Below are 60,948 nucleotides of genomic sequence, written 5' to 3'. Positions count from 1 at the left end.
GTCCTATACACTACACTGCAACTTTAACCACTTCAAGAAAAACCATTTATAATGAACCAATGTTAACCAATTGGCAAACTGATGTACAAGAGTGAAGTTCCTATGGCACATTTCTGGTCACAAAACATTACCAAACTTCTAAATAAAGTTTTAAAACTGGGAGAAGGAAACAAGAATAACTTGAGAAAATATTTAAACTCTATTCAGTGTTCCTGGCTATGATCAAAATATTTTTCTCATCAACAGTGTAATGTTGAACAAAACAATGCAAAGTAAGGACTATTGTAATGTAAATAAAGGTGTATAATTTTACAAAATATGCTACCTAATCCCTGAAGATGTCTGGATTCTGGCATCTTGTCCACTGTGCACAAGAAGTTGGTTCTCATCAACACTCAGCTCCTTGCTTTGATCACTTATATTTGTCAATGATCCCCCTCTCGGCAAGACGGAAGTGTGGGAACGGCTGTGGGTACCTCCCACTTCTGATCTCAGAGTGCTGGAACTGTTGATGGGGGAGTACTGTCGTGCTTGTTGCCTGATGGCCAGTCGATGCAAAGCTTCCTGAATTGCTTGTTCATGGTAGGTGTCTAATAACAAAGAATACATTACTAGACTCTTTGGGAATCAAATGTTTTCTCTCCAAAATCTTTATGAGCTTTCTTTCTTCATTAACATTTGGTGAACCGCAGGATTCTTTTTTCTCCTTCAAAGAACTAGCTTGCGTTGGACAGCAACATTTAAATTCCATTTTGAGCTAGAATACGCTTTTCCCATGTTAAATGTTCTGACTTAAAAATATGAATGCAAATACCCCTCAGAAATAGTTATTTTTCCTCCTCATTCATGGGATTTAACAAAACATTTCCAGTAATCATTGGTAAAAGTGTAACTGTATTCATAAAAATGAATCCTTTTACAGGTAAATTTGGTGAGAAAACTCACCAACAACTGGCTCCATTGTGGAGTAAGGGGAACACTTTGAAAATGCAGAAGAAGGTCGAGATATTGACCTAGCAGCTGTTGTAAAACACAACACTTAGAGAATAATCAAATAACATGGAATAAATGCTTTATTTACACCACTGCCTACTTCATTATTATGTTTTTAATCAAATAATATGCATATATATATATGTGTGTAAAGAACATTGCTCTGATGAATTTTGAGGCACCCATGTAAATATTTTGTCTATTTATTCTGTGATACCCCATCTTCCTGATCTGCATCACTATAGCAAGTCATAGATATGCAGAGGCTCGTAAAGAGCAGAGAAAGCTACTTGAAATGACAGCTATGCAGAGCTGGCACATTCCTTTTAAAGAGTACATACAATGATACAACTTAAAAGAAACCTGAACATTTTAATCTGTTTCAGTCAGTGTTCAAAGACTGCACAAAGGATTTAACATTATTTAGCATAAGTGAAATGATAGGTGAATATTGCACCATAACAATATTGAAGAATATCAAAGAAAACAAATGATGAGATCTTAACCTGTATAAATAAACCTGGAACAGAGTTTACTAAGAGTTTGCTTCTGATATTCTCTCTGATTCTAGCTTTACTATTTGAGCTTAAGTGATTTTTTTCTGCCTTTAAATGAGAGCACATCCAGGTTCAATTAATGCAGTTTTTAATAGTTTAACACTGCTATACAATATGCATCAAGCTGTATGCTTTTAAAAAAAATCAAAATCATGCTAGGTAACCACACAACAAACCTAGTGATAATAGAATGGACAACAAATGAAAAATAAAAGCAAGCATTACTGAACACATATTTACTCTGTTTAAATTCAAGGCTGATACGGCATTCTGTTCAGTGAAATGGAAAATAGAGAGGTCATCCATCATGACTGTCAAAACCTACTGTTATTAATTTAGTGTAATTTAAGTGTAAGCACCCATCCAATAGCTGCTACATGGACATTTACAGACATGAAACATTTCTTGCATCCTCTGTTCTCTACAATTTGTCCTTAGCATCTTACCTCTGTGTACATACACACCCATGCACTTCTAAAACACTACCACTGTTACAAAATCTCAATGCTATCTACCTGGAGGCTTGTATATGTTGGCTGAGCTGGGTCTGAATATCTTCTGTGAGTAGATGGACACAGCACTGTTGAAGGAAGATGATGCTTGTGCATGTCCTGAGGAGACCTCAAAGGAATCCCACTTCTGTTTTCTGGAATCACTGAAGCAGATGCAGAAGTATCATAATTTGTGCTAAGCACCAACAGGATAATGGGTGAACATGACCAAACTTTTTTCCTAACTATATATAGGATATAGGATAGTGTTTAGTTGCATTAAAAAACAAGATCCAAAGACTCCATATAACATTTTATGGATAAACATAAATAACAAAATAAAAAAAAACATGTTTTGCCTGCATAATCTTCTCCAGAGCCAGGTGGTCTGGTATGACATTTTGAATCTCCTTCTGCAGCACTGTGTGCACTGTGTTGCTGAGACTGAGTGTCTGGATCAGGGAGCATGATCTCTAAAGTGCAAGAAGTCTTGTCATCACTTCCACTTTTACTTGTGTTGTGGGAAGGCTGTTTGGAACTGCTGCCCAAAAAGATACTGGCAGACTTGTTCAGCTTTGTGTATGTTGTTAGCACCTCCTCCAATTCTGCCTCACTGTAAATAGTAAATTTGCTTTAACATGCTTTTGATTCGACAGATTTATTGTTAAACAATAAAGCAGAAACTATAATATACAGGTGTTGTAGAGGAAGCAGACAGCTTAGTGCTAAATGCAGTGACATGCAAATCTTGCTCACCTCATAATAAACAAATTACAGGAGTCTATCTTAGACAAATGAACATTTGAAAAGTGTTTATATTTTATTAACCATAATATATATGGAAAAATTAACTCAAATGTAACAGAGAATCAATAAAACAATGTAGACTGCAATGTCAATGCGCATTAAATTTTGATCTGGAGATTTACTTACTAGTCTATCAAGTTCTGTTTGAGACTTTTTACTTTTTTTAACTTCAGTCATAGTCAAATGTTCTAAATAAAGTTAAAATCTGTGGGAATGCATTCCAAAATCACCCATTTCATATTCTGTGCAAAATATTGCTTCTTGAACATGACAACTTGAGCAATGTTTCTTCATCTGACTCGAAGACATGCATAGATTTGTTGGACTCCCTGTTACAACTAGTACTTATATGCAAGGGAACTCTCCTGCGTTGTGGGTAATTTTCTTCTGCTTTCTAGTGGCAGGTGAGCATCATTTTTAAAGAAAAAGAATGTTGCACTAGTGTTGCCTTTTAATGTAAATACCAAAGGTCTGTTACTTAGCATGACTGAGGTCAACAGATGTGAAACTACTAACCTGGCTGTAGAAACAAAATGGTCAAACTTGCTCTCATTTAACTTATTTTCATATTCTGATATTCTAGGGTCCACAGAAACAGACTGCTTGTTCAGTGTCTCCATATCTTTGAACTGTCCTGTCTCCTGGGTATAAAAGAGCAGAAAAATTGTAAAAATTAGTGTTATGATCCATAGATTCTACAGAGCAAATAAAGCAATCTGACTTTCTGTTTATTTTATCGTTTTTTCCACATTAAATACAGGGAAATTCTCCACAATAAGGACAGAAAAAAAGAGAGGAAACTAGAAAACATGCTGATGTATGTACATACATTCATATACATATACATAAAATCATGAGATCACTGCTAGCTTCATGTGAGAATAATGATTTACCAAAACACAGTGAAATAACCTACTTTGTTGTAAATATGTACAAAATCTCCAAGCTGCTTTGCCAGGATTCGTCGTCTGTCTCCAAGTGGAAGTTTTCTGCTGGGAACACAAACTCGAAAAGTCTGCTGTAGGTTTACAGCAGCTCGCTTTAGAAATCGTAAAACAAGATCCTACAATGGCAGAAACAGAGAAAAGTCCATTAACACAGTTGCCTTTTAAAATGATGCAAGAAAAATACTTGCCATTTAGCTAACTTTAATTCTATTTTTTAAAAAACAGAAACGAGAAATGTACATTTAGACAAGACTGGCACAAGTTTGGTCTCTGCTTTGATTTGAGGCAGGTGATAATGTTAATTCTTAATGATGAGACAGGTGATAACTCTTAATGATAAGGAGGAAGCTTCTCACCATTTGCTCATTGAGAGCATCCACATCTTCCTGAAGCAAAGGTCCAGTCTCAGAGATAAGCCTGTGCTGGACGCAAAGCAGGTATGCTGCAAAGGCTGAACGAGCTTGCATTTTGGTCAGAGTCACGCCCTTGACTAGCAGCTCCACAACATTGTAACGTGGCTCTGCAGGTGGAGGAGGAAGAGATTGGGGAGGGGCAGGTGGTAAGTCTACTTTGACCTCCTGAGTGTGTAATTCTTGCACTTTGACCTCTGTGCTTTCTTGCAGGCCAGGTTTCACCTCACGATCCTCTGAATCTTTCTTCTTCTCTTCCTCTTCCCCTTGCCTACTTCTGGTTTCACCCTGGCATCAAGGAAATGATGAAATATAGTTTATCTGAACAGTCTGTGTGGGGTGGGTGAGTGGGGGTAATTCAAACTAATAATAATAATCATGATGGAGCTGTGCACCATCTTTATAGGTGCATGTCCAATGGACTATATGCAACTTTGTTTGTAGAGGAAAATAAATAAATGAATACAAACAATGTGGTAATGAATATTTATTATTCCTCCACATTGCACAAACCTCTTCCTCTTCACAAGACTGGTTCTCCATGTCTTCCTCATCTTCTGCCACACCTTGGACAAGCTGTATTTTTCTGCATGCTGAGAAAAAATGTTAACATAAATGTGATATGATTACAATCCAGATCATACCAACCAAGAAATATCAGGGGAAAAGCAACTGAGAAGCATAACCATAAAAAAAAAAAATTTGTCTACTCTAGAACCTGAAGACCTGCTTAAGAAAACATAATAATAATGAAAAGATTTATATAGCACATTTCCCCCATACAGAGGCAAACTTAATGTGCTTTACAAGATGTACAGCTCAGTTGGTGGTGATGCTGACAGTATAACATTATTAGAAAGCAGTGTCCATGTGGGAGCTTGACAAGCCTGTCTGACCTCTAGCATTTGTATTCATATTTTCAGTCTTTTAGTTTATCATATTATTAATACAATTTTATCTTTGCCATTGAATTCTCTGCACCTCGGTATGTTTTTCAATGGACTCTGACCTTGCGCTGCTAAGGTATTGGAGGGCTTTTGCTATATACTGTTCAACTTGATTGTATGATTTGGTGGCGATCACAAACTTAGCACACTGCAGCAGCTGTGCACAGGTTCTTGGTTGACAGAAGAATGCTGACGATTGAAATACATGTGCTTTGGCACTACAGGAGACACAAACTTTTGGCTTGCAAACGGACTGCTACCTCTTATGCCCTGTGATTTGTGTGATGATGCCATATTACTGTGTGAAACTGCATTCACTACTGGCACTCACTGTTGTTGCCTGCCCAGTTGACTGCAGCACCAGCCTGTAAAAAGGATCTATAGAGGCAATCACCTCAGACAGCATCATACTACTGCTCATGAGGCTCTGCCTCCACAACCAAATACTGGTAAGTCCAGGGCACACTTTTCCTAGTCTGTTTCATATACCAGACCCATTTCTGCATGTCCAATTTTCCCGCAGCCAGTTGGGATCACTCTTCTCTCTCTCTCCAGCCTCCTGGTCACACCTCTACATGGCACTCTTTAATACCTAGTCTTTCTCATCCAACCAGGAAAAGCAGAAGTTCATCAAACATTGTTGCTGACTAAAACTTGGCTCAGAGAAAGTGGTGACAAGATTGGTTAGATCTAACACCTGTTTACTGCTGTGTTCAGTCCTCCCTCCCCATCCCCCACTAGTTGTGGTGGTGGAAAAGCTGTGAGTTTTAGAATGTCTCTAATAAGTCACCTTGTTTTTGACCCTGATTTTTTGTTTGTCTACTTGTTGCTTAGGTTATAACGTGGCATAAGACTAAAATTGACAGAATTATTCATCTGATGTTCTTGTACAGACTGTCATTCAAAAATAAAAACAAACGTCATGGACTTGTTTAATGTCTTTTGGTTTAACTGATTAGTCATTGAGCCTCCTCAAAAAAACCATAACTTGGACTAGGTGGTGCAAAGGCTTGTTGGTAATTAATTTATTTACATAGTTACCATTTTATGTTATCAGATCAATGAGATTCATTTTGAACCAGTTGCTAGCCATTATTATTATTTTTTGGTTAGTGCAGAGAGTGCAACCTGTTTGGACTGTGATATTGCCTGATGTAATGTTAAATTATAAAGCCATTTTGCATAAATGGCCTTGCATATTATTGAAAAATCACCACGGCCATTAAATAATCACTGTAATTTTTAAAGCAGGGCCTAATCCCTCCAGCTCTAAAGTTTTCACTTCCAATTGAAAAAGCTTTCCTTCTCAAGAAAGAGGGAAAATCTTTTATCAGTGCCAGTGAAAGAGTTCAAGAAGTAGACAATGTCTGAACATATCTGACCTACTTTCTTAAAAAGGTATACCCCTTTCCCCCCAAAAAAAATTCAACAACAACACAGTATAATGCTGTCCTGTTATTATTATTATTATTATTTAAAATTACCATTTTTGATGGTAAAATTCCTTTCTTCGAGTACTTACCAGATCACATGACTACACGGAGTTATCAAAACTAGCTATCTTAATTCCAGCTGTCCAATCCCAATCGGTCAGACCTGACCAGTGAATAGGGAGAAAATTAGCCAACTCACCTGAGGATGGATGGATAGGACACACCCTGCACAAACCAGCTGACACTATTGCCAAGAAGGCACTTGACTGGAATCCTCAGGGGAAGAGGAGAGTTGTGAGACCAAGCAGACTTGGAAAAGAACTGTTGAGTGCGAGGCACAGGATGTCGCAACCACATGGGCCCAACTGAAGGGGGCTGCCCAAAACCAAGTTTGCTGGCAAGGTGTTGCGACCCTATGCTCCTCGAGGAGTAAAAAGGAATAAAAAAAAAAAACACAAACACACCGGAGGAGAGCTCACTGGCTGGAAAGGGTGGGATGGGAGGGAATGATCGAGTTTGTTGATGTTGTGTTCTCCCTGTTCATTGGTCAGCTCTGGCCAATTGGGAGTGGACAGCTGGAATTGGGGTAGCTAGTCGGGATAACTCTACATAGTCATGTCATCTGGTGCAATACAAAGAAGAAATAACTTTTTAAATAATTAACTCTCCTATAGTAAGACCCACCTCTTCCTTTTTTGTGAGATTTAGTTTTAGGCTTTTGAGACCTGCTTCCTAGTTTCCTCTCATATTTTCGTGCTCTCACTAAGGCCTGTGAGTAAGCATCAACTGTCTTCTAGAGAAAGACAAGATTAATGTAATTAAATGTAGAGGCAGAAAATTGCATTCTGACATAGATTTAAACAATACTTAACAGAGGCAGGGTATACACACATATACACACGTGCCTGTTTTCACACACACACACACACATGAAAAAAATTTCATTTTAATGCACATGCCATTATTCCAAGAAGTCAAAAACTCTGAATAATAATAATACTAAAATTCTTTAAATGGTTTTTGAAATTAAATCAGTGCACGAAAACAAGATTTTCCCACCTCCAGGTCCAACTTGGAGTTTGTGTGGCTAGCATTAGAAATGTGTTGGCTGGCATTTCTGAAACAGAAGGGAAACCTTAGTGTCAAATTTTGCCATGCAAATAATAGCTAATGCAGTCATCATAAATGGTTGAATTTTCTTGTCCTTTCCATAAAAGTCTTTGTTCTCTTATACATGTTTCCTAGTTTAAGTTTTGGTAATTTGCTGGTCCATATTGTAGACACTTTCTATTTCTGATCTTGATTCCTTAATTATCAATTTTTGTAACTTTTTTGTCTGTTCTTTTTTTTCTAGACAATATGTTTACAATAAGCCAAAGCAGATTTGTCTCCTCCTGTCTGTTAAAATGTTTCTTTTAAATCTCTATTTTACTGAACTTCTGTGCAATGGCAATATTTACAGTACAAAATAGAGTAGCAAAAATTTAAATATAAGTAAAATAGCCTTGGTAACTTCTAAAAAGATTTAAATTTAAATACTGGACTGGGTGTAGCAGCTAAGAATATCATTGTTTGAGAATGCAGCTATAGATAACATGAATAAAATGCAATGCTGCATGCAAACCTGCAAGTAGTTCTGTCTACAAGAAGTAGTCCTATCTACAAGTAGCTGTCTACAAGTAGCCCTATTGACAAGTAGATCCATCTAGAAATAGCTATAAGTTCAACTGCCCTGATGACAAATAGCTCCATCTACAAAAAGTAGCTCTCTCTACAAGGGGTAATTCTGTCTACATGTAGCCCTGTCTACAAGCAGCTCTATCTACAAGGATTAATAATGTCTACAAGAAGCTGCCTTGCATGTTTACTACCATCAGCTGCCACCTTAAATTTTATATTAAAAACAATATTGTGTAAGAGGTACATGTGGCGTTTATTTATAGTCTTACTTGGATCTTGCAATTGCTGAAGAAACAGCTGGTGCTGTCATTTTTAAGCACATTTTGTGTCTGAAACCCAAACAATCCCAAAATAACGTTTGATATTGTGAGGCATATCTTGTGCCATGCAATGCTATTCTAAAGAAAAATAAATCAGTATTTCGGGTACTTGCTGCATCTTTGTTATCAATGTTTATAACAAAGTATGTAATAAACCTTGTGCCTTTATTGTATCATGCCAATGACTAAACATTCCACTCCTCACTCTCTAGCTCCTTACAATTAATTTTTCAAACAATTAACCAGTCTAGAAAAGAAAATTATAGAGAAAATATTCATACCTTTCTGGATAAAGTCTTTGGTGCAACATCAAGTTGTGGGTTGTGTTAAACTGTAGAAAGGACCTGAAACAAAGAAAGGAAAGGGGTTAAATCAAAAGCTCATGCAATAGAGAACAAAAAAAATTCATACAATGTTCTAACTGACCTTATTCAAATTATACAAGAAGATGTTAGATGCAGACAAAAAGTGTGTGCACACACACACATATGCGGACCTATGCTCCTCAAAGGAGCAACAAGAAATAAACTACTACACACACACAGATAAGCACAAGCAGCTACCCATATATGTCCCAGGTGTCCGGGCCAGGGAAGATGCGGATCCATCCCTCCTGTCGCTGTTCTTCCTCTTTGATTCGTCGTAGGATTTTTATTTCCTCACTGTTCAGCCCAGCCCAGCTAGGCCCTGACAAAGTTTTTGCTGATGAGGATGCAGAAAGAGGTCGATTTTTCTGGAAAAAAGCAGGAAGAACTATTACAGAACCTGTTTTGATTTTCTAGAAAGGAAATACATGTATATGCGAAACAAAGATAATTGCTATGTGATCATGCTGCATTATAATGTATCTTTAAAGTCAATGATGTATCAATGCATTTGAAAAGTAAATTATAGCAACTAGGAAATGCACATTTGTACAGACTCACAACCACATTACACAGACTCACATTACACTTCTAATCCTACCATTTTTTGAAAAGTAGTCTGGATGATTTGACCAAGAGAACTTATTTCTCAGTGTCCATCTCCATATATTTGTTTATTACTTCTCAAAGTTAATTTGTGTGCATGGACTTGGATACATTTGTACATAAATATGCATTGATGTGTAAATGCATGAGCACGCATCCTTATCATTACCATGTAATTCTAGATATCAGAGACATTAGACATGTTAGTCTTCAGTATCAATGGTAAATGCTGAACCACAGCATGACAAGACCAAGGCTCTTCTTGCTTAAGGTGTTAGTGCAATGAAACCAACAGAGTTAATGTGCATTATAGACTCCCACTCTCACGCATTGAGTGTAAGCCATTAACTGTGAGAAGCTCCCACATAAGTACTCAGAGTGACTGGCTGAATTCAAACACAAATTCAGACCTGTACTTGAAACAATTGAATCATTTTGTGTGTGTTTGTGCGGATATCCAGTGTACCTCCTCTACCAGTGACTTCATGACAAATTACTCATAAAAAATTCCATTGGATTCATTACACATATTTCCTTTTCCTTCTTTCTAAGGTTTTCTGTCAAGTTTTGCTCACAGGTTATGAACTACCTTTTGACATAACCTATATCTTGGATCTCAAACATTTACGTGCATAGTAAAAAAGAATTACTTTATATGATGAGATAAATTTCAATTTTGCTGTGCTTATAAACAAAGTATTAGATTTTTAATGAATCAAAAACATGTTCAACTTACTGTCTTATAATTTTTAATTATTGCCAAAAATGCACTTAAAATGATTTGTAACATATTGGGAAAATATTTTCATATATTTTGAACATCTGAAGTCAAAAGTTAGCACACCAATACACAGTAAGACTGAAGCTCATGATAATTGAAAACTGAACTATTTCAACATTCAAGCAACTTTTGGGAGAATCAGTCTCTCTAATGTTAATTTCTGAGAAATCGGTGACTGTTAGAATACTAATGACCATGAAACTGTAGGTACTTAGCATTATGTCTGTAGACTGTGTGGACAACATCAAAGACAACATAGATGCAGAGATTTAATGGTTTCTATGTAATAAACTGAGTAAACTAACAGAGGAAGCAGAGAACACTGGGTTAAAGGTCAAAAGAAAGAAGACTGAAGTGATCAGAACCAACAACAAGCAGGAACTCCCAATCCAACTTCTAGGAGAGCTTCATGGAAACAGACCACTTCGTGTATATGGGGAGGATTGTCAACAAGGACGTTGGAGCAGATGATGACATCAAAAGCCACATCAACAAGGCCAGGCATGCTTTTAACAGCTTATGCCTCATCTGGAACTCCAGAGCATTATCCTTCCACAGTAAGACCCACATCTTCAACACTAATGTGAAGCCAGTTCTACTGTATGATTCTGAAATCTGGATAATGACAAAAACCATCAAAGCTCCATATCTTTAACAACCAATGCCTACGCCATATTCTGGGAATAAGATGGCATAAAAAGATCTCCAACAGCAGCCTGTGGAAAAGAACCAACCAGAATGCCACTAGCCAAAGCATCAAAAAATGGAGCTGGATGGGACACACTTGAGAGGCAGGCACTTGACTGGAACCCTCAGGAGAGTTGGGAGACCAAAGCAGACTTGGAAAAGAACAGTACAGAGCGAGGTAAAGGACATTGTAACCACATTGGCCCAACTGAGGGAGTGGGAAGGGCTGCCCAAAACTAGGTCTGCTGGTGAGGTGTTGTTGTGACTCTATGCTCCTTGAGGAGTAACAAGGAATAAACAAAAACAAATATGTAATAAATTTATAGCCTTATCCTTCATTATACACCTGTACCTACATGAGTGCACACACATAAACACGGTCACATACCCATGCATCTTAGATTGATAGGATGGAGAGTAGTACTAATCACGATCGTTAAATAAGTATACCTATGGCAAATACAACACAAACACATATTTTTAATCATGAAACAAAATCAGCAATGTTGAAAACAATTAAAAGAAGCAAACATGTTATATCACAAAGCTGTTATGAAAAGGTGCTAGGACCACAGGAAAGCTAGGGCCGAAAACAATCTCACACAAAAGCACATGTTATGGACACCACTAATACACTTTACAAACAGAACTAAACATTGTTGTTCGGCCTGTTAACATTAACTGCCAACTTTCTCAAACCTATTTACCAAGACTGGAGGTGACTGTAATGAAAAAAATATCCGATGCTTAAAACTGAATACTTGTGATACTGTGATGATTTTTTTTGTAAGATGTGGGCTTAATAGTATTTGTTACTGTCTCAAAATAAATAAAAGTTTCTGTTATTATGATCCTTAGATTTAAAGAAAAGCTATTTATTGAATAAAGTTCGGTTTTATTTTTATCAAGTGTGCATCAATTCTAAATGTCATCGGTGAAAATGGTCGATCAATATAAAAATGCAGATGTGAAAAAAGAAAACCTCACCTGTGCAAGTAAATATCAAAAGGAAATAATTATCATGCTACCTTTGGATTGGAATTTGGGATACAAAACATGAGAAAAAAGCTTTTGACAAGATCATTTATAGCTGTCATGAATAGTCTGCAAACTTGCAAAGATTACCACATTTCTAAACTGTGTGCAAGACTAGGAGCAGAAAAAGCACTGAGGTATATCAAGAAGAAGGAAAAACTGTGCTGGACTATGGGAGGTCACTTACCATCCTGGCAGACACGGGCCTAGTAAAAGCAGACTAAACAGAAAAACAAATAGATTTCTAAAAGTGCAAATGTTGCAGCTACAACACAATGAAAGCCTAAGTGATCAAGCATGTACAGACTGCTGGAGACCAGGTATACTTCTAGCTAACATGGAAAGGGAATTTATAACAATACATCCATAGACTGTGTGATCTGTGTGATTAGGATATGGAGCATCACCAATATGAAGCACACACACAAGCATAGTTTATAATGAATGTCATTATGCCAGAGGTATAACATCCCAGCAAAAAGTTTAAAAAGAGAGAGAGAGAAAGGCAAAAGACAGGGGCAGAGAGAAAGAGAGGACGAAGACAGGAAGGGTGGATGATGATGGAGACACAAAAAAGAAAAAAAAGTGAGATAGCTAACAAGGTGGGAAAAGACTATACAGAGTAAACATACAAAACATTTTCCTTTACAAGATTCGACAGATGAGTTATTTTTGTTTAATTGTTACCAAAAATACACATCAATAAAATAGGCAAGCATTTTATGTCACAACTGAAGGTCATACTTGAGACTAAAACTAACAAAAATATCTAGAACTACTGATCAAAAGCACACAAATATAAAAAAATAACCCTAGGCTTGACAACAGCATGTCTTTTTTTTTAAAAAGAAAAAATATAAGTTTGAATTCCTTTAAAGGGGTAATGTTTCTGTATAATGGTTTTGATATGATTAAGTGGAGCTGGTAAATCTCCCACAATTAAGGTCTAGACTGAAACTGCCGACAAGTTCATGGCCAGAGATCACTTAAGTAAAGGGTCTTAAGAACAGACTTTAAGAACAGCATTCATTATACAAGTCCATAACTGGCCAGAAAGAGCCAATGCATGGACAGTGGTAGGCTACCTCCAGTGCAAGTGTGAAGATTGTCTAAGACAGGGTGCTAGTGCAAAAGTTGCAACAAACATTCAAGGGCTTGTCACAGGGACTTACCAGCACAGTATGGGAGCGAATTAGTCTATCTTCTCCATCATGCCACCTGTAGGCAGGGCTGGGGATAGTTACTGGTCATGAGGGGTGGTTTCCTTAATTGTGTGTGTGTGTGAATGTATGAAATAAAATAAGAAACAAGAACTTTGCAGGGGCTCTGCACGTTGTCAGTGCAAACAGAGCACTTGGTCAAAGGTCAATATGTCATCAACACCAAGAGACTTTTCTTTGAGACTGAGACTTAGGCCACGAGGGCAAAGACTTAGAAGAAAGTTGAAAACGCTTGGCTTAAATGAGAAGAGAAGATCTGTGTATTTGCCTGTGCTCCAAAGCACCAGTGTTCAAAGCATCAGGTCATGTCTGGGTGGTGTTTGGCAACTATATGTGACATTGTTCAACCCAGTGGGTACCACTGTGATATGACAATGTAGTCAGGTGAACAAGCCCTTGTAAGACAAGCCATGTTTTCATGTTTCCTGGGGAGTAGCTGTTGCTCTCTGACATGGTTTGCAAATCAAGTGATGAAAGGCAGTCAGGGCAGTATGAGTGAAGAGTCACCAGCATGCTGTAACTGTAACTGTTAACTTCTCACCTCATTGCAAACGTGGACTCATAAATTGGAAAGACTGAGAGATGCAGGAAGAATGCAGTATGAGAGCAGCAGCAACAACTGCCTGAGCTAAGTTGATATGCATATGTATGTGAGAGTGGATGGTGGTGATGAGCTCACAGAACTGTAGAATTTTAAGTATGAATAACATGGATAGCACTGGTAGCCCTTTCAGATGAGCCAAACTGCTGTATGCTTGTATTTTGCATGATTTGTATGTTTGATAAATCTTTTCTTACTTCTACTTTGATTTACATGTTGTTAAGTCTTTTTTAGTTCAAGGAAGAGGAGTGGTGGGGGTTTATGAGCCATGTGGCAAGATTTTAAGTGAACCTGGTCAGGGCCGTGCTTAGTGGCAGGCAGATGAAGCATCTGCCTAGGGCCTAGTGCTTGTGATAGTTGTTGGGGGCCTTGCACTTTTCATTAATTTGGTAACTAGGCTCCAAATTAATCCCTATGCCTCGGGCCTAGTGGGGCTAAGAATGGGCCTGAACCTGGTACATAACATTTCCTATGCAGGATATTAACATGAGTGGTAAGAGTTAAATCATGCTATCACATGATCAGTTCCATGGGCCATAGTCTGCATTTGACAAGAAGATACGGAAAGATTGTAACAACGATCTCCTATAGTATATACACAGGCCATAATTCTGCAAACATTCAAAACAATAATAGGATGTTTCAACTTTTAAGGCACAAAAGTCAAAAAAGAGGAAATAAATACGTCAACCTATGCTACTTGCTATTTTTCACATATTGAAGTTTCTTGCTTTACCTTATGATACATATTTAAACAACATTTTAAAAGAAAAAAAATCTAAGGGACTCCTATTCTTAAAAGAATAATATAAAGCATACTAATTTCAGTTTTACCTTAGTGCGGGCGGAAATCTTTGAAGCAGTTTCTTGATTTCTGTGGCATTGCGGAATCATGTTTTTCGTCAGGGGATCATGGCACACAATTCCTGTATTTTATCAAAAAATCTTAAATTTTTATCAAAATCTTCATGATCTTAATACTTACACTGAAGCACTGCTTTGTTCATGTTTTAATTTTATATTATTCATCATTTTTGTACAATTTATCGACAAAGATGAGGAACCTCTGTTTTAACTCTTCAAATGTGTAGGAAAAATAGCACAAATTCCAACATCCTTGCAGATGAGGATTTTTTCCCAGAGCTAATTCTTTAACCAGAACAATCCTATTGCAATCCCAAGAAGAAGTGTCATTTTATGTTTATGTTTACCAACAAGGCTAAACAGGTCACACAGCATATTGCCCTTGATTTTCAGATCCAGTGGACTGTCACTGTCAGAAATAACAAGAAAAAAAAATTAAATAAAATTTTCTGCTATAGGTAGTTGAAAGCTCAAGGCAGTATTACTTACAGTTCATGAAACAGTAAAACATATGTTGATATGTACTTCATGAGAAAAAAAACAAAAAACAACTACCTGCTTAGTGAGATCACTTATAAATCTCCAATTGATGCTTTGTCATTAAGGTGCCGACATGATTATGGCTGAGTAATATCATTACTACCATTATCAGACAGTGTTCTTCCTTATATATTGTCATAAATATGAAATTCTGCATACTTACCATGCCAAGGATGGAGATAAGTTGACCTCAAGCACCCAGGGTTTAAAACTCTCATCCACCAATATATCAAACCCATAAAGTTCTGACATGCACACACACACACACACAAAACCAATTAAATAGGTATGCTATTATATGCACTGATGTTTAAGCTCAAACTAGTTTCTAGTCCCAAAGATTCAGCTTCTCAGTTTAGACATTTGTTTTTCAACATTTAGAAATAATAAAGAGTAAACTATGAACATTTTTCTCAGTATTTCTAAATAATTTCACTTCAAGAACTGAAATATGTTTTTCTTTAATTACCTTATTGATATCTAGTCTTAGCAGACAGAAATGATAGAAAGCAGTTTAAAGCCATCGGGACATTTAATCAAAACTTCTTCATTTGTACTGCTCAACACAAACAGTTCACTGAAACATGCATAGCTGAAAAACCACAAGCACTTGGCAAATGAGCAGGAGGGGGAAAGGGGGAAAAGGGGGAATTGGTGCTTTATGTCGAATCAGCAACTAAGGCTATATCACAGCAAGGCAGTCAGCACTGTAAACAGAGGGCACATGTAGGGAGAGAACAGTGTGCCCGAGACAACAGCTGAACCCAGGATATCTAACCTTCACTGTAATGGTGACAGGTGCTAATTGTTGCACCACTTCGCCGCCTGCAGATGAGCAGGAAACTAAAGTGTAAGGAGTGAAGCAGAATAGACGTGCATAAAGTAATGCAAGTTATTTACTTTTGATTGCTTTATTTATTTTTTTTTAAAAAGAGGTGAGTATCAGAGTGGAGGGTTAGAAGATAAGAAGTCTGCATGTGACTTACCAAAACAGTTTCCCCTGAAAGGCATGAACATCTTGCAGGCAGTTGCTATGGACAACTCCACAGAAAGGATTGTCTTAATCACTGCATCTTCTATCTTCATCATCAGGGCTACAGATCAAAAGTTAAAGACATGAATAATGTTGATACAAGTGAATTAAATGGTTCCCTAACACTTAACAACTGCATTTATATTCACACCTTAATTATTGCATGAATCCAGTCAAAGCGATTAACAATTTACAATAAGATAGTGATGTACTCAGTTAAGGAATCTCATTTGACTACTTGAAAATTTGGTATTCCAAAATTTGGATTACGAACCTGCTTTCATTGATAGTAAACCTTAGACTCTCATATATCACAGGTAATAATACAAATTTTATAACGTCGACCCTTGCAGTCTGACTACACTTAAACAACTGAGAAAGAAAGCATAAAAAAAAATATGGTTGATCACATTCTATAGCAAAACAAACTCCAACAAATGTGAAAGCAGTTGTCTATCCCAATTGTTTCTTCTTTATTCAACTGCTGTGCAATTAAGTCCTCTTCCCAAAGAATGACACAAAACTGGCTCTGATTATAGGACCTTACCAGTTGTATCTTTGCCAAGGGAACGTAAGTAACGCAACATTGCTCCCATGGACCACTTGTTACCATAGTCCTCAACGTCTGGGTCATCATTCCTAATAGCAAATTGCATGTGCTGTTTAAGTTTCAAATGATAGTACACAGTACACAATATGAAGTAATGCATTATAAATAATATGACATGCAAATCGCTCTCCTTGCTCTTCTGTTGTCAACACCTACTCAGATTGATTCAGTACATGTTTTAAGAGGCCTTAAATGCTCAACTCAAATGCGATGCTCCCCAAAAAAAAAAAAAGCATGATGTGTAAATAATTCCAAAACCTTTTTTTTTTAGGTATCAGTCTGGCTTGAGTCAATCATGAAAATAAGCTGTAAGCTTGGACAGGTAAATACAATAAACTTTCTCTCTAAATCTGTCACATAGATGTGATGTCACTCACAGTGACAGCAGGTGGAGGTGGGTCGGGGGTGAGTTGGCTGATTTGGTTTTCTGCCAGTTCCATATAGTCATGTCATCTGGTACAATGCCAAGAACAAATAATGAATACTCAACAATCAATAAAAGCCTACTTGACATAATCCCGACTTTTCTTGTTAATGCTGTAGTTGGTCAGATGCATGCACTGGTTACGCAGATGTCTGAAGCTTTTTTCATACTTGACAGTAGCAAACCTGTAAAACCAATGAAAGTGAGATAAGAAAAATATTAACTTAAACAAATCATTTATTTATTTTAACACTAACAAAAGGCAAATAAATGTCTCACCTTGTAAGGCCCTCTTCATATAAGTAAATGACAAGAGGATCATAGCAAGTTACTGCTACATACAGTCGAATGTCAAACTTGAAACCTAGGGGAGAGAAATACAATGTTTCAACAATTGCAGTGTCTTTTTTTACCTGTATCTCTCCATCACTCTGTCGTTCATTTAATATCCTGTCATGTCCCTTTTGTCCAGGTGTTATACAGTCAGAAATGCCTGTTATATTCTTATTTCCAAGATATAGTGAATTTAGAAATATACACATAAAAAGTATTATTAATATTCATCTGCTTTCCATTTTCCCATGCTACTAGCAAATGCTAACGAGTATATTGTTAATAATGTAGAAAATTCCAATTGTGAAGTATTTGAAGTGCAAAATTTAGTTGACTATTTAATTCATTAGACAGTTTGTGTAGCTTATAATGTATATTCTATGGAATTGTTTTATATTGTATTGTGTACTGTTTGCCCCCCACCAAACCCCTTCCTTGAAATGGGCTGAAGGCCTCTTCAATAAATAAATTCAATTCTGTTGCTCATTGTTGTCTCTTTCACACACTTGTCTTTCTTTCCTTCTCCATTACTCTCTCTCTCTCCACTCCTACTTTTACTCACATAAACATGAAATTCATATGGTAAATTCTATTTCTTCAAGGCTTACCAGATGACATGACCATAGGAGATATTAGGCTATGTTTGTTCTCTAAACATCAAAATAACTCCCTGACAGTGAGCTAATACATGTCTGGCATGTAGGTTAATAAGCAACAGTCCTCAGACAGCTATAAAGATGACAGCACATGAAATCCACCATTTTCTGACCCAACCAAAAAGTAGGGAGAATAAGAAAATTAACAAGAAGAATTTTCCTTTTTCTTTGGCCTTACCAGATGACCTTATCATAGGAGATAGAAATCAGGTTAAGGGAAGCAAAACAATGCAGCTCCTTGTCAAGTTGTGGTATCTTGTGCCACAAACACAGCAGGGTGACATAATGTCAGTTCATGTTACATGACAATTAAAGGTGAGACCGCAATGTTTGTGCATATCATGAGCACAAACCTGTTCAAGGCCTGTGGGGAACCTGTGGAGAATAACTGTCATAAGCATCTTCAGTCACTACATTAATCCAAGATAACATGTTTCAGGCAGAAATACACACTGATTGGCTTTGAGAAGTGAAATGAGCTGGGCTCAGTTTCATGCTGACTTCAAAAATAGCACCCGTGAACAGGGAGCAAAGCATAAGCATATCTAATAGTTGTCCTGATATGATAGATGCAGTTAAAACCAATAAGAGACCATGTTGGACCACCCGGCAATAGATGCATGCAGTCTGACTCAGGCCTGAAAAACTGAAAAGACCCACCATCTGATGACAATGAAGCATCCCATGTCACGTCATCTGGTGAGATCAAAGAAGTAGTACACGTCTGCGTTCACACACAGACACACAGAGAAGCATAAGCACAATTTATTTTGAGAAATGTTAAAGTATGATTCCTGAATGAAATGCACTTACCATCGATGACCAGAGGATTATCGATGTAACGACAAACAATCAGATTTTCATCTAGTGGCACTTGATCTGGCTGAAAAACAAGAGAATATAAAATGGCTAAAAAAGAGTGAAGATTAGAAGATCAGTGAAGATCACGCATAACTGCTTATCAAATCACTCACTCTTTCTCTTTTACAGGGTAAATATTTACACAGCTCTTATTTCAAGTTGAGGCAATTTTATGAACAAGTGGTTCTCCCACTTAACTGAAGTACTTTCAATCATTTGCCTCCTCAGGTGCTTATCTCCAACTGCCATAAGCTCTCCTATCTTGCAATGAAAAGAGAATATCAGGAGAGCATAAAATAGGCAAAAGGTCGTCTTACATGATTCACAAGAAAAACTCCTCTTCCCCTCGAAGATGCAACTGGCTTGACAATCCATGGCCCTCGATCTTTGAGGAAATAAGCTTTCAAAAACACAGGAAAGAAGAAAAACCCAACGATTTTGTAGTTCTGATACATTCTGCTACTACTATTAATATACACAGCAGATTCACATTTACATAGGATCATGTGCTCAGTGCTTGACACAGAGCTAGATCAGTATGTAGTACATGATGGTACAGAAAATAAACATCAATGAGGAGGAAATATAAAAGACAGAAAAGACACAGAAGTAACAGTAATGATGAAGAATTAGTTTAAAAAAGGAAGCATCAAAAGGTTATCAGCACGACAAACTAATCAAGAGATATAAAAGATGAGAGAGGGAATGGGTTAGTAACCGGTCTGTAGTTAAGAGTAACGCTCACAAAAAGATGCATTTTAATGCATGTTTCAAAGAAAAGACTTAATGATGGGTAAGTAATAGATATAAAAAAGGGAGTTCCATTATTTTGCTGCACCTCAACTAAAAAGCCAGTGACCATATGCTACAGATTTAGTGATAGGAGTAGACTGTGCTCTAGTCAGACAATGAGCAAAGTTAGCTGGTCAGAATGGGAAGAGAAGGCAGAACAAGACTGCAGAGAGAAGCAGAAGACTGCCAAGTTATACTAAATGTGATCATTCATTTAACAGGCAGACAGCGCAGAACAAGGAAAACGACTGATATGGTCCCATTTCCTTGTTTTGAGCTCCAGAGTTTTGTACTCTCTGGTTTGTTAGCGAGATATTCAGGGCAGTCTGTGAACAAAGAATAACAGTAATCCAGCCTTCACAGAACGAATGTGCAGACACGAATGTTAGTAGTTTGTCAAGCACTAATCAGATTGACAGCTGCAACTTGTTGATTAAGGGTCATTCATGTCAGCACCAAAAGTTGCTTATGTTTTTAAAAACTTTTTCAGTAAAGTCAGAGGTTGAAAAAAAAAAACTTCAATATCTGAACAGTAAGCAGGAAACAGTAGCTTTTGTCCTAATCATTTACAGAGATACTCCCAAGCAGGGCCGTGCTTAGGGGCAGGCGGACGAGGCATCTGCCTAGGGCCCCGCGCTTCAAGGGGCCCCGCGCTTTTGATTGATATGGTAACTAGGCAAGTGACTTTAGATCCCAACTAAAACCGTGTGATCGTGGCGTGAGGGTCCCGCACATGCCCTTTGCCTCGGGCCCCGCGGGGGCTAAGAACGGGCCTGCTCCCAAGCTTCCAAAGGTTTTAAATTTCAACACTGTTAGACACAAGGAATTTCTTCTCAAAAGATACATTAGATGTAGGTGTGGGGAGCCTTTTTTCAGCCATTAGGATATATATATATGATCATTCAAAATTATCAACTAAAATATTAGCCTGCTATGTTTGGTCAAGCTGTAATTTCACTGCCTTGGCAGGGTCAGACCACATGATTCTGTACCTTTCCCACCCCTGTACTAAATAAACAAAACAATTCGGCTACTGAACACCAAAGTAGTTTAAAAATATATGAGTATAGGTACTAAATAATACACCACCACCTTCACTTCTAAAAATTTTCTTACAGATTATGGAAATGGACTTGCTTTCACGCAGTTGTATATGGCTGCATTTAAACTGATGATCAACTAGTTTGCTTAGAACTTTTTCAATAGCATAATTTTTTTCCTTTGCTGATTGTATTGAAAGAATAAGTAGTGGCAGTAAAAATATAAAAGGCCACTTACTACAAAAGTCCTGATATTCAGTTGGCAGAACATAACTTTGAGGAACAAAGTCAAAGTGTCTTGCTCCCTTTACAAGAAAAACAGCATATTCATATTCAGGATCACACTGATATACAGAAAGTGAGACATATTTTAAGTCTTGACTTCAGTTATTTTGTAGCAGAAATGCATCAATCCAACTGGGATGAGACACATACAAAAATCAGGCAATATGTTTTTAAAAGTATTCAATTTTGCTTAAAACTGATTGCATAACTCAGTTATGGATCTTCTTCAAACAAAGTAGAAAACTAAGTCTGTGTTCAATAAATACTGCACAATTTTTTCTGACCAACCACCCTGTTAAGTCATATTATTTGATATCTGCATCACCACCATTGTTGGAAATCCAGCTGTATGAAGAAGCAAGAAGATATACATATTCACTGTAATTCCATGATAATAAAGGCATTAGTATTATCATTTAAGAGCTGATTTTTGTTCCTTTTTATATTATTAGCAAACATTTTGTCTGACCTTGATTTGCTGCATGCGCTGTATGTTTTTGAAGAGCCTGTCCTTTCTTGTCAATTCATAAGATCTGAAAAAAAATAGTCAAGCAAAGGATGAGTCTCCAAAGCAGCCAATAAAAAATAACAATCGCCATCAACATCGTCGTCATCATTACTACTATTGTCATCATCATCATCATGACTTGTATACCACATTTTCCCCCATGAAAATGAGCTCAATGCTTTAAGGTGGTGCAGACTTACAGATAAGTTTACACTTACAAAAGAACATACAATGGTCAAAGAGATCTCATATTATCTGGACCTGGCAAGACTTACAGATCAGAAACTGTGGTAACTTTAATGTCCTCCTATTAATTAGTCAGACTTCATCACTCTGATTCTCTTTCCACCAAAACAGCGACTTCACTGCAGACCTGTTATATGATGTGACTATGATCCAGTGCATGGTGATTCCATTTACTAATAAGTCAAAACCATTTCAAACAATGTCCATAATTTTCAAACACTCTAGCTGTTACCCTTATCATGTCTACCATTATTGTGTAGTTTTGTCTACATTCCTTTCCTGTAGGTATAAGACTGTGGTACTTGAATGTGTTTGTTTCGGGTGGTGGTGATAGTGATGCATTTTTTATTTGTAAATGTACGTTTTGTGGTTTTGTAAAGCACTATGAGCCTGACTTTGGTTGAGGAACAGCAATATATTAGTTCTCTAATGATGATGATGATTATTATTCTCAATACCAAGCTAAGTTGTTTGGGTGTTATGCAGATGGGCTCAACATCTTACCATCTACCACAGTATATACAAAATAAACCACTCAATAAGTTGGTGCTGAGGGCAGAAAAGAGATCAATGATTGTTTCCAATGGCACACATTATAGAACTGAAAAATATTATAGCCTTGACAACAGATCAGCAGACTTCTTGGTCTGACTCTGTGATCAATTTAAAGGTGGGGGAGAGTGATTTATGCTTATGAAAGTTTTGAAATACCTGGGAAAGTGGTTGATTTTCTGGAATTCAGTCAGTAAGCGCAGTGTGAAAGGCTTTAAGTGAGCGTTTGTCCACATCAGATTAAAGTCTTGACTGTTGGGGTGTACCTAGTCAAAATGCAGTTCCAAAAGAAAATAACACTTAACTTACATTAAATCCCCATAACTTGTATAGATATTTTTTGTGAATATCAAAACATCTAAATTATAAAGCAAAAGCCAAACTGAAGACTAAAGAAAGAGTTTACAAAATGTGTCAATCAATACAATTAAAAAGTACTTTTCATTTACTTGAAAATATCTCTAAAAATATTGTCAAGAAAAGTAAAGTCTAAATAGAATGGCTAAATTAACATACAAACCTTGTCATTAGGTGGACAGCAGATCAAGACTTTTCTAGAAGACATAAGTGCCAGCAGTATTTATTACTATTTAGATCATTCTGTGAAAGTTTAATTATTAAATACTTGAATATTTCTCTTTCTTACTTCATGGAAGCCATGGCTGTGAAGAATAGTTCGGATGATCTTGCAATCTGATGTGCCAAACTTGAAGGCTAAGTGATACCGCTCTAAAAATATTAAAAAAAGGAAAGACCAAACAAAAACTAAGCATGAAGAATGGAAAGAAATATATTTTACACATATTTCTCCATGTCAAATGAAGGCTACTAAATTTTTTTATTACTGTTCATTTTGATGTTTCAACCATGTGGTTTTTTTATTTAACTTATTCAAATTGTTGCTATAAGAGAAATTGATGCTAATGAAGTTTGATAACCAAATTATTAAACAATTTCAATAGCCCTTTATATACATACCTCCAATAGCCTTAAGATCAGTTTTTTTGTGCAGAATGCAGTTTGAATTAAACAGAATAACTGGAGTGCGTTTTCCATAGCCTGTCCACATGATGTTAAAATTTTTATCCCTTTAGAAAGAAGATACAGACATAGTAACTTAGGATAATGTGGAAATTTTCATTACCCATAAAAGTAAACAAAACAAACATGGGAAAAAGGTAAGAGCAAATAGATAGAAAATAGGAAACTTATGGTGTTAAGCATTATTTGTCATTGGAGTAGACTAAAACAGCTCTTTTTGATGTTTATTCTGTCTAGATTACTAATTTTGAATTTTGTTCCCTGCTTCTTTGGCACAAGGTTAAAGATGAAAATTACCTGGCATTTTCTTCTTCCTGTTCCCCATCATCAGTCTCATAGTCTGAATCATGGTCACTGCGTTCTTCTCCACTCTGCTCTGATGGAGTGAGAGATCCACCACCACTTGAGTCTGTAGCTCGTGAAGCCATTGTGCTGTCAGGTGTCTTGCTGTTGCTTTTAAGATCTTTCTGTCATTGTATTTTAAATCCTGCACTTGAACAAATGCAGGACTGCAAAAGAAATCATAACTCTAACCCAAATCGATAAAAGTAAATGGGTAAAAATTGAAAGAGTTCACAGACCAAATCCATATAACTATAAACAAAATAAGGATCCTCAAGATTTACCAAATACAAAATATGAAGTAAAAAAATTATGGGTGTGGGAGAACCCCAAAATTCCATACCTTTATGTATTTTACTATTTTTGGGTTGTTTTGCACTTTACTATTACTGATAACCAGCTCACTCCTCTATTACAACTTTAAACTATCATTCTACTAGTCTTAATAAGAGAGATTATTAGTTAATTAGAAATGCAAATGTAAACCTACTTATAGATGGTTATAAAAATAATGTGAATGTACCACTAGCTGTACCTTTTTTTTTTTAAAGGTATCTTCCTGTTGGTTGTAAAACCTGTTTCACCAATTTACATGCTTTGTGCAAAATAAAAAAAGTGTGTTATTTTTAATGTTAAGTCTTTTGCTCCAGAATGTCTTGTGAAAGTGTGTGCACTAGGAAATAATGATTTTATTTTTTTTGCAGAAAGGTCAAAACTATTGGTATTGGCAGTGAATATTCTGATATGTAGAATGCAATCACCCCAGTGAACACACACAAGAGAATTTAGTATAATATACACTGAAACCCTTTAGTTTTAGTTTATTCCTGGTTACTCCTCGAGGAGCATAGGGCCGATACACTGAATCCCTATGGAAAGTAAAATCCTGCCCATATGTCGTCTACAATTAGCCTGAACCTAAAAATGATAAAGCAATCGTATATTTGACAGGGCAGAAACTACATACATCAAAATACTAACATGATGAAGCCGTTTATATAATTTTAACACATTTGGCTTGTTCGTATTAAAGCTGGTTGTAGCATATACTATTTTGTTTTAAATGCTAGTTTTATAACATAAAATTGTAGTCCTTTTCATTGCTGACGTTCTCGTCTTTCGTTACCTGAAAGAACATGGCGGCATTATATTTTGTACTGCCCTAAATCTACCGACAAAAGGTTTAATATTTTGCATGGGATATTGCTTTGAAACCCTATAATGCAATTCTTTCTAAAAATCAGTCGTCAAAGTGGGGCAGTTTACAGGTTGTCATGGAAGTCGGCCATGGTAGACACCTGTTCAGCAAAAGTTTAAGAGCCGCAGATTCATACCCAAAGCACATTTATATATACAAAAATTAATGTACACTACACAAAATTATCCAGTGTGACAACCCATGAAAACAACTCTACATCTTTCCTTATATCTATTGCAAACGCATAATATTTTGATTTGAAAGAAACCTACGCCTGATCCCATTGACTCCAATGACTCGTTGTGGTATACTACAAGCAGTGCAATGTTGCTAAGCGGATAAAATGTGGGATCTGTTGTAAGCGAGACAAAATAAAATAAATTTAAACTTACCTGTCGGGCACCAAATATAAAACCATAAAAAACATAAAATTCTATATGGCTTGACGTCTGATTTCAGTCATTACCAGCCCAATGTGATCAGCTGAAAAAAAAAGATAAACTAGCCGCCATCAGCTCAGGTCACAACATGCGTTGTTAACAGGATTTAACCCCAGTATAAATTAGTTTCAAAACCATATTTAATAAAATTTCAAGTGGATGCAAGGATATAGATTTACTTCGTTTTTTTAAAAGTAAATTCTGCGATGGTCATGATTCCATAACGCAGAATCGGTTTTCCGAATTTTTCTTTCGAAAGTTTCTTATGCAAGGGAAAGAAGTACGTTAGAACCATGAGACGGCATAAGAGTTCCTTCCCGTATGCTGAAAGCCTTCAGCGTCTGTTTCATCAAACCATTCTTGAAAAATGAAATAGGTGATCAAATATTATGTATTTACCTAAACTAAACCTTTTAGTACAGATTTAATGTAAGTTTTATATTTTCGAGAATTCGAAAATGTGGCTTCAGAAATGTTTTGATGAACTTCCTGTCTTGGATTGCAGTACCTTATGTTGTGTTGGTGGGATTTGTGGGAGCATCTGCTTTGTAGCAAGTTTCACGGATTTGCGCCACAAAAGCGAAACCAGCGAAATGTTTTACCATGTAAGTAGTTATATATCAGAGCGCTAGCCATTTCAAACTTCATTTATTTGGAAACTTTATAAACTTTTGAGAAGATGGGTCATATATGCAAGACATGGTACATGTGTGTTTTCAGTAAGTCAGGGATTCAGTGCTTAGGGTAAGTAATTGTGCAACAGTTGCCACACAAGTGTTCAAAAAGATGCTTTTAGACGATTAATTTTTATCCGCAGGTTTGTTAAAGAGTGAAAATTATTGTGGTTTCTGAGAAAAAGTAAGTTACCGCACAAATGCGTTACCCAGTGGGCACATTTAAATTGTTTGAACAACATAGGTATCGGTTACCCACAGAACAGAGAGAACTGTAGGTGAGCAAATAATACACAGGTGAGGGGAGCGGGGAACTGTGTGCCGTTAATGAATTGCCTTTAAAAAACCTTGTGATAGAGATATTTTAGGGTTTTTTTCATCAGCATAATTAGGCCCAGCTGGTAAAGTTCGTGGTGTCATGCAACACATTTGTTCCAAAGTTAGTGTTCGTTTTGGTTTAAACTTAGAGAAAATTTTAATGTAACAATTTATAGGTGTACCAGCGGTTTGATCATAGTGGTGGTTTGTTTTAAAAAGTAATTAGCTAAAACATATTACCTGTGCATTTAGTAAGTGACATTTTTTCTATTTACTTATTTGTTTTCATTCTGTCTTGGTGCACGCATCTAAAGACATTGGAAAACCAGCCATTAATGTAGAATAATTCCTGAGTTAGACTCTGACTTATGTTGATCAGGAAAGAATCCACTGTCATGCTGAAGGGATTCTTCTGACAATCCAACATGCTATTACCTTGGCAATAACTGCCACATCAGCACACACACACATATTCTCTTACTTAAAAATGATCCAGTTGCATAGAAACAAAGGGCTACCCATACATGGATACATATTAGAACATTGTACCCATGATCCATTTTTTTCTGCTTATCTTCTACATCTTTGATAGCTACAACTTTTCCATACTACAGGCTGTGCAGTGTGTGAAACTGAGAAATTGACAGAATTATTTCTAGAAAGAAGCTCTGCTAATAGCAAGAGAATTTCTGACAGTAATCCTAAGCACTGGCCAGATGGGATGGACACATATATTTTTATTATACTATCATTTATAGTCAATATATCAAAGCTGAGAGAATGGTAGTTTTTTATCTTCAGGAATAGAATATTTGTGACATTTCATTTATATTTTTAACATGAAAAACATGCTTAAGTTTTTATTTCCTTTAGCCAAGCTGGTTTTGGTGATTTCAGGTATCTTTGGAGCATGACATTCTACTCCATCCTCGTTACTTTGGGCCAAACCTTTTGAACATAGTAAAGCAAAAACTCTTCACAGAAGTTGAAGGAACTTGCACTGGAAAGTATGTTCCATAAAAATATGATTTATTGTGTGCTATTTGGTTCAGAAGTAAAAGATATGAGCATATTTTTTGGAATCTTCATTGAAACCTTTTGCAGCTCAGAAATAGCTATTTTCTTCATCTAAATACCATCCAATAAAGTAGAAAATAAATGAATAATTAAAAGAAGTAAATTATATGGAAGAGAAAGAATGGAGGGTCATGATTTTGCATTTTTATTCCAGGTATGGTTTTGTAATAGCTGTAACAACAATAGACAATATTGGTGCTGGCATGATTCAGCCAGGTCGTGGGTTTGTTATATACCCTGTGAGATATAAAGCCATTGTATTCAGACCCTTCAAAGGAGAAGTTCTGGACGCTGTTGTGACACAAGTGAATAAGGTAAAAAAAAATATCTGGTTACAAGACAAAGCAATGATTTATATTTTGGTACCGTTTATTCCATATATCTGCTATCATTTCCTGCCCTAACATTACCTTATGAATCAGCTTTGTTTAATAGAAAAAAAATAGATTGGAGAGGGCTATAAGTTATCAGCTTGATCAACTTTTATTAAGGAGAAACTATTAGTAGATCACAATAGAAGGGGAAATATTTATTGTACAAGAGACTAAGCAAGGACCACATACGTATATAGGTGGATTGCTATCTGTCTGCCAAGACCAACACTTAGCCTCTTGCGAAGTAATCCGCTGTTTGCCTTGGTGAGCCATAACAAAGAATGTGACTAAACCAGAAGCTTTCTTGTATCATGCCTCATTTTAGTTGTTAATCTGAAATGTGAATAAACCGGAAGCTTTCTTGTCTCATGCCTCATTTTAGCAGTTAACTGGAAAAAATTGTCTGCCAGCAGTCCAGGGATATTAGTTCGTGCAAGGACTATCACCTTTTGAGAGCAGTTGCATGCTGGGAAGAATGTTAGAAGTTGCGTATGCATCACAGATTTCATATCATATATTTCATTTGGGTACTAACAGACACTACCATTCCAAAATCAGTGTTTTGAATTTTAAAACAAAGTCTGATGAATAATATACTTTCTAGCAGTTCAAGCCCTAGGATTACGAAGATTATAACCTCTCATAGGTTCTAGCTACACAAGCATTCCTGTCATATTCTAGAATTTTTACTCTAAAGCTTTGCATACAAAAAAGGATAAAATCCAATCATTTAACTGGGTGAACCATGTTTGAACAAAGCTTTGTCTCTTCAGGGAAACAGGAAGTTGTCTTCAAATATTTTGAGTTTTTCTGGATGCATCTTTTAAAAAAAAATGACAATACAATGGCTCCCGTCAATATGGCTGATGTCAACAAGTCAACTTTTAAAGACTTAAGCCTTGAATCTCTACATGAGCTCTGCTGAAGATGTCAGCAACAATGAAAATTCTGATTACAGATCCCATTGATCACACATTTTGTGTAACCCTGTGTCCAAAACTGGTTTTTTGGAAATGTCATTGCGATATACTTAATTTATTTGGATTTACAGGAAAGTCTCTTTCATGATTAACTGAGCAAAGAAATGTTCACTTTTGCATATTATGACCGTTGTAAACAAAATTATAACTTTGATCCTATTTAGATTATTTTTTAGGATTTTTTTGAAAATGTTGGACATTTGAATGTGAATGTCATGTTGCCAATGAGTTAAAGTTTGCTTTACATTTTTGATTTGATGTTTGATTGAAGTTGGTGAAATATATACATTCACTAATATGCCCAAACTGGCATGTATAAAGGGAAGGTCTTAAATTTAGAAATACATTCTCAAGTCAATTGCTAACAAGAATAACTATGATTTTTGCTTAGGTCATTTAAAATTTCAGTGTTGAAGCTGCCACATCAAAGCACATTCTGTGGAGAATTAAGATTATAGTATAATCATCAAATACAAAAGTAAAGTGTAAAAGGAGAATAGTGTATATTTTGTAATTATGCACTTATGAGGAAATTATGTTGCTATTATGTAGTCATGAGGAAATTATGTTTTGTGCAGGTTGGATTGTTCACAGACATCGGACCACTGTCATGCTTCATTTCAAGACATGTAAGTACATGCTTGCATAAGGGTGTGCATTTGCTTCAGACTTCTGAGGTCATTTACATGCATAGACACCTGAATTAACAGAAGCAGTCTATTCTGTGTATATCTTTTTCTTTTCAGTCCATTCCAGCAGACATGGAGTTTGATCCAAGCTCCAACCCACCCTGTTACAAAACAAAAGATGAGGTGAGTTGGATGCTTACAGAATGCTATACTCAAGTGAAAGCCAGGCTCACTGTGCTTTATGTAGAAAACTAAATTGCTTTATTTAAACTATAGAATAAATATTTATAAGGTTAATTGGCTCTCTTTATCATGCACATGCATTTACATGCACATTTGCATACTTCACACACACATTAAAAAAAATACTTAGGAAAATGCTTAGGATAATGAGATTTACAGTTGTTGCCACTTGGGGATGTGTGAATCTTGTAATTCAGTGATTAAATCTTTGGTGCTAGAGTAAATATTATTGCCAATCCTGTTTTTTTTGGACACAGAAATGTATGATTAGAAGCTTGAAGAGCTTAAATGGTTTTGCTGTTCTCTTTCAGGATATTGTCATTCAGCCTGATGATGAGATCAGAATCAGGATAGTTGGTACAAGAGTGGATGCCAAGGACATTGTGAGACCTTTGTGTCATAACCATTTTAAATATTTTTTTTCTTCACCAAGAGTATATATATATATAAAAAGGAATATTAGTAAAAGTAAACTTATGGAAGGAGGATGTGCTATTTACGTATGAATATGCAGATGATTTAAAGTTGAAACTGCATTCTTAGATAAATTTGATGCTGTTTTATGACTTTAACTTCTGTTTTTCAGTTTGCGATCGGAACACTCATGGACGACTTTTTGGGTAATTTATTACAAAAAGTTTTCTGACTCTAAAGGCTCTTCTTAATTGAGAAAATGTTCAACCAAGCTTTTACATATGATTATATGTACATTTTGACAAACTTGGTCAAATGTTCATTTATGTATTGTCTGGTTAAGACAGGCTAATAGGAAGGAATCATTTAGTTGCCTGAACATTTGAGATCAGGGCTTTTAATATCAACTAATGTGTTAGGGTTTTTTCTTTAAAAAAATACTAAATTCTTGAAAGATATTGCTTGTGTTGTAAATTTTTACCTTTTGTATTATTTTTTGTGGAGCGTTTTGAGCTTGATACCCTATGAGAAAATGTAGTATATATTATCTGTATAAGTTCTCTTTATTATGATTAATATTACTACTGCTATGCTCCTACTATTACTACTGATTCCACTAGGATTAAATTAGTCATTATCCTTGTCATTGCAAGGAAACTAACAAAAAAGAGACTTATCATTTTGCTTATTATATGCAATCATGTTTACTTCTTATGCTGATCTAGGGATTTCTTTTTCCTCCAGGTCTTGTCAGCTGAGGGGGTCAAGGGGCTTCATTTTGTGATGAATCGTCTCATCTTGTACATAAAATCATCAGCTAAATAAATTCATTTAAAAGTTGACTTCTTAGTATGTGTGTTATTAATGTGGGTGTGCGAATAAAAAATAATTACATCTTCATATGTTACTAGTAGTCATATTCAACATTAAAGTAGCCAACATGATGGAAGTTTGTAACCTGCACAGACCATCATTTCATGGCGAAGGTTTTAAATGTTCATAAGAGAGTATTTAGTGGCTGATTACTGTTAGTGACCAAATCTCTAACGGAACTTTCACAACTTTAGACAACATATTAATATAAGATTTGCAACTTTACAATGATGCATGTAGACAAAAATATTTTGTATCCAGACCAGAAATTGTACTTTTGAGTGGTAATTGTGGCATTTTCTTGGAAAGCTTTCTAAACAGCTGGTCTTACAGATCACCTTATTTATTCTGGCAGACAGAGGAATGGAATTTTTTTTTTTTTCTTGAATATCAGCTTCCCTGCCAGCATAACACAAGGCTATTGACCGTATGCATGAGGACCTACCCCTTCCTCCGCACTTAATGTTTAAATTCATTAACTTCAGATGCAGGAAATCTTGCACAAGGCCAGGTTAGTTTTATATTAATGCACTGTAAACACTGGTCAGTCGGGTAAGAACTATTTTATGGCCTTATTCTATCCCTCTAGCAGTCCATTTCATGTTATGTGCAAGTGAAAGGCTTATTCCCTGGCCCCCTATCCCATCTTGAAGTTCACATAACTTCCTGAACATGGCTGAGGAATCACTCTTTATTAGCAAATACTACTGCAGCGATCGATTTTTCCATAGAACACATACATTTATTATTTAATCATCACAATCATCGAGACGGGACTACAATTTTTCAATGAGAATTAGTCACCCGATAAGTAACCCGGTCACCATTGTCATTAAATGAAAAGGGACGCTACTCCAAACAATGGCAGAGTAAGGTTATCCACAGTTGTCTGTATGACCGAGAAACGTTTCTTGCTTAGTTTATTAATTTTATGTCGCAATAAAGCAGTACGTACAGCTCGTGGTCACAAAGCGGGCCTGTTTACTCTTTCAGCTTCCAATGGTTTTGTAAAACTACGCAGGATAGTCGACGTTAAACAAAGGCCTCCTTGTGTGTCCTGGGGGGAAAAAAGCTCACCATGATCTTTTGACCACACGTACTCTAGACATTGCCTTTTAATCATGTCTTTTGATCGACCGCTAACCTGCTGACCACGAATAATTTGTTCTCCAGACTTTGAAGTCTATGCCACCTGAATGAACGTTAAACGATCAAATTCATAGGTGAATTTCACTTGCTTACTGACCTACAGCAGAAGTTGTTAAGTCAGGGGGGCGCGTTCTTGACATCGTTTCTGACGCCAACCCCTCCCTTCCCCCACGACTCGAATAGTTTGCACATGAGTTTTGTTTTTGACCGCAGTCCACTGTTTCAGGTAATATTCGCATCTGACCCAACAGGCTTACGCTGACCGCAGAGACAAGAAGCAATTATTCAATGAATCGCTTTCCTGTCTTATCAGGTTCGGATCGGGGCTGGGGAAACCGCTGTGGTCGAGCTTTCCATTAGCCTAATGGCCCAGACGTTTTCTCCAGCTTTCGTTCCACTTTCCACCAGCTACGTCACCACAAAACTGTGTAGAGTGCCCGGCTGCGGAAACAAATGTGGGGCTGGATGCATAGCAAATCGCTAGGGCGCCAGCTGAATGGCTAAACGCTGAGCAGTCAGGTGAACTGTTCATACTTTAAACGCGTTTTAGCTGCTACACGTTATTAGCCATCCAACTACTGGCTAACGGCGTACTGATCGACGGCGCGCCGGGGCCCAAGACTCGTGATTCTCTAGGGACATGAAATTAGTAGCTTGCAGAATTTCTGGCTGATAATAGGTACAATATGATCGAATTTGTGCCGGGATTTGTCGTTCATTGTACGTGTAGAATCGGATCTCAAACTATTCTGAAGGGTTTATTGTCGTTTATAAAAATAAATAAAACAGCAGTTTGTGCAAAGAGTATGAATAAAATTGCACGTTAGTTATTTTATGTGGCCAAATGTGGGTGTTTGTATGTGTATTTGTTTTGGTAGAGGGCAGACTGAGCGAAACAACATTCACTGGAACTGTCACAAAACCCTTCATTCTGTAACATTCCTAAAAGACGAAAACCTGATTTTTGCCATTGAACAACTGAAGCACAGACTCCTTGAAGTCTGTGAGCTGAAGGTACTTTTTTAATGCAACCCCTTCCCCCGGAAAAAACAAACAAGCAAACAAAACAATTAAAGCTGTCCACAAACCGTGTTTGATCGATCTGTGATGCTAACTGCATTTATTTTCATCTTTAATTTTAAAATATAATTGCTAAATGCATACTGTAGCTTTTCTATGTAAACTGTACGTAGCTTTTCTGCTATTACAAACATCTAAAAATATTCAAGAATGGAGTAACTACACAGCTAGTTTTTGTCTTTCTTTCCACACTTCCGCTTACCTCATTAGTTATTTTTAGTTCTAGAGCTGGGGCTTATGAGATATAACAACACCAGAAAGGCCATCTGGCTACCTGGCAATCGAGTGTGAGTAATCATATAGGCTGGAGGTGTTGCCGAGGGGCGTCATTTTGCAGAAGTATCGTAAAGCGAATTTACCAATGGCGTGATATGCAGCACTCTCAGGGTGAAAAAAAAAATCTACAAGCTTGTACGCTATTTTAGACTGATTTTCTTTTCATTATTTTATGTGCTTGATGGACATTTTATAAAAACTAAACTCGTCCAAATATGATTTTTCCTATTCCCGATTAATACTAGCATCCCAGAACTTTAATCATCTGGAAAAAGCCATCAACAGATAACCTTATTTCGATGTAAAGGTCCGGGCTTCAACATTTATGTTGATTATATATTGCATAATCTGGAGGGTAGAATAAAGGGTATGCATTTTTTTTTTTTTTTTGCAAAAGGCATGGACATAGCTACTTGCAAGCCATGGCTTTAATGCAATAACTTTATATTAATACAATTTCCAGCAACTCTTCTACATGAATGGAAAGGAAGGTACGTGTAATTAAATTTTTTCCAATCTGGTTCTTCGGAACCGTAGAAGAAATTTGTCAGGATTTTCTGTGAAGAAGCAAATGATATCGAGCTCTCTCCTGTACACGCCGGGAGTTTAAAGGATATCCAGAGATAACCGCAGTTCGACGGAAATTGGTCATACGTGATCGACCTCCTCCATTATCCCCCATCTGACGTCATCGATTGTCTTGGCTGGCTTGGCCATTAGAAGGGAACCCCAGCGTCCTCCAGTTCGCGTTGTCTCCCTTTTCTCAATGATTGTGTATGGAGCTCAGTGGGCTTCTGCTTCCTCAGCTCGCACGGGCTGACAACTTGAGGAGGTGGCGGGGATGGGAGGAGGAAGGGGCTGTCCATCAATGGATTACCACTCTTGCAAGAACAGGACAATCATGGCGGGAGCTTCTAGTGTGACACGAGCCAATTAACCTTTCTATTGCCGGCATTACGAGAGATTTCAATTCTGCGATCGCAGGGAAAAAAAAACTGCAAGAGAATTATATAGCACAGGTTAAAGTAAATTAGAAGTGGCTTTATGAAGAGAACCTCTAACAACGGAACGAGTCGACTCGAGTCGCGTATAACATACGTTGGAGAAGGGTGTTCAGATTGTTGCACAAGGATTCTTAGAACCACAGTATTCTTTCCCCCTCCCAATGAATGGGTTTAGCGCACTGGAAGATAGAAATTAAAACTGAGAATGAAAACCCGAAATACAAGCCTTCGAAAATCAACATCGAGATGCACGTTGTCAAACATCAACATCTGGACACACTCCTTTAAATATCATGACCCGAAAGAGACAAAAGCTGTTACGTCACGGTAGTACATGGACACGTGTAATTAACATACGCTTCCTGATCTTTCATTGGCTGAATCAGACGTATTCACCGTTCTGTCTCATTCAGACGCTCAGCAGGCAGGAACCGTAGGGACAAATCCCCGTCTACCACACATGAGCGAACGCATGTATATCGGACACGCGTTTTTGTGAATGGATGGGAAAGGAGAGAAGACCAATCGATTGTCGAGACAGACAAATGCTGAGGCTGGCCTTTAGCTCCATGTGTTACGAACTCCATCGTGGGCTCGACGCAGCCCCGCTGGCCGGAGGGAGCGAGGAAAATGATGCATCGTCGTGTCCAGGGCGGCCGGCACCGCAGCAGCTTTCACAGACAGATCACGTGTTCCAATGCAGACTCCGCGGGATCAGGTTCCACGTGGTCGCTGAAGTGTGACGAAGTAAGCACATTCCAGACTTGTCTTTGGTGTTTGTCCTCACACATCATTAAAGGCAAACCTGAGTCAAACATGACATTAAGTTCAAAGTTGCTGGTAAGAGAACGTAGAGCGCTGTCATTTCTTTCACAAAAAAAAAAGCGTTAAGTTTTTTAAAAAAAAAAAAAAGAGAGAAAGAAAGACATGCGTAGATTAAAGGGATTGTAAAGGCAAAATAAAACTGCTTAGAGTCTCGTAAAGAACCAGTTTGAATCTCGTCTATTTTTGTGTCTGTTCATGTGGAAAAAGATGAATGTTTTATAGGATGTTGTGTTTAAGAAGAGAAATTACACAGGACTCTCGTTTGCTTCAACGAAGTCTCGTCCTCTGATGACGTCAACTCGAACTCAAGCTGATGACATATTGTCGGACATTATCACTAATATATTATCACTAATATATATCATTAATCCAACTAACGACACACTACCGATGACTTGAGTTCAAATCCTAACAATGGCCGACACTTCCTCTCCCTCACTGACGTCACAGCCACAGCCTTATTACCGCCGTCACAGCCTGTACTATACCTTTAAACTCTAGTTATATGCTTCACTGAAAGCCTTAGCCGTTGAGGAAGCTTTACACATGCTTTTGTGATGTTACCCTATCAATGAGTCCTCTTTTGTGTGATGTGGGGAATGGCGTCTCGCGATGTTAAAAACTTGTATCCGGTGAACGGAGGAGTCTTTCAGACAGATTTTGGGAACTGGTGAATTTAACTGACTCAAGTCAAAATAATTTTGCACTAGTGTTAACCTTTAACTCATTCCGACTGTAGACGGGCAGCACGTGTTTGACACAGACCCTGAAGATGAATGGTGTTACATGCGTGCGGCACCTCGATGTATGTGACAGGAAGTCTTATTATCAACTACATCGCAAACTCCATCGGAATCATACCGGTACGCACTCATGTCGGAATTGGGGTGGCGATGGTTTGATACGTGTCAGACGAGAAACTAGTGTCATAATCCACATCGTATACATTTATAGTGACTCGATCAGTTTTGAGCAACCATATATTTTTTAAAGTTTACCTGTCTTGTAACTGTCGACAGATTCACGTCAGGAGCTATCAGCACAGCTACAGAATGAAATACGGATTTGGAGTTCAGTTTGTTATTTATGGGTTATTTACTCTCCCATTACAAGACATTATTGTTGAGGTTATTTTTTTATCCTTTACATAAGGTTAAGAAGGTAACCCAACATAGACGAGACATGCGCTTGCACAGGGCCTCGCAGTCCTGGAGGAGGAGTTTCAGGGGCAGTGGTAGTGCGCATGTCACCAGGTCAGTGACGGTTAGGGGTTACGGGTTTGAATCTCTGCTACAGTACACACATTTCTCTCTAGGCCTGATACTTGTGTTGGACTACCACACCACGCTCTGGCCTCAGCTGCTGACAGGTACATCACCGACAAATAGTCAATCTTGGATTTCCCACACCTGGCGAAGCATGAAGACTACTCTCGCACGAGGATGAAAATACAGTTGTGTATGATATTATCTCTCTCCGTCTTTACTCTTTCTCTTTGGCGCACACTCATAGAAGAAAAGAAAGAGCATAGCCATTTCATCAGCAGCATTAACACACCGTTGATAAAATATTTTGAATTAAATCGAAAGTGCAGTTAAAGCGCCAATGTAAACAAATACGATGAAACCTGTTCGCCAAAAGCACTAAAGCATGTCTGAAATACAGGCTTCTGGTATCTGTCAGTTTTTCTTCCTTCTCACTTTTTTTTTTTTTTTTTTTTGTTCTTGCTATTTTCACCCGCTCGCTCAGTTCGTCCATCTTATTCACTCTTTTATGTCTTCTGGCCTTCTGTCTGTTTGCTTTAGCAACATTTTGCTTCGGCCTGTCTCTCGCTCGCAGCCCCACGTGTCCCGACCGCACGAGCACTTCTTGCAGCGAGTGACAGGAGCAAACGTGTTGAGAAGAATGTTGCGGAGTATGAAGCTTGCAGGAGGGGAAGAATGTTAAAAACAGTTATAAAAGTAAGCCTGGCAAAAAAAAAAAAAAGGCGAGACAGTAATTAGAAGCAGCACGAGGAAATTAAGGGAGAAACGGAGCGAGATGTGAGAAAATGATAGATTACTTCTAGAATAAATACTCAGGTTTTGTGTAAGAGCCATTGTTCGCCCTTCAGGTCCAGAAACAAATGTCAGAATTTCGAGTGTCCTACTGTAACAGTTTGAGTCTGAAGAACGGGGGGAAATATGCAAGGAGCGCTACTAACAGTGTTCGTGTTCTACGTCACGCTAACAGTGTACTACGTCACGCTAGTACACCATTCACAACATTGCCAGCCGTCAACACCAATCAGAGCGACAGTTCGGGTTATTCGCACGTTGAAAGTCTGTATTTCTCGTGCTAATGAAGCAGTTTTCTCAGAACCACGAGAAAAAAATGAGTTATCAAACAGGTGAACTAATAGGAGGAAACTTCTAGAACGATAACTGATGCCAACTAGGGAAGTAACTGTATCTGTCATCATAAGGTCTAGTGCTAATTTGATCTGTTGAAAAAAGCATATATTATCAAAAGTAAATGGTGTCTGCATCTCGAACTCACAAGACGTATTCAGAAAGATAATTGAGTTCTTCCGTAAAGAACGGAAAAGTCGTCTCGATTTTCAGGGCCGGTGACTGCCGGACTCCGGTCTCTCCACTCTGACCTTCCCGACCTTTATAATTGTGTCACCAGCGTGCAGTGATCAGCTGACAGGTCAGGTCGATTACCCCTGGAGCCGAGTTAACGAGCCATCTGTTGTCCCAATTCGGGTCAATACCAGGGGCTCACATCGCTTGGGAAGGTGGTTTGTACATTATTTATTTATCTATTTAATTATTAGAAGTTCATCACGGCGTTGTGACTAGAAAGTGCCTACCTGCCATGTCGGCCCAGCATCTAGCAGAATCAGGTACTTGATGTGTTAGAAAGAGAGAAAGCCTCAAGGAAAGCTCTTCTGGTATGGTGGGGAGGGAGATGATTTCCAACATGATGAAGGAGGGTTGCTATACTCAGTGTTGACTGGTTGAGCTGACAAAGACGAACATTTTTCACAGGTGGTGCTGATTGGAAGATTAGGGTTGGAATTGATGTTGTATCCTGAGCCAGCAGCCAAGGCAAAATCAGAGCAAAACAGCCGGACCTGAAAACTGGTGCCACGTGCAGCACGTGCCCGAGACGAGATCTGAACACAGGACATCTACCATACATGAGTGGGGAGCAAGCAGATAACATCACTGGGTTTTAAACACGCAGAACCACTTACACTTATCTTCACTACGATCATCAGACTATGAGCAGACAATGCAATCTTCAGTTAATAAAATTACATTGAAAACCATTGTTGTTAGATGTATTTAGTGAGCAACTTTCAAAAATGTTGTTCCCTTTTGTAGGCATGCGCAGAGAAGCAGGCGAAGTCAGCGTTCCGCAGCACTTTTTTTTCTTTCTTGATGCGCGCATTTCTGATAACGAAGAAGGAATGTCTGATATTGTTTGTTCAGGTCTGGGAAGCACTTCATTAACGATGGAATGGCTTTTTGCGAGATAATGGTTGCGAGTGGTGTTAAGAGCTTGAATAGTGTCCCTGCTTAATGTCCCTGGCCAGTTCACTGGGGTTCCTCGTCTGACAGCTGGTTTACATACAGTGAGCACAACTCACTTCACAGGGACGAGTCGAGTCCCTTCTCTTCCCTTCTCCCCTCTTCTCTTCTCCCCCCTTCTCCTCTCTTCTCCTCCCTTCTGCTCAGTGTTCAGTGGTGCACAAAGCTGCACACCGAGCAAGCAAGCGAGGGAATGTGGTCACACACGCGGGAAATATTGTTTGCTTGTTTTGGTTAACCCATGCTCCGAGAAATTCAAATGACTGACGTTTCGAACATCTGGTCACAGTTCTTTATTATTATTAGAAATCGTGCTAAATGTGGTGGAAAGATATAAAAGAGGAATATATTTTGCTGGAACGCAATCCTCAAACTCCAAAAGATATCTGCATAGTCTTCGTTCTCACCGGCCTCATGTGACCTGAGACAACAAAGGTTTAGTAGTTAAAATGGTTTACAGGTTCTGCTCGCAGGTGTGCTCGAACAAAAAGACTGGCAGGCAACTTGTCCATCTTCTTCGGAAAGGTGGGAATATATTCTGTAAGCGTAGTAACGACAGTTTTGCGATAAACAACTGCACTCGATAGTTTCCTCGACAGAAATTCTTTTTCAGGACCAGCTTCTTATAGGACATTTGAATAAACACTACCGATCATTTTGAAAAAAAAAAAACAACCAAGAACTACAAAAGCATCATTAGGTACTAGAAATCGATAGTAGCTGATGACACGTGATTACAGTAATGTCATTTCCGATGGACAGAGAATATCGATATCGGGGCTGCTTACCAAAATATTGTGTTGAGAGACAGATGGACTTAAAAATAGACCGAAATGCATGGATGCGTGCAGATAGACAGATGGATTGGTGTTCTGTGACTGACAGCGTTTATTTTTTAAATTAATTTCTTTGTTTGCGCGTGCTTGCATTCGTGGCGAGTCGTACAATGAATGTCGACTTTTGGGTTGGGCAGGGAGGGTTGTTGTTGTTGTTGTTTTCTTTAATTTTGTCTCAAAACGGCAATGTACATATGTTAACGGAAAGCGCTAGTCGCAAGACTAAAGATTAAAAGACCGTTTGGCTGGGCTGTCCTGTCATGTGCTAACTAACACGTGACTGTCATTCTGATGCACAGCTGACATCTTTTGATGTCCTTTCTGTCCGACCCACGTCTCTGGTGAGAGTCAAGGCAGACGTGAGATGGGCAATCCTCTTCGCATTTTCCGCACATGAAAGCAAATCCTGACAACTCTCCACAGAAACAATTCAAGTAATATTAAAGAAAGTAATTTGATGCAGCCCGTGTCCTCTCACCTCTGACCTTCGTGGGGTTGCGAGTGCCTTTCTAAAGTTGTGACCACCCTGAGAGAGTCGAGCGTAATCAGCAAAGTCAGAGACAACCTCTCGCGTGATGGGAGAAATATTTACACCGACATTTCTCTTCTGCGGGCAAAAGCCAATCCGAAGATCACATTCCAAACAGGAAATCATCGCAGCAGTGGACAAAGTCTTCTAGACTATCTATCACAAAGGTCTGAAATGGTTAAAGAATCAAATTTTTCGAAAGTTGACAACCTCCTTCTTTCTGTGTACGTACAAGCTTGTACCTGGCTTTGTGAGGTGTGTTTGTCAGCGTGTACGTTGTAGAACAATTACAGAATCGGTAAAATCTTTCAAGAACAGCAGGAAGACAGATTATTGGAGGAAGAGAGAAAGAGAGCATGTTCTTGTGTGAGTTAGGGGTGGGGTAAAGGGATTGTGTGGCATCTCAGATGACATTCACATCCTGTTTGTCTGATTCCATCAGATTTGGCAGGAATAATTATTCTCTTATATTTCGGGAATGCCCAAGGTTATGTCTGGTGTGTACGTTGCTCTGGAACATGTTAACTTTTAATGTTTATTTTCTAACATCTTTCCGCTGACTCCAGATGAAACAATGCCACGAAATTGTCAGACATCTTTTACAAACGTGGACAGCATCATAATTTGAGTCTCCTATATGCTAGAGAGAGAAAATCAGGAAGTGTTAGTGTCTCTAGCAACACAATTTTTTCTCTCCTCCCTTCATGGAAACTTGGTGCCGAACGCGTGTTGTTCACATAAGGGGACATCACGAATGCACGTGTTGCAAGGGGAAATCACTCACAATGTGAAAATGTTCCACCATACCAACGCCAGCTTTTATGAAAAAATTGTAACCTCAACCACGACTGGCGAACTCACAGGTTTTACTTGCCTAATGTTTTGTCTTCTAACCCCTTCAGCTACTCACCCCATATTTTCTGCGACCACTAATTTCCAACCCCTACCGCCACTAACCCCAGACTCGGATACCCTGAATCTTATATTCTTGTTCGTGGTGTTGGTAATTTCTCACAACAGCTGGAAAAAAGTCCGGAGACCAAAAGCTCTGGTGTCAATTATTTCCCCCTCCCGTCCGCTTCGTGTGAACAGGTAATTAGACAAGTCCGCCATGGATCTTGGGAAGGTTCTTGTCCGTCGCAGGCAACGCCAACCTCATCCTCCTCTCCACCATCCCTGAGTCAGTGCAGGACCGAGCTGGCTGCAATATTGTCTTGTGTCTTTGCTGGTGTTAAGTGCAAATCTCTTTAGAGAACTAGAGTGAGTTCAGGGGCTGCTCCATCACATCATGAGCGCAGTTACTTTTCTACTAAGTCCCTGTAAAGAGGATTGGCCAAGGACCAGTACGGCAAACCCCTGTAATCACGACTTGCTGCTTTGGATTGGGAAGCTAGCCTTCTCAAGAATATTGAAGTATGCAATAAAAAAAAATCCTTATCTTCCGATTTTTCTTTTTTTTTACCCGGATTAACAAGCTTTCCATATGGTGTTCTCTCGCACTGGACAGTGATGGAAGTATTTGAGGATGAACGACAATCTGTAGATGTATTGCAGTGATGCGAGGAGAGAGAGAGAGACAAAAAAACTAGTTTGTCTTCGATTTCATGTCATTAAAATGTAATTTGTTTTGATTATAACAGATTTTTCATCGTTCCAACCTTATGCCGTTTTATTGCAATAGCCATGGTTTCCCAGTTTGTTTTATCTTTCAAGAAATTCATCAGACATATAAAATTTAATTTTTTATCTCATCTCTTTTGTACTTAGCAGTTTTGGATCCACACAGGGTGACTTTAGCAGCTTTTAAATTAGAGTTGAATAGGTGAAAGTTTATAAATATTACACACAACTCCATCCAAATAATTAGTTTGTCCGCTATGTCTCAGTAAAATATTCAACTATTATTGACAAGTCTGAGATTATTTTTTTTAATGAAGGATTTTTTGCAGGTACCAGAACATGGAAGGAACATGGAAGGTCTAGTGGGGGATGCTGGGAGGGAGGAGGCTGTGAACATGTGACGTACGTGTTGTACACTGGGAAGCAGCAGGGCGCGAAATTGCTGTCAGGTTGTCGGCCTCCCTGTGATTAACCCCTTATCGACTGCACACTGCATGGCAGACTGGCTGTACATGGCTGTGGGGCTGTAGCTGCTGCTTGGTCACTTCACGTAATCTGCATATCTTTTCCCTTCATGGCACTCACACATCACACATCACAGACCTGTAAATATTATTTGGTGGACAATAATTTTTTAAATGGCGACTAACAGGCTGACAACATTGTCAAAGAGAGATGTCGCCATTGTGTAGAAGTCATCGATCTCATCAAAGTAGTAATTTTATCATCTGCAATATAATACAATTTTATTTATTTGTTTATTTGTTTATTTATTAGTTGCGCATGCGGCTGATTGACGGAGCTGCAGATAAAATAAATGTGTAGCAGATTCTTCTAGCTTTGGAACGTGGAAGTACCTGCTTGTTGGACTCTTGGACTGCTGGCCCACAGTTTGAAGTATGACGGAAGTTGCACTTTGAACTCAGCACAAGATGGACGACTCGCGCTTGTGATCGATGCAAGGCGTTCTCGGGTTGTGCCGCTACGTTCTCGCGTGCGGCGCGAGCTGAAGGAGAGAACACGAGAACTCGTCTGTGCAAATAATTCCATTACGTTGGCAAGTGTTTGAATAGGTGATTAATTTTCCTTGCTGCAATTTTCAAAGTACCTTCTCAAACATCCGAGCCGGTTAGTGGCTCAAACTTTTTTTTTCCCTCTCTCTCTCTTTCTTTCTTTCTCTTCTCGTCCCGAGCCAAGCAATTGGAAATCGTATTCTGTTTTTTCTTTCTCATCTTATAGTCGTGTTAGGTTAACTGGTGTTGTGTTAGTTTGTGTGTATGAGAGAGTTTGAAGGTGTATATCAGACCGGATGGTGTGGAGTGGATGTGAGATTCACACTGATGTAAGGGCGAATTCTGGGGGCGATGAAGAAAGTAGTGTAAGGGTGAATAAAGTATTGTTAGGGTGAGTAAGGTATTGTCAAGGGGTAATAAAGTATAGTTAATGTCACGATTCTAACCTTCCACAGGATCGAAAATACCCTGATCAACACACTCATCAAGTTGGCACAAGCCCATTTGTTTGTTATGCTTGCAGATATCGTTACACAATCGACATTTGCTTTCTTCATGCTCTCCTTTGTTATTGTCGCACGGTCTTGTTTGCGAGCTATTCTATCGCTTTTACCGAGGAGATAACAGGCTATTTCTTCTTCTGTTTCTTCTTCCTCCTCCTCCTCCTCCTCCTCCTCCTCCTCATCATCATCATCATCATCATAGCAGCAGCAGCAACGATTGTTGATGTTTCTTCCGTTTATGTCCCTACTCAGATGAACAACGAAGTAATTATCGAATGTAGGAGCTTTATTTTCCTTGCAAGATTTGATGACCGCCATGTAAAGGTTGGCGAACGTGCTCGTGTCGTGTGTTCACGGATATCTGGTGAAGAAAGTCCTCAAGGCCTCAGTAACCCATGTCGAAGTCTTATAAAGAAAACAGGGCTTTCTGGTGGCATTCGCTAAGTATCGATGTTTCTAAGGTAACCCACTCGCGATCTGGGCATCGAGGACGACATCAAAGCAGACGAGTTATTAAAAAAATTGTCAAAAAATAAAATCCCAATAAAAGACCCTGAGAAAAGACGGAGACTTCTCTCTGACACCCGTTCACAAGCCTGACTTTGGCGGGTATTATCCGGGTACTTATGTTGATGGTACAGAGTGTCAGGGCTTGTGGAATGGTGTGTCAGGCTAGTGATACAGAGCTTGTGGCACAGTGTGTCAGGGTTGCTAGGAAGTATATGTGTCAGGCTGTCGGAAGAGAGTGTCAGGGATGCTAGAAGGACCTGCCAGGGCGAGTAGACTGGTGTAGTAAAGCTGTTCGCCATCAAACTACAACCACGACTTCTGCCTCGCAGAATGAGTCGGCGCTGTGACCAGTCACGGATGAGTGAGTTTGGCCACAGCCAGTCAATAAGGCGCACACTGCATGCACCTGGCTGAGGGCAGGCAGTGCAGGTCACGTGCTCATGGCGACTGAGAAAGCGACGTTTGTGGTCAACGTACGTGTGTGTGAAGAGATTGCGAGGGGGAGGAGGGTCCATGCTGACAAGAATACATTTTAAAAACAAACAAACAAAAAAAACAAACAAAAAACCCCAAACAAACAAACAAACAAACAAACAAACAAACAAACAAACAAACAAACAAACAATAAAAAGCAATCAACAAGCAAAGAATTTGTACTACAATTCATGTACTTTATTACAAAGTCAATCGGTTTAGTTTGTTTGAACAATCACAATCGAAACATCAAATGTGCATTTTACTGGAAACACATTCTTGGGTCCCCAAGAGGTCGCGAAAATTAAATGTTTCTTATCAAATACTGATTATTTTCCTTTTTGTTTGTGAACTGGATTTGAACGTTATCAGCTGCGCCCATAGACAAAATTCCGATAACATTTGCAATGTTTCTAAGAAGTCGGTCGAAGTATTGCTCATGTTCAAATGATCACTGCGAACTGATACAGCTCACTCACACCCTCGCACAAAGTCACAAAACTGACCTTTATGATTACTTCGGCCCAGTGGTGATCACAAACTGACCTGTATGATCACTTCAGCCCAGTAAGCATCACAAAACTATTTTAACGGCTACGCTTGATGCTGACGTCACAAAAATAGAAAAAAAATGAATCGACCAAAAAAAAAAAAAGGAAGTCACAACCAACATAAAACTGGAAAATACAATCAACTTTCTATGATGTCTATCTGTATCACTAATTATTGCACATCGCCAAAATCACGGTTGATTGATAACAGGTATATTAGAAAAAAAAAATCTCGTATTTTATACATTTACTAGAAATCGCGACAGATTGTAAAAATTGTCAATCACAGCCTGGATTAACCCCTGTAGTGATGTCACCTGGTACAGAGCATGTGACTAACGCCTAGAGGGTGTATAAACGATGACAACGGCATCGAAAGTATATTTACAGCTTTGAGAGGGTTAAAGCCCAGACAGCCAGGTATCAGACACTGACTGCTTTTTCTCTTCAATGTTCACTTCACTGCTTGTCACATAAGAGTAATTTCATTTTTCTTAATTCCTTATTACCCTAATTTGTTTTGAAATTTGTTTGTCGCTAACTCTTAGGTCAAAGTTCGTTAAGGTCGGGGACGTTAACGTTTCGGTGCGCCCTGTTCTTCGGAGTTTAGCCTGATATGTTGATGTGAGACAATGATGACAGGCTAGGACGAAGGAGGAATGATATGTTTATCACAAATTACACCTCCAGGATTTGACGGACGGAAAAAAAAGGCCCTCAAGTTACAATCGCTACTTCGTGGACCGGGGTCAAGAGGTCATACCAATAGCTCCAGCAGCTCTTACTTATCTAATACCCTACTTTGATACTTCTTTGACACCCTACATTACTTTACAACAGGAAGATATTGTCTTTGATACCCTACCGTGTTTCACAACAGGAAGACAAAAAAAAAGAAAATCCAGCAATGTAAGCAAAACACTGTTTTAATTATAACTCGAGCAATGTTTTCATCACAAGTCTATGGACTTTTTTCTGTCACTTGTATACAATCAAACTGTATTCAAATGTTAATCTACTGCTCGAAACAAACTCGAGGGAAAATGTACATGAATGTGGTCTGAATGTTCAAAAATGGGTATGAAGATGAATAGAATCACCCACGCAGCACCATCCGTGAATATCTAGGACTTTCTTTAACCCCTATGGAGACCTTTGCCATCACTTTCTTCTGTAATCGGTCTTGGTCCACGTGGCCTTATATTAAACAATTCTTTTCGTTGATTTGTATGGCTCAATCATTCGATTTAACAGAATGAATTCTTTTATAAAGTGCGCATTTCATCAAATAATGAGTGATGACAAAATGGGAAGCTGACCAACAAACCGAGCATAGTCATGCCTAAAATAATTCTCTTGATGAATCAGGACAAAATAAAGTTTCCATGACTAACGATTCATGAGAATCGGAAAAGGTTTTTTTGACAAACAGACACAAGTGCCTACCAGGCCTCGTGTTGACAAGTGTATGAACTAAAATGTACTGTTTCCGGTATTATTTACATAGTATGTACATAGTTATTCGTATCTTTCATTGTATTATGCCGCAAAGAAGTTCCTTTAATGCATATGGCATGTGTCTGCTGATGTAGCTGATGTGATTGCCTGAACCTGAATAAGTTTCTTGTAGTTTGACCTTTTTTGAGTCGAGACTGGGAAAATACATGCACGTATGAACACACAGTTTCACCTAACGCACGCACGCGCGCACGTACACACAGGCATTTCAACACAACAGTCATGACTAACGAACACACAGTCGACTAAACTATTATGTGTTAAGAAAGCTTTCTGGCAGCCAACTATTTAAAGGCCAAGTTTTAAGACATCGAAGACAGAATTGTGCGCGTGAAAATCCTTCTGGACAAGCCAGTCAACAGCCAGGGTTGTCTTAACCGGCAAGGGGAGGAGGTTCCTGTCTATGACTTCTGAATTCTTTGGATTTAAACACCTCAACACATTTTAGAAATGGTTTGAAAGCACAGATTTTATGTTGCTCCAATATAGTTAGAATGGACACATGCACCAATGTCTTATCTGTGTTTGGACAAACTGCTGTTCATTGCAAATAACGGTAACACCTGCAGCTTTCCTCCAGTAAATGCATTTTGACCACTCAGTCCAGGAGCGGATGGAACAGATCACTCAAACCACTTACGTGCAAACAGAGCTTAGGCACCACCTAGCTATGGTCACATGACCGAATACTTCAGCGGAGATTCATCTAGATAAAAGGGTTGTCGATAATTCGCCATCTTAAAATAGACGAGACCGCCAAGGCTCGTTAGGTTCGGACAATGGTCGTTGCTGCCGTGTGAATGTAGCAACACTCGGGCCTCTGTGCCGTCCGCGAGAAAGACTTTCTGTCAGGAACTTATTTTAAATGTTCGTGCCAAGACTGCTTGTGTGCGTGCATGCGTGCGTCTGTGCGTGCGTGTGTAGTGGGTGTGCATGGTGTGTGTGAGCTGCGTGCGTGCGTGTTGGAGGTGGGAGGGTGGGTGTGCGAGGAAGGGATGATGTATGTCATTCTCTTTCTTCTTATCCGAGCTTGCACAAAGCTTCGCTCTCAAAAAGCAGACACAATTTTTATTGTTCCTGCAAAGACTTCTCCAGAAAGAAAATTTCGCTACATTGGTGATTAAAAACAATTTTTTTCAAAAAAGAAAAATGTTTAAAAAATAGTATGGGATAGGTTTTCGCACAGAACTAAGTGAAGTCTTTGTATGGCATCAGAAGAATATTGTAACAACTCACAACAACCCACAGCGGGTGATACTCGTTTGCTCGGTTCCCCAGACGGGAGGACATGCATCATCTTTATGTACGTGTCTGTGTTGAGCGTGCATAGAAATGTGCACGTGTATGTAAGTGCGTACGTATTTTGAAAGAAAGATTAAATAGAAGATATCGTTGATGACCTTATAACCCTGGACGTGTTCAGCGCATGCGCACTGGCTCGCTTGCTGCAAAGAACGGTCCTTCTGATACTTTGCGGTACAAACAGCTACATCGGAGGGTCGATCCCAGACTACCCGGTTTTTTTTTTTTTTTTCACTTGGTAGCTTCGACTGAATTCCAACTGAATCGCAACTCTCTTATCATCATTGCGATTAAAATATTAATGGGTAATTCCCATATCAAAACACTTGTTTACATTCTTGTTATAAATCGCTTACAACTTCAGTTTTAGTCATATAAATAATTGCTGTAACCAAAGGTAGCAGACTACAACAGATACCAAAGTAGCAGTCCATCACTCGACATTTGAAACAAAAAAATTCATGACAAACACTCGGCGACAAAACAGACTGGTCCTTAGAGAGCAGCTTGGGTCGTCTGTGAATTTTTAATACAATGTTCTAATGCTTGACACTAAGACAAGACAAAAAAATATAGCCGACATCTGTTAACAGGGGAAGATGGGAGAACTCTCAGTGCTGTTAGTTATTCCCGGGAAGAAGATGGCGACACAATGGTCTGCAGGCTGAGCATCAAAGACCGGTCATCTGACAATCAACCGCGGATCATTAGTCTGCCGCACGTCTGCCATGTTGAAGAAAGGTCAAGGTCCTGCTGCCGGTGTGTCACGTGACGGTGGTCGTACCAGTAAACTTTGTCCTTTGTTCTGGAAACATCCTCCGGCTATTTCAAGCGAATCCTCGCAAATAAGACTTCTAGAAAATCTTTAGATAATCAGACGCCTACTGGAACTAAGTGCGATTTTTATAGCTCAGGAAAAACTGTCGAGGGAAAGCAAGCATTCTTCATACATTCCTGGAAATAAATTACGATTTCATTGAATAGCACAAAGCATAATACTCTAAATGTAGATAAGGATTTAAGCAGACACTTTCTTGTTCTTGACTTTGTTGAGTCCGTGGGTTTTTTTTTTTTGCCCTTTAAGTTGAACTTTATTGTGGTCAAAGCTAGCTACACAATAACTGAAGGTTTACTGGGTGTGGTGACAAAATCTGCTGGAAGGTTTATGGAGTGAGGCTGCAGGTTTATTGGTCGCATTTGCAGTGCTCTGGAAGAGATACAAGTTACAGTGAGACATCAAGAAGAGCAAAAGCGTGTCTTGATGTACAAGGTTTACAATTTGCGACATCACGAACAAGACGAATGCCATCTTTATTTTGGCTGTCTACCTCACAACCCTGACTTTCCAAAATATCGAAAAAAAAAAAAAAAAAAAAAAAAGAGCGAAGATCACGTGCAGGTTTTGTTCGGTAAAAATGTGACCTTTGACAGATTTGTTGACGCATTCGGTAAGCACCCGATGAAAGTAGCGCAGTTTTCTTTTCCACATTCTAAGAACCTATCGATAAATTAGCAACAGCATGTGCTATCAGTGGACACAAGGAAGGTTGGAGGAAGGGAGCCTGGTGCAAAAGGAAACTCGTAAGCACGAAGGCTGGCGAGGTCACGTGACTCTTCGTCTTTCAGCACGGTGTTGAAAGGAAAACAATACTTATCTCGATGAGATTGGTCGGAAACTCAACGATGCCAGTAATTTTGTGCAGCCTGGCATCCAGACTCGATCTCCTGCTGCGGGACGCAGTCGCAAGTCACGTGGTTGTTCTAGAGTGCTCTTCTTCTTTTACACGCAGACCCAGCCCGGAAATCTCGCGCCATCACGCGAAATCACGTGCAAGGCAAGTCTCGGGAAAACTGTTCTGTGTGGCGAATTCTCCTTCCCTACCTTCAAACTCCGTCCAGGAAATATCACACCGTCACTCTTTCAGGACTTTTTTTTTTTTTAAAAAAAAAATCATCTTCCAAAAGAACATGCTAGCAAAGTTTCGAAGTCTCTGAGACATTCTTCTGACATTCCCTGTCTCAAACTGGAACCACGAGAACTCTTCCTCGTTCCCAAGAATAATACGGTTTAAAATAAAACGATCGTGTCATTTACATGGGGCTCATGGGAAAAACCAGTGACACAGGCTAGGTGTGACGTCATCTAGGAATGAGGCTGGACACCTGCATGGCGGGGATGACCATGCGCTGCACGGACGCGCGGCGCTGGACGCAGCGACATGTCAGGATGCGCACGAAGGCCCGCCGGAAGTTGACGTTGCACAGGGCGTAGCACAAGGGGTTGATGGTGCTGTTGATGTAGCACAGCCAGTAGCCTGAAAACAAGAAAACAGCATGATGGTTAGACACGTTCGTTATTCGTCCTTTAACATTTTTTTCAGCGTGATTGGAAACCAGTCAGTAACCCTTTAAAAAAAAAAAAAAACATTTCCAGGTGAAGTAAGTTACTCAAGAGCTTAGATACCAGAGACGGTCCCTTGCCATATTCGAGTTTAGAGCTATAGAGCTGTAGGTCTCAGCATGATGTATTTAAAAATAATGTTATCATCGGTCATCAGCGCAGTCCAGATATCCAAACATGTGATGATTATGCTGATAAAATGTGTAAGGGGTATTGTGGGGCGGATTTCATTATAGAATAGCTAGATTCTCAATTCAGCTACCAAGATGATGCCATCTGCTACACCATACTCCTTGGTCTCGAAACAAAAACTATACAAACTTGGACATTCTTCCTCTCGCCTATAGATACAGTCTCAAGACATCACAGTTTAGTGCAAGAGGCAAAGTTCTTTTTCTTAGTCCCAATTTTTATTTAAGTTTAACATCTCAGGGCTATGATGCTTCGGCACGATAATCAGACTGGCTTGCGAGGGCAGGCAGGAAAGAGATATATCATATAAGCCAGAGAAAAAATACGGGATTGTGATTTTACCGCCATACAGGAAGTCTTAGTCCTCGAGCCTGCGGAGGCTGAGCGTCCTCCCGGCGAAGTCTCGTGGAACTTCAATAATTATCTGTAGCCGAAGAGCATGTCGGGCCAGGTCGGCGAAAAAGTGACCATAGGGCCGCAGTAATGAAGGAACAAATCATACCCCTGAGACCGACCCAGCTGCCTGCCAATCTCTACCCGAGGCTGTGGTTCAGACAACACGCAAAGTGGGGCAATTATCTATTGACTGCCAAGCCCTTCAGTCTTTCCCTGACTTACCGGCCCTGACCTCTCCCCCCTCTACTTTCACACACACACAAACACACACATATAAACACACACACACACATATGAACGCGCACACGCGCCAACACGTCTACCCACCGAAACACACACACATAACACAGAAGCTGCCCCAGAACTGTTGAAACATCTCAGGGAGGACAAGAGACATTACAAGGTGTGTTGAGCGGAGATTGTATGACTGTATCAATTAAGAAAAAAGAAGGTGGTAAAGATTGTAAAATTAGTTTTAATACTAGCCTAATAATAACAAGCTTCCACATCACCAGATATACTCCAGCCAATCCGTCATAAAACTCTTCCTGAGCGTTCTTTCTTCCTTTTTCTTTTCACAGTCCATGTTGTTCTCCGGAGGAAAACATTTTACGATAGCAAACCTGTTTCGTGTTTGTGGAGGGCAGAGAAGGGAAAACCCAGAAATAAGTAAAACATTTTTTTTTCGACACAACCATGAACTGTTCGCTCCAGGCGCAGTGCAATGCGAACCGTTGTAATCTCATCTCCGCCGAGCGCTTTCATCAAGCTCACCTGTTTCGTATACACTAATGTTGTTCCAGCAACAAAAGCACGGACAGAAAATAATAATAATCAGCCCTAGAGAAAACAGCAAAGCTATTACACCAGAATATCAGTAATAGTTCCTGACATACGTGCAAAAGATTACAGCTTTAAGTTTAGGGCTCTCTGATAGGGCCAGGGGCGTTGACAGCAGAGAGAAGGTCAAAGTTCAGAAGAAGAAAGGCTGTAAATGAACAGATAATCGTCATGATTTATACTGCTTTGTGTTATTTTGAAGGTAAATCGTCTCTAGTGGTTTCAACACCTGTGCCTAAGGGAATGTTAGAGGAAGATTTCTCCCCCAGGTCGGTGTATTAACGGGTCGTTTGGTAACTTGACTTTAGTAAGGATGAGTGCTGGCCAAAGGTCAAAGGTCTAAGTGGATGTCGATGTCGCCGTAAATTGAGACGTTATCTCAAGGGGAAATAATAAGGCTATGAAGGAGCAGATTACTCAGCATGCTTTGAAGTTGGGGTGGTCTTTATCATGTCAACAACACGCAATGTCGGGAGGGTGACGTATGCTGTCACGTGTCTGGAGAGCCTTGTCCGCAGTGACGTAACCAGTCACATCCAGGTGAGAAATTGCAGGGCTGGGGGAGGGTTAACCGCCTAATCTTTGTGGTTGCTTGCGTGTGCGTGTGCGTGTGTGTGCGTGTGTGTGTGCGTGTGTGTGTGAGCGTAGCATTTGCTCAACTGTACAAGAGATATATATTCGAAAGCAGACACAGAAATGCAAAGAATGTAATAAAAACACAAACAAATTAAAATTCATGAAACACCTGGGCGTTTCATGACGACGAGAGACAGCGTATCAAGTACAATCTGTACAGGATTTTGTTTTTGCTAGCTAAAATATAAAAATTATCAAAATTTTAGGGGGAAAAGAGCTCTGCACGTCTTCTGAACCGTTACAAGTTTTCTACTCTTGAAAACCCTGTCAGGAACCTGGATTTGGAGGATCAGCGATCAACAACGAGCCCCCTTTAGATGAAAGGCGCTCAAACAAAAGTAAACTAGGTTCAAGAGTTTCCACAACATGGAATTGGAACCTGTTGTCTTTTAGTCGATCATTCCATCTGAACACTCCATGAAGCTACACGATTCCCAAAATAAGAAGATTTTAGTTTTTTTTTTTCTCGACGATTTTGATTGTTTATAATTTGCTTAAATAAACAACGGCTACGCGTATCAATGGTTCAATCAAATCTACCTCTCTCTCACACACAATATTTATATACTCATGTGTGTGTATATATAAAGAAGTGCACACAACCATATGCACACATACTCTGTATGCCAATACTTACCTCCTACACACCTTTACACCTAAATATCTCAAATTCATATCTCACACACTACATTCATGTGTTTTAGCCACTTCCAGTTCTGTGATACAAGTGTAACATTCTCATTGTCTCTCGTTACCACATTTCCATTCGGGGGACCTGTGCAGTGAATATTACAAAGGCCCATTAGCAGCCCCGTCTGTTGGTAATCAACTGTTGGTGTTTTATGTCTTCCATCGATTGCGAGGCTCCAAGCAAATGCAAAGCGGCTTTGAGACCCAAGCCGGCAACTTGTTTCAATGGCGGGTAGAGGACCAGCGCCAAGCGTCCGTAAACGCGGTTAAGCCTGTCAGTACACTGTACACAGTAAAGAATACGAATAGTTCCCCTCTACTTCCACTCACACCCCTTTCTGAATCGGATTATGGGGTAGGTTTAGTGTCCCGCGTTCACTCTCGTTAGACGGTGGCCTGTTGGTGGAAGATCCACTTCCTCTCGTCCTCTTCTCTTCCATCGAGTAGCTGGACTAGGAGAGGACCACCTGTGACTGAAATTAGTTTAGGTTCTTGTCCTGCAGTTGGACATGGATTTTTTTTTCTCCTTACACACACACGCTAATAAAAATTTATAAGAATTATAAACACCAACTTAACAGGAATATGCAAAATAAATATGATCCTAAACCCAGTTTATTCCTTATTTGAGAAATTTTTGTAATAACGTTGGAATAATTCTATTGTTTATCTTGACAGTTTATTAACTGCTTCATTAAACTATCAGTCACGGTCTGGAAATCTTTAAGTTCTTGTTTAATGTGGTGTGTGTTCTAAATGCCCCCAGTGGGTCATAAAGTAAGTTTCTGCCTGAGATTTGCCAGCTGCATAATGAAGCTACTCCCTGGACAACCGCGACAGCAGGAAGGGAACCTGATAATCGCGGTGCACTGGCCGTCTAGGTCCCGGAACACAAGAAGATTACCGGACATTTTAGATGGCAGATAGCACCAGCCGATTAACAAAACGGGCCTTCGGCAAGAGGATGAGAGGTTCTCCGCCTCAGAGCCCTCTCAAGTCTCATGCTTTTGTTACGGAGGACAATGCTCGCGTCATCATTTTTGCTTTTGCAGTTATTATCCACAAGATGGAGGCGTTAGGGGTTGGGAATGGAAAGGGACGAGGATTGTGAGGCGGAAAAAAGAAGAAATGATGACCCTGTAAGTCAACTCATTATATATTTTTGACTGATGTTTGTAAGCTAATGGTGCAGGTGAATCGCAGAGTTCCACTTGGACACCTCGCATGAACACGAAGAAACCATCACACACACACACACGAGAGAAAGAGAAAGAGAAAGAGGAGGAAAAGAGAAAGAGAAAGAAAGAGAGAGAGAAAGAGAGAAAGAGAGAAAGAGAGAAAGAGAGAGAGAGCTTTTATTTTATTTTAAGATCAAGAAGACAAAATGTTTCTAAGAAAACATGTCAAGCTTACTAAACTAATTTGTTCTCCCTGAAATTTAGGAGCTTTGCTATCTACTTTCGTCCGTGAGTTCGTTACTTCTTGTAAGGAATTTCACCCGAATACTCCGATCAAGTTCACGCCAATACCTCTCCATCCGGCGACTGAACACACTTCAGCTGGAAATCGGGTTGTGGGGCCCGGCGCATTGGCGAGGGTCGAGAAGCCAAATGAAGAGGTGGCACGCTGTAAACAAGAGCTCGTGAGCGCTGATTAGTCCTGGGGGTCTGGCCTGCACTTCTCACTCCTCTCTGCCCTCGCTAAGACAGTTATTTAATCATGCGGCACGGGAGAACATCCACCTCCAGGCAAGCAGGAGGGGGAAGGGGAGGCAAGAGATGTGGTGGTGGTGGTGGGGGCTCGAACTGTGCGCAGATGCAAAAGCAGCAAAAGGATGTTTCCGCGCCATCATCAACTCCAGGACCTTCTAACCCCTCCTCTCTCCGCTTACCTCCCCATTCCCACTCCCCAAACTCTCAAGACGGAAACGTTCCATTCGGTGTTATTGTGTGAACTTATGTTACGTGATCGGCTCCGGTTTTCACGGACGACAACCGCAAATATTTGCAGGCGGACTGCAGATAAGGGAGGTAACCATCTCGAGAGTTGCGGGTGCTGACGACGGATGGACAGTCGTGTAGGTGGAAGCACAGACACTGTTGGAAGCAAACGGACAGACAAGTTTCAGGCAGGGTTCAGGCGCCTTTATTCGTTTATCCAAGTGAAAGCATCTTGCAGTGGATTGGTGCGAAAACCTGGGTTCTCCCTCCCCATCCCGCCACGAAAAGTAGTTAACATGCTGAACATCTTCGTGATGGCGAGAATGTGGATTCGGTCTCCTTGACTCTAAGCCTTTAGTTTGTTGCTTTGAGAATGATCACAAGCACACTTCGCAAGCAATCAAAAGGTCGCTCCACTTTTGTCTCGTCTGCTGAGGCCGGAGGTACGATGCGAGGGTTAGTCGTTACTCTGGGAGAAGTGGGGTGTGCAAGACGCAGGTCCTTGGTTTCTACACTTTCTGTGCGCCAGTGGAAACCATGTAAATACAAACTAATAAAAAAAAAAACATTTGGTGTAAAACAACACAGAAATTCCTCATGGTTGGGTTATAAGGGATAAGGTACTTTACTAATGAGTTTTCGTTAAAAGAGTAAGATTGTTGCAGCACGAGGAAAGTAAAAAGGATGAGAGAGAGAGAGAGGAAGATTTCATTTATCTGTTTAATTCTACTGAGTTTACAGAGTTAATAAACTTAAGCATACATGCTCACGCGCACGCACCAACACACACACACATAGTTTATTTCCACGACTGTTTATCTGAAAAATAATCTAGGACTTTAAGGCCACAAATTTTTTTTCCGACTGACTTCGTTGATGTCGATAAAGTTTGTTTCCCAAAATCTTAGTGCAGTCCCCTTTCTCCTTAATTCTGGCAAAATAATTCTTGAAACATCACCAGAAAGCGGCTTCATCAGCTGTAACCCTGACAGCATATATCTAACCATGTTAATTCGCGAAGTCTGTATTTTAACCTCTGTGCATAACGATGTCTGTATCCCTGTGTCTTGAAAGAAAGTAAGGCATAAAGAAAGGAGACAAAAATGAGAAAAAAGAAAGAAAGATGAAAGGGTGGGGGGTAATGTTATTAAATTAGTTTTTGAAACCCCCGTCAGCGTCTGAGCCGAGCTCACGCATGAAAAAAAAAATTGAACACTCCTGTCGACCTTTAACCTCATCGCCTAGGGTGGAAATATATGCCACGTGGGTGTTTAGCACATTTGGCAAACACACGCGGACAACATTTCAAGCAGTTGGTCTGAGGCCTCAGAGGGTGCCGGCCTCTTTCAGGAGGTAAACTGCCGACTGGTACAATAAACTGACATCAGTGAGGGAAGCCGCCAGCATCACGGGCATCCTCCTCCTCACGACAAGACAACGGTGGCTGAGGAGAGAGACTGGCGGCGTAAAGTCACGAGTGCTGCCGTGAAAATATTACGACCGAACCGTCTTGCCAGGAAACCCTGACCTTTGACCTCCCTCCCCTCTTCCTTTCCACAAAACCTTACTTTTTGCAAAAAAAAAGCTCGTTCGTCAAGAGTAAACAAACATTTATCAGGTCTACAGACGTTTGATATGCAAAGCACATATTCACAAAGTAAACAAGCGTTTAGAACACACAAATAGACGTTTATCACACATACACGCACGTTTATTTTGCTAATGTATGTATCACGTAAATACGTGCTTGTCACGTAGACACGAGTTTGTCACACGTGAAGGTTGAAACGAATTTTTTTTAAACAGTGAATTTTTTTTCCTCCGGTTTGGTTTGGAGTCCTAACTGTCCAGGGCTGAAACCCACGTAAACTGACGAGGAATTGTTTGTGCTACATCCATTTGTGTGTAAACACAGCGAAGACAGCTTTTGAGGTGGTCGTGGGCAAGTCGCCAGAGGAAGCACGAAGTTCAGATCATTATTCTTACTTTTCAGCAAGCTAGCACTCACACTTCAAGCGCACATACACAAAGGCATTGCATGACAGTAAAGCACGCGCGCGCACACACACATAGGTGAATAAGTAGGTAAGGTATTATCCCTACTGTCAGTGAGGAGTTCGGTGTTTTGAGGACGTTTTGAGGGTGTGACCATCTTACTTTCCCCGACCCTCAAAGGACTGAGCTGTCCATTCTATAGATGTCATCACATGAGTATCGAAGTGGTCAGTCGGATTCAGCCGCCATTTCTCTAACCACCAGGCAATCCTCTTCTCCAGAACTCAAGTGCTCTCAACGACAGTTGTTATGTCAGATACATTCATGATGTTAGTGTTGATAGCGAGATCAGTTTTCTCTTCGCCACACATCAAACGAGAGAGATTCAGAGACACTCCTCCCTGTCTCTGACCCTAGTATCTACATTTCTCTTTCCCTCCTTTTCTTCAAACAGTGTTTGCGTTCAAAGCTTTTAAGAGATATCTTCCATGATCTATAGCGAACTCTGATTCTGGCTCTTCAATTCTTCATCCCTGCACTGCATCATTCGTCTGTTGTTTGTTTGTTTGTTTCTTGTGTGAATAACTGTTGGTGCGTTTGGAGTCGTTCCTGGATAGCACATTGTGCTCGCTCCATCCTGGCACATGAGCTCTACAAATTATTATTATTATTATTATTATTATTATTATTATTATTATTATTATTATTATTATTGAAGTTCATGCTCATGAATGATTTGCTCCTGGCTGCACTAGGAGACAGATTGGTCGATGCACTGGAGTCGGCGTGATGGCGGGCTTCCAAAGTCCATTAATTGAGCTTTGTTTGACGAATAATTTAAAAACAAAATATGACAGATGCAGTTGGAAGGAGCCAGCTATTGAAGCGAGAGGTGATAGAAGTAGCAGATCTGCTCGCAAAGGAAGCCGAGGCAACAACAACAACAGCAGCAGACCCCAGCAAACAGTGAGAATGTTTTTACCTCCAGAGACGATTGACAGACGCTCGGTGCAGAGAAGATGTAGCAAGTAGGACTGTTTATATTGTAAACAAGAATGGGACTGAGTAAGCCTCGACAGCTGATCGAAAAGTGTTGTTTACCACCAGCGTTGATATCAGAATACGTAGTGGTTGTTTCTGTCTGTCTGTCTGTCTGTCTGTCTGTCTGTCTGTCTGTCTGTCTGTCTGTCTGTCTGTCCCACCTCCCAGCAAATATACGAGGACATACACATTGAAGAAAAAGCCACCACGACTGCATTCATTAACATATAAATATAGAAAATATTGTTAACTGAATATGCAAAAATATTGTAACTACTTCCTATTGTGCAATTTTAACTTTCACTCTTTTTGAGTCATGCATTTAGTTACTGGAAAATTTTAATTCTCTCTCTCATTTATAGACTGACAGACGCGCGCGCGCGCACACACACACAACTAAGCGCGCTGAATTAACACACAAATAATGTATTATACAGCAATCCCTTGTTTTCGGTTGTTTGACCCACCCACCATTCATGCGATGATCCATCTTGTATTGCCCACGCACATTAACGAGTAAACAGACATGTTACAAGCCATGCGGACCGTGAAAAGCCCAGCGACTGAGGTCACACGGACACGAGTGATTGTCAGACACTTTGTCGGTCTAACAGACAGCAAAAGCGAAGCTTTGTCAGGAGCCTCGTGGAATGAACCGAAGAGTGCAGATAAATTAACTCCGAGGGAGGTTTTACAGCCGCACAACCTCACCCGGGTACCTGATGTATGGCTGCACCCAAGTGCGATGTCGGCGGAGAAAAGTTACGGCTCTCGTCTGCCTGCTGCTGTCAGTCTCGGGTGAATGGTGCGTGACCGGGTGACCCTCCGAAACACTGGAGTCTTTTACACACATTGGTTTTGTTTTGCATTTGACTTTATTTTATTTAATTATTTTTCCGTGGTGAGGCGCGATGAAGGGAAGGTTTAGAGCGGGAGAGGTCTGAATGTTTGTTTATTTTGCACGAGCGTCATCTGTGTTAGTCAGGAGGTTAAAGTTCAGGGAATGGCACACGAAACACGGCTCAAGCTCGTCAGGGTAAGATTGCGCAAGAGACAAACCCTGGTTTTGAAAATTCCCCCACCCAAGGTAAATGGCTGTCGGCTTTTAATCCGCCTGTCAGCAGGTGAGTTATGGGATCGTGAGGACGCTTGCACTCTGAGTGCAGCTTTACCCGGTCACGGTCTGTGTGACAATACACACTAAGATGTGAACCGTCACGGGGTGATGGTCCCCACCCACACACGCACACACTCCACCCACCGGGATGGAGGAGGAAGGAAGGAAGAAGGGAGGGTAAAGGGGAGGGTCGCAGACACTACTCACCTATAGCGTATAACGTGTCGTTAATGCAGCCGGAGCAGAAAGTCTCTACCAGCGTAAAGATGTTGTAGGGCGTCCACGTGATCAGGAAGGCCAGCAAGATGGCGGTCAGCGTCTTGGCCGCCTTCTGGTCCTGACGCCGCTCCTGGCGCCGCAACGCGACCTTCGACCTCGCGCGCTGGCGCCGCACGCGCACGGCCACCTTGGCCGCCATCTTGGCCTGCATGGCTGCCTTCTGCAGGTCGTTGCTGTGGGCGCGGCGGGCCAGCGCCGGGGTGCCGGTAGGGGGTCGCACAGGCGGTGGTGGTGCTCGTGGGTGCTCGGGCTCTGAGGCGTTGGAGCCGTCGTCGGAGGGGTCGACGTCATCGTCGCTGCGGCTGCGTCCGAGGTGCCGCAGCTCCTCCTGGGCAGGTCGCCGCTGCTGGTGGAGGGGTCTAACCATGGGCAGGCTGTCGTCGCTGTCGCCGTCCTTTTGAAGCAGCTCAGGGTTGATGCCGGCGAAGCTGTCTCCGTCGCTGTCCGGAGTGAGCCGGATGGAGGGTTTGAACCTGTCCTCCGTCTCGTTCGTTCTGTGCGCGACTTCCTCCCTCTCTTCTTCCTCAACGTCGTCGTCCTCGTCGAAAGAGCTGGCAGCTGCAGCGGGCAGCTGTATCACAACGGTGTACATCGTCTCTTTTCTCTGGCACTTCTCGAGTTTCCTCGAGGTACCTTCATCGCTCTCGTCATCTTCTTCCTCGTCTTCGCTGTCAGCTTCATTTTCCTCATCGCCAACCCTTTCATTCACCACGGTCTCTTCTTCTTCCTCCTCCTCTTCGCTTCTCACGTCTTTCTCCCTCTCCGACTCGAGGAGAGGCGTGATGGCCGATACGTGGCTGTGACGTGAAAAAGACGTAGTTAACACTGAATCCGGGGTAATAGGAGGAAAGGTCGGTGAGGCGTGGGGCGAGTCCACGGGCAAGAGGGGGATCAAAGACGAACTGCAGTTCATGGACACACTCAGCGGCTTCCGCACAGAAACCTGGTGCCCGGTGAACTGATGCTGCCTGAAGACGGTAGGCCCGTTGGCCCTGGGTACGGGGGAGTCGGCGGACAGCGACACTGTCTTGTTTGCTGAGGGCGAGGCCGGAGGGTCGCTGGTGCTGGACTCCTCGATGTAGTCGGAGTCGCGGTCGATCTTCAGGCACGACAGCAGGCGGTTCTTGAAGGATGTGGACCGGCCCATGGCCTGGAAGGCTTCAAGATCGTCCAGCTCTGGCGAGGATTGGCTGTGCTTCTCGCTCAGGCTGGACACGCCCTCGTCGTCGCTGGAAGGCAAGTGCGACTTCTTGCTGCCGTCCTGCTTCTTGTCCTGCTTCATACCCTGCAGCTTGGGCAGGTCCTTCTGGCGTTTGCGGGTCTCGCGGTAAATGCGGTGGTAGATGCCAAACATGATGGAGACGGGGATGTAGAAAGCGGCCGTCGCCGTGAAAATGGACATGTATCGGTTAGTTTTGAGAAACTG

General features: G+C 39.9%; 3 protein-coding genes across 11 annotated transcripts in view; 1 reads left to right on the top strand and 2 right to left on the bottom strand.

The window, feature by feature from the left end:
* Positions 1–354: 354 nt before the first annotated feature.
* Positions 355–25,877, bottom strand: LOC112570340 (tubulin polyglutamylase TTLL5-like). 9 transcript variants are annotated; one of them, XM_025248733.1, is made up of 32 exons: positions 25,598–25,877; positions 23,963–24,174; positions 23,603–23,712; positions 23,271–23,353; positions 22,784–22,890; positions 21,788–21,851; positions 21,272–21,338; positions 19,519–19,601; positions 19,154–19,223; positions 17,631–17,715; positions 17,435–17,536; positions 16,865–16,956; positions 16,271–16,378; positions 15,448–15,529; positions 15,092–15,153; positions 14,715–14,806; positions 12,247–12,279; positions 11,732–11,746; positions 9,149–9,318; positions 8,867–8,929; positions 8,535–8,594; positions 7,645–7,702; positions 7,270–7,375; positions 4,719–4,798; positions 4,152–4,493; positions 3,765–3,911; positions 3,365–3,489; positions 2,401–2,654; positions 2,066–2,205; positions 1,791–1,820; positions 946–1,020; positions 355–590 (listed from the first exon to the last, which is right to left on the bottom strand). In XM_025248733.1, exons 2-32 carry the CDS (start codon positions 24,091–24,093, stop codon positions 492–494), a joined length of 3,135 nt encoding a protein of 1,044 aa, XP_025104518.1. In that variant the 5' UTR covers positions 24,094–24,174; positions 25,598–25,877; the 3' UTR covers positions 355–491. The 9 variants fall into 9 exon arrangements, with proteins under 9 accessions (XP_025104518.1, XP_025104515.1, XP_025104519.1 ...); XM_025248730.1 differs by having other exon boundaries at positions 7,270–7,378; positions 25,598–25,763; XM_025248734.1 differs by having other exon boundaries at positions 2,066–2,196; positions 7,270–7,378; positions 25,598–25,763.
* A 119-nt stretch (positions 25,878–25,996) lies between these two features.
* LOC112570343 (DNA-directed RNA polymerase II subunit RPB7) lies at positions 25,997–31,196 on the top strand. The gene is made up of 9 exons (XM_025248741.1): positions 25,997–26,021; positions 26,151–26,250; positions 27,535–27,644; positions 27,869–28,028; positions 29,647–29,697; positions 29,815–29,880; positions 30,252–30,323; positions 30,527–30,560; positions 31,099–31,196. The coding sequence occupies exons 2-9, from the start codon at positions 26,239–26,241 to the stop codon at positions 31,110–31,112; spliced, it is 519 nt and encodes a 172-aa protein (XP_025104526.1). The 5' UTR covers positions 25,997–26,021; positions 26,151–26,238; the 3' UTR covers positions 31,113–31,196.
* An 18,859-nt stretch (positions 31,197–50,055) lies between these two features.
* LOC112570478 (muscarinic acetylcholine receptor M4-like) overlaps positions 50,056–60,948 on the bottom strand; it is a gene marked incomplete at its 5' end in the record, with an annotated part of 11,660 nt that continues 767 nt past the window's right edge. The window contains 2 exon segments of the mRNA XM_025248910.1: positions 50,056–50,310; positions 59,451–60,948. The exon segment at positions 59,451–60,948 is cut by the window's right edge and continues 98 nt beyond it. Coding sequence (XP_025104695.1) covers positions 50,135–50,310; positions 59,451–60,948 — 1,674 coding nt within the window.

This window comes from Pomacea canaliculata, linkage group LG8, assembly GCF_003073045.1.
Source record: "Pomacea canaliculata isolate SZHN2017 linkage group LG8, ASM307304v1, whole genome shotgun sequence".
Classification (NCBI taxonomy): domain Eukaryota; kingdom Metazoa; phylum Mollusca; class Gastropoda; order Architaenioglossa; family Ampullariidae; genus Pomacea; species Pomacea canaliculata.
This window is presented reverse-complemented; position numbering and strand designations above follow the sequence as displayed.

Bases quoted from the DNA above. Each gene is read 5' to 3' on its own strand.
- LOC112570340 (XM_025248730.1), bottom strand. From the start codon at position 24,093: ATGGCTTCACGAGCTACAGACTCAAGTGGTGGTGGATCTCTCACTCCA. The intron at 19,602-21,271 runs GTAAGTGGCCTT...TGTTTTTGAAAG, and splicing joins TGAATATCAGGACTTTTGTA to CTTATTTCCTCAAAGATCGA. The intron at 16,957-17,434 runs GTAGGCTTTTAT...ATTTGCTATTAG, and splicing joins AAAAGTCGGGATTATGTCAA to GAATGATGACCCAGACGTTG.
- LOC112570343 (XM_025248741.1), top strand. The intron at 29,881-30,251 runs GTGAGTTGGATG...GTTCTCTTTCAG, and splicing joins GTTACAAAACAAAAGATGAG to GATATTGTCATTCAGCCTGA. The intron at 30,324-30,526 runs GTGAGACCTTTG...TCTGTTTTTCAG, and splicing joins GAGTGGATGCCAAGGACATT to TTTGCGATCGGAACACTCAT.